This window comes from Lates calcarifer, linkage group LG12, assembly GCF_001640805.2.
Source record: "Lates calcarifer isolate ASB-BC8 linkage group LG12, TLL_Latcal_v3, whole genome shotgun sequence".
NCBI classification, from domain to species: Eukaryota; Metazoa; Chordata; class Actinopteri; family Centropomidae; genus Lates; species Lates calcarifer.
Window position 1 is genome coordinate 19,588,260 of NC_066844.1, and position 63,443 is coordinate 19,651,702.

Sequence of the window (63,443 nt, forward strand, 5' to 3'; positions counted from 1 at the left end):
AAATTTTTGCATAACTCATCTGATAAAAAGAGAGGAAGAAAGAACCTTTTCCACAGCAGACACCCTGACCTGTCACAGCAGTAAAAGCACAGATATAACTAATATTATCAATGAAACACTTGTTTCATTTAAATGTACCAGTAAATAAGTGAGTCAGCATGCATAGCAGAAAGGCCCTGACACACGGTCTGATGAATGGAATACAGCCATTATTAATGTTATTAGTTGCATTGGTGTCAAAAAGTCCACCACGGCTAAATGTCCCCAAACTATTGCACTATTGATTTTTGGCTTCAAACCTCTTACCTTCAACTTTCCCGTGACAACTGAACTGCGTCGAGTCCACAGGAAGTAAAGAAAAGAGGGAATGGGATTTGAGGAGAAGCTTGGAGCCCATTTAGGAAGGCAGACAGATAAGAACAGATGGTATAGAAGAGGGGACTAAGTGGAGAACTAATAGACGGTGTGGGAAAGTGATGAGAAATGAGTTGCAGGCTAAATACCCCCCCCCCCCCCCATTTCCCCTCTCTCGTTCTCTCCTTCAGCTCTCCTCTGAATATGTGTGACTGACAGGGATGTTAAGTGCCGTTTGACACCAAAGACGGAGGTGACTATGTGAAGGTAGCTATCTTGACTGAGAGGTTTTTCAGTGTGTACGTGTGCGTGCATGTGTCAGGATGGGGTTGTGTAATGAATTAGAGACGTGGGTCCGATTAAAATGACTGGTAATTTCTCCGGGGAGATGAGAGCCCTGGAGCAGCATGAATCAAACGACTGCCAGGATGACTCACCAACACCATCTCCTATACCCTCAGACAGAGATGAGGGGATGGGGGGGGGGTGGGGGCAGAGAGGCTCTGGAGAAACAGCAGTGGACAGTGGGCTGGAAGGAGATGTAGTTGAGGGTGGAGGGAAAGGTACAGTTGATTTTTTTTTTTTTTTTTGGGTGGTGGTGGGAGGAGGAGGTGGGGGGCACAGACAGAGAGCAAGCTGGGATGCAGGGCAAAGCGAGGGGTGAGAGGGGATGCAGGGTGCTGTAGGTGCTGTCCAAAGAAGAAAGAGGGAACTGAAAGAGGGCTATTAGCGTTTATGAAGAAATATAGAGAGATAGAGGTGACAAGATGATGGGGATGGAAAGAGGGTTGAGGAGAATGAAAGAAAAGGTCTCAAGCATCACTAGTTTCAATCTGTTCTCGCCGTTCCCACCCCTATCTCTGGCCTCATTGCAGGTGACAGCAGCATGGCTAAATTACCTCCCGCTGGCACTCAAATTAAACAGGGCATATAGTGAGAGTGAGAGACAGTGAGAAAGAAAGGGACAGGGGAGAGAGAGAGACAGAGAGAGAGGGTGTGTGTGTGTGTGTGTGGATGCTTATGAAAAGAGTGTCCGTGGTCACATTAATGCAATTTCTCTCTCAATCCCTCCGTTCCCTCAGCCCAGCCCTGGATAATGAGCTAGCGAACACTCTCCCTTCCCCCCCACTGGGCCTACCTGCTATGCACAAAAGGCTCTGAACGCTATTTTTGGAGCCCCTCTTCTCATTTATTTCCTTGATTTGGTGATGATAATAATCATTGTGGCTTGAGGTGCCATATTCAAATTAACTGCCATTCCTCCAGTGCTATCAGCGCAGCATCACCCTGCCTTGCAAAAGTGTCCCTGCACCTCCTCTGTCTGCTCCCTCTGTTCCTCCCCTCCCTCACCTCTCCTGGAAGCAATACAAAGACCATTGAAGCAGCGCCGCCTGATATGTTTCCTTGTTGAGCTTATTCAAATCAGGTGTTTGAAAACTAACCTTGTTTGCATTGTAATGTCGTGTGGCAGAGCATCTGCAATTGACAATTTACTGATACAGGCCTGTAAGAGGGGCTGGGTGCGGCAGTGCTGTGAATATGAAATGAATTAGATTCCTGCCTGTAGTTATTCAGTTCAGAGTGTAACATGATAGCTTACATGAGTGGGTTTGAATGGAGGTCTAACTAAATAAATTTGATTTAGAAAGGGTGTGTTTGGCAGACTGTGCCACTCACCAGGTGCTGCCACGGATAAAGCAAGCAGTTTATTGTACATAATAGGATGCACGAATCTTTACATATACATGAATTCTATTAGGCATCACTGGCACCAGAGGGAAGCACAAAAAGCAGCCAGCGCTCACTGAGAGGAGGTGAGGGAACTGCTCACATCCATCAGTCTGATAAAGAGATTTGTATGTGTGAGACTCTGTGTGTGTTTGTCTGTGTGTGTGTGTGTGTGTGTGTGTGTGTGTGAAAAAAAGGCCATCATGCTGTCACTCTCACTTTGCACTTTTTTAGGAACAAAGAAAATAAAGTGTTTCTGTGAAACAAAACACCTAGGGGATACCTGTCACTGCAGAGATTCTTCTCAGAACAAACACAGATGTGTGTGCGTTTGTCTGTGTGTGTACATGCATGCTGTCAAATCTGTGTGTGTGTGTGTGTGTAGGTTTAACCTAGGGCTGGTTGAAAACCTTGGCTGATATAAAAACTTTTTTTGTCAAAATATTTGCGCAGGCTGCTACAGTACCAGTGGAGTCTTACATTTTTCAAACAGCTGAAGTTTTCAGAAGAAGTAGAACAGGAGAGATTCCTCCAATCTGTGACACTTCCATATGTGGGCATCTGTGCGTTATATCTTGCTTCAGTTTAGCAGCTGCTGTGGGTAATCTGGGTTGGTCGGGTCTAATGGCTGACTTGTTTTCTGGTCCAGCTGAGCTCTTAATTACATGATTGAGCTTGTTATGGCCTAATTAAAACGGTAAAACACAGGGCAGAGAGGGAGGGAGAGAGAGAGCGCGAATGAGTGAAAGAGCAGGAAGAGAGTTAGACAAGCAGTACTCAATCCCTCTCTTTCCCTCCCCCTTTATTAAACTGTTAACCCACAAGGTTCCTATCTCACTCCCTGTCTGCCCCCCTGGCTATTTGGAATGGGCCACGAACTGCAGCCATAATCAGCAGGCCTACATTTCAATAACACATTTTATCATTTAACCTCTAGTTATACACATCAAGGTGGCAGAGCACGTTCCATTTGGGGAATTGAAGTAGAGGGGGAAAATTTGTGTCGATAAGAAAGTTAAACACAAAAACAAAATTACCAGCGAGTTATTACAAGAGCCTGAGGACATAGGGTGGGGAAAAAAAAAAGAAGTTGATGAAGTTTGTATCAGAAACTAAGACACATGAGGGAGGGGAGGAGGGGACAGTGAGAGAAGGCGATGAACAATGTTTTTGTTGTTCAGTTTTTGAGCGTATACTTTTGGGTCAATTAACAATAAAGATCAATTGATATCTCCTTATCCTTTCTTCTGTGATTTTTAGCCTGCAGTAATGAGATAAATATTTATGAAGGCTGAAAGTCCCCTGCCTCTCCTCCTTGTGTCAAATGCTCAGCATGATCAAAGGCTCAACCCAAAAACACACGACACACTACAAGCACTAAAAGCATCAAGGCTCTGTTGGCATTGTTTTCCTACTGTCCCACAGCTCAAACACAGAAAACTGAGCATCAACCCCCCCCCCCACTCCACCACCACTCTCCTCTCCTCTCCACACCATACCCTCCATAAGGAAAAAAAAATTTCACAGATAGGTTTGGGACCAATGCACTGTCGCTTTAAGATAAAATATTCTATCTTCTACATCATAATTATCTCCTTAAGGTAGAAATATTAGCATATCCACCAATCTTATTATCTGAGAAATTGGCTCATTAAGTCGGCTGGCTCCCCTTGCGCCCACCTTGTTCTCCATTGTCCATACTTCATCAGTGAGGGTGGCTGCTGAGGGGCATTCTGACTGACAGGAGGCGCGCGGCACTCAGAGCGGGGCTCTGTGGGGACTGGCCCGGGCCAGCACAGGGCTGGCGGGACAGTGGTCTGACGTTTCCGCAAGGGGAAGAAAGAAAAAGGAGAAGAAGGAGGCATGCTCGCTGCAGCTGAAGTGACATCTCAGAACAAGCTCTCCCTTGAGGCCCAAGAGAGACATACTGAGATGTACTGTGACCTAGCGCGGCTTCAGTAATGCTTCGTGATTACAGAATTCCTGAGCATTTGGGTGGTAATTTAGTGAAAATTGATCAACATTGCTTGCAGCAAGATAAAAGTTGCTGCTCAGAGTTTGACCTTCCTGAGTCGTGCTTCATGTGGCTGGCTGTGAGGAGAGAGTCTGCCTGTGTGACCCTGCCTGGGGATGAGGGCTAAACCCTGGACAGAGACAGTGTTCAAAGCCCAATTTATGGTCTTAAAAAGCAAAGCATACATTTGCTTAGTAATCAGAAAGACAGGCTTTCCAAATTACATTTCCCGTGCTATTAGATATTAATGAGATGCTGGAGAATAGCCCTGGCCTCTAATCTGCGGGATTTAATCCCTAGAATGAAACCTGACACCCGTGGAGGCTAATGAAATCATCCTTTTAATCCAAGGAAATGTCCCCCATAAGCCTACAGCTTTAGAGAACCATGGGATGTACTGCGTGTCGTGCAGCGGACAACACAGTGCAGGATAAGTTCAGGAAGTGGCAGAGGACAGGAAGTAGAGATGCAGAGCTCTATGATGGTGGAAAATGTTTGGATATTAAAAATAATAATAAAAATCTGAGACAAACAAATAGGAAAAGAATGAGTGTGTGAAAAGGCTGGAGGTTGCAAAATTATAGTGTAGCTACAGTGTGTGATTAAAGATGAACCAATCTTTTTGACATTTCTCCAGAACAGAGAGCTGCTTCCTCACAATACAGGAGCTCCCTCTCCCTCCCTCTCCCTCTGTCTGTCTGTCTGTCTGTCTGTCTTGCCCCTCTCTCTCTCTCTCTCTTTGGCTGTGTGGGATTGAGTTGTTAATTAGAATCGTGGCCAGGCCGAATGAATGCAGACTTCTTCCTTCTGTAATGGTGCTGCAGACCCCAAGCTGTGGGCTTTAATTCTCCTCTCATCAGTCTGATGGAAAAATCACCTTACTGCCATTCAGCTCTGCCACTCATTAACCAAGCCAAGAAAAGGTGATCGGCACAATGGACAGTTTTATTATATTTTTTTTCCTTGGATTCTTTTTTTTTTCTTTGGATGGCATGCATTTAAATCATTGTGTAACTAAAATGTGTCCATGTGTGCCATTTAAAAAAAAAAAAAAGGAAAAAGACTTGGAAAAACATTGCACATGTAAAAATTTGATGGCATTTCCTCCCTTCTTTCGTGGCAAGAGACAAGAGTCTCAGCAGAAACAATGATTTTAATAGAATAAAGCACAGCAATGAAAAAACAGAATCCATATACACTTAGCTAAAAACATGTGTGTCTTAACTGTATATGTGTGCCTAAAGTGCCTAAATACTTACGGGGCTTGGCTTGTGTCTATTAACAGGCCATGCGTGAGGCATGAGGGTCGAGTTGCGATATGCTTAACAGCCAATTTACAAAGGTCAGGTGAGTGGGATCAAACGGGTGGGAAGATCACACCTCACACTCCTAAATGAGAAACAATCATCCTTCCAAAGGTCACGCAGACACAACCAAGGATTAGAATAATAGAGCGGGCCTTGTGCTCCTCCTTCAGCTCTCCGTCCTCCTCCTCTCCACAGGGGGTATGGAGGGGAACAGAACAAGCTTAATTTATTTTAGCTTTATTCTGTGTCCTCATCCTTATTTTAGAATATATTCTTGGTGAGCATCTGTGTGTCTGTTTGTAACTCAATATCAATATGAGAAAATGACTCATTAATGGACCCAGCTGGACACAAACTGACATAATTTCTAAAAACTAAAAACTCTCTTAAGTGTATAAGAAAAACTGTTTTAATATGGATTTTGTGATGACCTCTCCCCCCTAAATGATCATTATCTTTAACAGTTGATTTTGTTGTTAATTTTGAAATGAATCCACCATATCATTTATATATTATAACCTATTACATAACATAATTGAGCTTTGGTTTTGCTGATTTATTTTTTTCTATCTCCACTGTTATCATCAGAAATCACATTATTGTCCATTGCAAGGTAATGGAAATTTGTCTTTCATATGGCTCACAAAATTAATTAAAAATATACACATATTGCAATGGTAAAAATACATACACATAGAGTTAATGACAATATATGCTCATGCTCATACTAATCGCTAAATGTGAGCTGTTCTAATAAAATTGATTTAAATGAAAACAATGAAAGCCTTGCAATAAAATATTTACTTCAGTGAGATTTAATTATCTCAAAACAAAACCACTGAAAATGTTAAAAAAAAAAAATCAATTTAAGGCTGACATTTGTGACAAATTGTAGGTGTCACAGGAGGGAGATGGGAAACAGCAGCAGCAGCAGCAACCATCCTGCAGAGAGGTGCAGAGATGCAGTGAAGCAACAACAGGGGGCAGTGTTGGGTCATACTAAACCCCCCAGTCCTCCGTCCACCTCTCTCTCTCTCTCTCTCTCTCTCTCTCTCTCTTTCTCTTTCTCTTTCTCTCTTTCTCTTCCTCTCTCTGGCCAGAGTCCAGTCTCGCCACCTCTCAGGATTAATTACACTTTTTCAATTAATGTTCTAATGAGAGCTGCTGGTGCAGAAGTCTGATAAGGCAGTTAGGGAGTGAATGAGAGACAGACACACACGCTGCGGGCGGAGACAGACAGAGATGTACTAACTGCAATGATTGATGGGATGGAACAGAAGCTGATGGAGTTGATACAGTGTAGATAGTAGCAGAGATCAGGTTGACCAGAACTGGGCTGAGGTGGACAAACACAAACACACGACAAACATGTGAGTGGAATAATATACACATGGAATTAAAAAAAACAAACAAACAAAAAAACAAAAAAAACATAGGCCGCATGTTGTGATTAGGCCATTGGCTTTGTTGCCACAAACCCACACATCTGCAAGCTGGGTTTCCATAGTAATGAGCTCAACTGGTGCAGAAGGGGACCTCACACACACACACACACACACACACACACACACACACCACACACACACACACACACACACACACACACACACACACAAACTTTGCCGGCACGCACCAGGGGACCTGTCAAGTATAAATTAGTGCCGTTGATGTGTCACAAGATGCCCCCGAAGGTCATTAATTGGTCAGTGATTGGAGGTTGGCATGTCATTTATATGAAGATAATTTGCATAAGGCAGCAGAGTCTTTTCCCCTCAAAAGCATTATACAGATTCTATATGTTAAAGCTCACACTAACTGGGGTTTTTTCTTCTCCCAGTGAGACAGTCCTCTTCTGGGAGGCTGAAGCTTTGCATTTCAGTGCAGCGTGCACATCACGAGATCTTATAAGAATGTGCATTCCTTTTTTATCTACTGTTGAAATTGTAATAAATTCAGTCATTTTATCTGAATGCGGTGCTTCAAGGTCTTATACCTGAAAGCAGTCTAATACACTGTGATGATCTATTGTTAAAAATATATTTATCCCCATGCAAAAATCTTCAATTTTGTGAGGTTTTACAGTTTCATAAATGTTGATATCGACAATATGATTTTGACTATGCATAGCTATCCTTTCAAGTACAATGCATTCATATTATCATTTTGAAGTAAGTCACAGAAAGAATAAGTACATTTTGAATGGGTGGAAATGAAAATCAATGGAGATCTGATGAATGTTAAAGGGGTGGCTATTGTTCAAGAACCAGAACCAGATTGAAGGTCAAGGGGGAAAAAAAAGGAAAATCCCAGACTTTTTCGATGACATCCTTTTGAAAGTGTGGAGACCGACTGTTCTTAGGAGGACAAAGGAGAAGATAGTGTATAGTGTGTGTGTGTATGAGAGCGAAAGAGAGAGAAAAGTGAGAGAGCGAGGAGAGTGTAGAAATATAGTTTTTAATTTAAAAAAACGCTGAATGTGATTCTTACTCTCACTAATCAGAGCAAACCATTACATTACATTTTACACTTTTAAAGATAATAAGAATTAATAGTGTCTTGTCTGTATATGCATTAGTCCGTATATGCATTAGTTAGGAGTTTGTTAAATTAGAATACCATTTTCTCTCATGTACTTACACAGTCTTCACCAAAGGAGAGTATGAAAGTACGAGTGTGAGAGATTGCTTTTCTCTCCACTGCTGCTCTCTCCCTCTCTCTTCTACACACACACACACACACACACACACACACACCCACATATACACACACGTTTATTCACTCACTTTCTTTCTCCCTCTGTTTCATTCTCTTTCACTCTCTCTCTCTTCGTCTCATTGCCCCATAACCACAGAGAGATGAGTTCAAGCCACCATTAAAGCGTTAAAAATTTAAATATAAAAAAAAGAAAAAAATCTTAACGCTCTTTTTAATTAAAAAGGATCCTAATAATCCACATCATATTATACGTCGCAGATTCATCGGTCAATTTAATAACAGTGAGGCTTTTGGATCTTAATATCTCTGCTACCAGGTTTCCTTCATAACTGAGAGCCCGTGTTAATTACAGCAGAGCCTAATGGTGGGGAATATTCAGGGCCTCTCCATGTTTTGATAAATGGCTTTCCACTAAGATTTATTCCTAATTATCTCATTTGTCTTTCTCCATTACTTTTTATAGCTTAAATTTATGAAGTCATTAAGACGTTAGTGGGCCTGATAATGATTAGGAGAAGGAATTGTATGAAAGTGAATTATATGAAAATGATTATGGCTAAAGGAGTGTTTAAAATGAGGGCTGCGGAAGCCTGGATGTGTGTGCGTGTGTGTGTGTGTGTGTGTGTATGAGGTACATGGCTTTGTTTGAAGGTGGTGCATGCCACCACCCCCTCCCGCCCTACCCCAACCACCACCACCCACAACCCCACCACACCCCTCGTCCTGCCCAGCTGGTGCTGCCACCACCTTAAACCAGTGGAAATAAGCACGATGAAACATCTTTGTCTCTTGATCCCTCTGTGTCTCTCCTCCCTGCTGGCCCCCATCAGCCCATATCTCTGCTCCATCTATCTGTCTGGTCTGACTCTGTTAACGCAGGGCAATGTTCTCACCGAGTAATGAGAGATGATCTTTCTATTTCTCTAACACACTCCTACACACACATACTCACACAGAGAAGGAGAAGAAGAAGTTTTTCTTCCGCTGCATTTGGCTTTTGTTTAATTTCATTTGCCTTGGAAGATAATGAAACATATAAATACAGAGGCCCACATGTGCATTTGGGGTTTTGGAGTTACGACCACTTTATACTATGAGAGCTCCCTGCCTCCGTCACTGTGGTCTAATCTGTTTGATGAAGGCTCTCCGCTCCAGCACTGCAGGGAAATAGCAGTCCCTCCCTCCACCACCAGGCACACTCTTTGGTCTAAAATGGATAAAAACGACAGATGCCACTCTGAGCTTAAAATACACCCTTTTGGCAGCACATGCTGAGCTCCCCTATTGTCATTCTGGCCCTTTCCTTGTCTCTCAGCGGTCCACTCCGCACCCTCCTGCACCTCCGTCTCCCCTCCACCCTGGCAGGCTGTGTGCCAGAGATCATAAGAGGCAGTGCAAGCCCCTGCTTAATGAATTAATTATTTGATTATTTAATCACCCAGATGAAGAGCGTCTTTAACACTGGTGTTAATTGGCCAACATCTGGGCCAGTTGGCGGGCCAGCCACACAGAAACACAGAGAGGAATACCAACACACACTCTCTGTTAGGTGTTACAGTCACCACATCTTTTTCTCTGCTACCCTCCTACCAGCAATCTTTTCATTCTAAAACATGACTGTAAGGAAAAAACTACGTATATCCCAAAAAGTTTTCCAGAGGCATTTCATATTGCTTGTTTCCCTTTGATTACTTACACTAAATAAATGCCATCCTTGCTTGTCTGCCAAAATAAAACACTTCGGTATGTTAACCCTAAAAAAAAAGCTGAACCCTCTCTGCTGTGTGTCTCTATACTAATTTTTCTCTCATCTTTTACTTGCCTCACCCTCATGCAGTGCTGCCTCTTGCCATCAGGAGGAGCAATGTCTTTTCTTTTTACATCGAAAGACACACTCTTTGATTTTACTTCTGAGCAGAGGTGCCACACAGCTGTCCACAGTTGCATTACTGATTATGCATGCAGGTGGTGTGCAATGTTGTGTTTTCAGATAACAACAGCAACAGCAGCTCGACATAAGCTGCACAGACTGCAAACATAAGCACTTGTCTCCTTGACTATTGTGATAGGGCAACAATAAAATTCTCACCAACTCTGCCACTTATTAAAATCTATACAGATAAGTTCATATTTAATTCTGTGTGGCTTCTCATCACTAGAATTCACATGTAAATCAAACATGAAGGTTAAATGTTCTTATCTCTCTCTTTTCTTTATTCAGTCTGCAGTGTGCTTGTGGATGCAGAGACAGAGGGAGAGAGGGATGGTCCAGTGAAAGGCAGCAGACAGTGAAGGAGGGATGGAGGAGGAGAAAGATATTTGTGACTCTCTAGTCTGATTAAGGCCACTTGAGTCTGGGTGGCGCTACTTCTCACCAGCAGCAGCCTTCAGTGTGGACAAGGAAGGACTGGTGAGAGGTGTGTGTGTGTGTGTGAGTGAGAGAGCGAGTGTGTGTATGATATGTGTGTGTAGTGAGTGGGGGGGTTAGAGGGAGGGATTCCCTTTAATTGCAATCATTCTGGCAGCACTGCAGGGATCTACATGCCATGCATACAATTAGAGAGAAGAGGAGAGAAGAGGAGAGGAAAGGAAAGAAAAGATCATGCTTTTGGGCCTATAGACTCTCCACTTACTGTCTAACCCAACGCTAAAACACAGAGAGTTGAGGATGCACCCCAAAACAATGTTTGTAGCTGTCTCCTCATGTGTAGTCTTTGCCTGAGAGGACTGGGTTCTGGTCTTAATTGCATCAGTGTATGTTGCACATCAGTTCTGTGTTGGTGGCAGCATCCCGATTTGTGTGTGAGTGTGTGTACGTGTTTGTATATATGCTTTCTATGTGCTGCTGGGTTAATTGAGACACACAGCTCATCTCTGCCCTGATGAGGGTCAGAGCACAGAGGCAGATCTGCATCGCATTAATCTAACCCCAATTTATGCTGCCACACACTGTCAGTCGCAACCCTGCCCCCCAATCACACACACACTTGTATGCACTCACACATACCCATTAATTTAGCCCCAATTTGTGTTGTCTTCAGTTGCCGTGATGCATGGCCCGTAACGCAATTGCAAATGTGTGCGGCAACAACACTGCTTTCTCACAAAAGCAACAGCGGCTCATATGGAGCAGATAGCATTTACTTTTGATGTCAGCGCTGTGTGAGCTCCAAGGTGAAGTGTAAAATCAATTTGGCTACTATAGAAAGCAAAAACCTCCAAACGTCTACCTCATCAGCAGACGCTTTTCCTAGCACACAATATCTCACATCCATGTGGCCTCTATTATTCCTGCATAAGTTCCTTAGCAGAACGCTGGCCTGACAGAAGCTAAACCCTGCAGCACCCAGAGAAGGAAAGGCAAATTAACCAGCTTCACTCTAACACTGAGGGACCATTAAAGTCGAAACGCCTGATCTCCCTGGCCGGTTTTTCCTCTCCATCCTCTCCCTCGTTCCTCTCTCATTTCCTCACTCTCCAGCTGGAAAGGTTAACCGTGAGAGGCTCTCAGAGACACTCCAGCAGACACACAAGTGATCTTTCCTTTAATTGGCTTTTCCACTCCCCTTCTCCTCCTCTCTTCTTCCTAGCAGGTCAGCAGCGTCCACTGCAGGGCCCGGCAGAGGAATCACACACACACACACACACACACACACATATGCACATGCAGAACGACACAAAGGCAGTCAGGCTGAACTGAAGAGTGGATGCACTGGGCAAGGTGTGTGTGTGTGTGTGTGTGTGTGTGTGTGTGTGTGTCTGCACACCTTTAAATATCTCCGTCCGACCAGTCAATCTGTCGTTAGTAGTACAGGAGTAGCGGTGCTGTGTAATTGAGCTATCTGGCTCTCGGGCCTCCATGATGTCCTCATCCATGAAGCAGCCTGACACCGTGGCTCTGCTCCTCACTGTCACACAGACAGGGCACACAGGAAATTCATAAGGAGAACACTGAAAACTGACAGGCGTGGAGCCATTATCAGCCATAGCACAGTCTTGTTTTTTTTTTTTTTTTAATATCAGCAGTGAAACCTACAAACCCCTGCTTTCTCCTGAAAGTTTAAAAATAGAGGTATGCAATTTTAACAAAGCTACTTTCAAATAGACATTAGGCTCTGTCAGAATGATAGAGGAGATGTATGTATTTTGGCGCCGGGAATGCTATTGTTTCAGAGCTGGATCTGAAGCTTCACTGAACTCCTGCCACTGAAAACAGAGCAAAGTTATCCAATCTTATAACTTCTCATCACATCTGGAAAAAATACCTAATTGTGTTCCTCTAAACTCAATCTGGCAGCTAGCAGATCTAGATAGGAGAAAGAGAATCACAGTGTGAAATGAGCTACACGCTACGCTGACTTACCCGTGGTAGCCTAGAATCAGAGTGAGATGACTAGACAAGGCTGCTCAGACGATTGCACCAAGGACCCAGTTACGCCAACTATTCTGCTTCATCTCGCTCTACGCGCCGGGCCTCGCCACAGCTATTATCCGCAGGGTGCGGTATGTGAGAGGACATCATTACCAGCTGTCTGCAGAGCTGCCTCCTGCTCCTCTCTCTGCTGACACCATCCTATCTAATGGCCCGGTCCAAGGAGAACCAGAGCGAGGCCGGCAACTGAGAAGAGCCTCATTCCCACCTGCCACAGAAACAGATAGGACACCGAGATAGCTGTGGCCAGCTGGTGGTTTTCTAGCCTCTGTTAGACTGATAATGGAGTGAAGCTCATGACTCATCAAGTCATTCCCCATCTCAGTTGCAAGACTTAGTGAGATACGTCTAATCACAGCAGTGCTGAAACAGTACCACTGTTGTATTTAGGGCATCAGACTAGAGTGAAACCTGAATGTTTTTAAAGGGCCTGTTCACCCTAATTTCCAAAAAACATACATAGGTCTCACTCTCTCCTCACAGTGCCATGCAGATTGGTTTGGTTACTTTTAAGATTTCTCCAGTTCTCGAAAAGAAGGTAAACAAAATGTGTTTGTCATCCTTACAACATTGAAAAAGAATAGGAGTGAATAAGAGTTTGCTGCCATGCTAGTGGTTCTGCCAGGCTGTTCTGCAGAGCTTTGAGCTAATTGCTAATGTCAGCGTGCTAACATGCTTACGATGACCCTGTTAACATGTTAATGTTTAGAAGGTATAATGTTCACCATGTTCACCAGCTTAGTTTAGCATGTTAACAATCCAGCATCTGCTAAATAGCACTAAACACTCAGTATAGCAGAGGCTGATGGGAATTTGGTCATAAATTAAAATTTACACTTGATGACGACACTAGATTTAAAATCACTGCACAACCAACTTTACTAAGTGGGGAATAATGCCCAAACTAAAATTTATAATAATCCATTGGATAAACACAAAATCACAAATGTGTACCTCATGGTTGAGGATCAACAGAGTCATAAAACATCTGGGAGACACGAATGTCCGTACAAGCATTTTGTATCAATCTATCTTTTATATGTTGAGATATTTCACTGAGAGAGTGAAAACTTTCATGTTCTAGTAGTGTGAACAGAAAAGTTAAGGGATCACCAAAGCACTGTGAATGTCTGTACAAAATTTCACGGCAGTCCATCCAAAAGATATTCCAGTTTGAAGCACAGTGGTGGAAAGACTGGCCAACAACTACCATTTCTTGAGCCATACTCCTGTAGCCAGCTTCACTAAACACCAGTAGAACTATGTGAGAAAATATGTTTTTTAAGACTTGTATGAACTGACCCTGTAAGGGCCAGTGTTCTGTAAACAGCAGTGAACTGAAAGTTATGAAAGCTATTATATAAACTACATGTAGGAAACTGCTGCAGTAAAATATAGTAAAGGTTCGATTTCAAGTTTCTTTTTCACATATGGATGAAAACACGTACGAGAGGTTTGTGATCTTGCCTTAGAAAACAGTGGTGTTTTTGATGGAGAGCTGTGATGTGCTGCACTCTGACTGTGTTTGAAAGATGTCTTTTCTCCAAGGTGGACGTGTGACAGCAGGTGGGCAGCTACACAAGAGCAACAGGCTCTAAAAGGAAATGGGCTTTGAGGTTGTCATGGTAATGAGAGCGTTATGACCCAAACAGTCTCTGGGCTATTACCCCAACCCACACTGCTGCCCGTCCCCTGACCCCCGCCTCCCTTCACACTTGCCGAGGTGTAGGTCTTGCATAGAGGTCAACTGGACCAGATCTTTTCGAATTTCTTCCATCACACCCACCCACTGTGCTGTGACTGTGTCATTTTTGTCTTTTAGTCACACGCACACAGACGCACACAGACAATGGTCCAAGGTGCTCTGTCTGACACAGGACAGGAAATAAGTGTTTATGTGGACACGGCGCCCCTTCCTGTGCTTTCCCAGAGGGGCACCACCCCCCTAATTCAGGCTCTATGTGTGTTTCTGGATTTAACCTTCCCTCAAAAACAGTAACTCTGGATATAATTCTATCTGAAAGCTCTCTTTCTCTTCACTTCATGCTTCTCTCACACTTTATTTTTCTCTCTCCTTTTTAATCCTCACAGTGTCCCTCCTTTTCTCTGCTTCTACTGGCTATGGAAAACAATGGAGTTTTGTTAGTGAATTTTACCTTTATGGGCACTCTCATATTCGTTTTTTTGTCCAGATGACCCAATACATGTGTTCACATTGGGTTTTTCAACTGGCAGCACAGGGCTCCAGTTCTGCAGTAGGTCATTGGTGAAGTAGACAGAACTGTGTGTATCAAAGCCAAACAGAGACGAAGCAGAAACCGGAGAGGCTGTTTAGACCTGTGAGATGTTGACTTGTTACCATTGCATTCTGTGAATGTGTGTGTCTGTGCATGTGTGTCTCTCTCTCTGTGTGTGTGTGTGTGTGTGCATAAGGACAAGGCTCTGGTCTGTGCTCCCTGTTTGCTTAAGGTGGCATGAGTCAGCTTGACTCAAAAACAGGAGCCTGTTTTTGTGTGGCCTGCCAACTGCCTGTCTGACATTTAGCTAGCTTTCTCTCTCACACTTTCACATGCAGTAACACACACACACGGACTCAAACACACACACACACACACACACACACACACACACATACTTAGACGCAAGTCAACACCACTCTGCAGAGCCAAATGGCCCCTCTTGGCACTCCATCGACCCAATGTTCACTTTTCAGCTCTGTCATTTTCTTAGCTCATGTTTCCACCAAAATTAATAACAAGTAAATAAATTCTGTTCAGATTCATATTTTTTCATCTGGACGAAGGATTTTTAAATACCAAGTCAAGAGTATAGGACTTACTGAAGGTGTGGGATGTAAAAATAGGTGGTTGTGGGGTGACTCAATGCCTGAATGGTTAGGCCGCATACCACATGGGTGCGAATGCCCTCAGCAGCCAGTCCCCCATTCAACTCCTTGCTGCTCATTTGTTGCACGCCATTCCCCTGCTCTCTTTCCCCACATTTCCCATCTGGCTCAAATGTAACTATCAAATAGAGGCATAAAATGCCCCCAATAATAATAATGATAATAGTAATGATTCAAATAGGTAGTTGGATGCTGGTAGTTGTGGATTTGCAATGGTGAAATTTGTTGGGAGGGTTGAGGGCACATTTAGTTGCCCGGGCAGGATGCAAGCAAGCGGAGAGCTTGGGCTGATGTGGGGGTCTGGACTCAGGGATGGGAGGATATAGATGTGTTAGGGGGCGAGGCTCTGTCTCCTCCTCCTCTGTGCCCTTCAGAGCCACGTTGCTGCGGTTATAAGCTGCCACGAGGGTTTGGCTGAAGGCCAAAAGTTGCATAATCTGCCCTTAAAACAGTGGGGTACCATGCCTCTCCTCCCCTTTCTGTCTCTCTCCTCTCTTAAGTTTTTATCGCCTCAGCTCTTAATCTCTTCCTGTTGGTCCATTCCTAGTACCAGTCATTCCGTTTTATCTTTTCATGTTGTCCATTCATCACTTTGTCCATTCATCTCATTCACCCTTCTACTAAATGGAGCATATTTGTTTCTCCATCTCTTACTACTCTGGTCGACTGTTTCATTAAAGGTAATTTTATCTCATGACTATACAGTCAAGACAATGTATGGCAGTTTGACAAAAAAAATTATCAATTTGAGGCAGTGAGAGTTCAGATGCACTTCACACATTAAATGAAAGTCACCCACAAAATCAATTTATATAGATAAATAAACTGCTTTCTTTAACTGTCTTGTACATACTGCTTTTTTCTTATTGTCAACAAGTCAACAGACTTAAACCAGCAATGAACTGATTGTTCTGAGTATTGTCTGTGTAGCCAGAGTCATTCCTTGATTGTTGTCCAAAAACTATTAAAAGCAGCACACTGCAAAGAGAGCCATCAACAGGGTAGGGAAGTTGGGAAGTATTAAGAAATTAATTTAACACATTGTTAGGATATGTTGACAGTAAGAAATATTACCACTTATCTTTTCTTATTACGTACTAATATTCAGTTAAAGCAGATCTTCATTTCATCAAATTTTTCATCCTCTTTGTACACAATTGCTTTCTGTATTGCAAAACAAATAGCTTTGACATTATTTGGCTCATTCAAATGAGAGACCTTTCACTTGAGTTGCATACAGCATCACTGGGTTCACAAATTAGATCCACTGACACAGCTGACATTGTGACTCATGAGAGCTGAACCAGCTGAGACTAACTAGCTGGGGCTCTGGAACACAGTCAAAATTGTTTGCCCATAATAATGGCACGCCTTGATGGATGAGCCTATGCACCATTGAAAATAGTGAAAACCCTGTTGTTGTTGTTGTTGTTGTTGTTGTTTTTTTAAACCTTGAGTCTTCTTTAGTTTCCTCTCAGGATTGTATAGCATCAGTTTTTGGCACAGGATTTTAGTCCCTCTAGGACATACAGTAGATAGTCCTCAAAGAACTTCCTCTTGCTACACTATGTCACGCTACCATTTGGCTGTGGGCTATCACCAAGCTATTCGTTTGAATGTGAAAACAAGCTGAGCAAATTAGCACTGATTAATTATCCATTATTAAAATAAATTATAATGTCAGTTGCATGAGTTTTACTGTTTTTACAAGGCCTTCTGGTGAGTCATCAGGCCAAAAATACAAGACTTAAAGCAGCAGCCAAACAGAAGGAACACTCCTAGCTAACGGAGAGCCAACATTTAGGCAGTGCTTTATTGCTGTTGTGCCAGCACCGGGTATCTGGCATCTCCCACCCACGCAGATGAAAGCCAACTCTTAAGTGGCAGTGCCTGCTCTGTATGCACCTCCCCTGTCTGATAGAGGAGCCCTGCTCTGAGAGGCAGAGAGAGAGAGAGAGGTACCAACACTGTGATGGAGCTGATTTGTGTGTGTGTGGGTGCATGTGTGTTTGCTAACATGGCATTCATTATGTATTCAGTTAAGAGTTATATCTTCCCCATCTTTCAATTTCTCCCTTTTTATTGTTCGCCTTTCTCTCCCTTTATGCTGAATTCACAAGCAGCTGGGATGGATAAAGCATTTTAATGATCCCTAACTGATTTCTGCATTTGCTTTAAACTCGCCTTCAAGTAGAAGTGCGGGTAAAGTTATGGTTGTGGTTGAAATTTGCACGAGTGGTTGTGGCTGGTGGAGTGGGAATAGTTTTTTTTTTTTTTTTTTTTTTTTTTTTTAAATACCCCAAATCCTGCAGTTCACGTTTGTGTGTTGTCCATGCCCTGCACTCCGGAGTCTCTTTCATTCATCATGGCCTGGTTTCCCAAAACTCAGCGGTGATAATATTTGTGGACTTTACTTGCTCATACACAGACCAATCTCTCTTTTACAGTTTTTTTTAAAAAATGTTGTTAAAGACACTGATATAGGAGCAAATAAAGTTTGGGTAGTCACAGCCTCAACCTCCTCAATGACCAAAATGACCCCAGATCAGCAGCTCAGATTGATCAGGTAATGCCTACTGCACTACAGGTATGCAAAGCCATTAAACCAAATGACTTTACTCTGTCTTAGAGTGAGATCTTTCAGGTGATTCATCAGTGATTCATTATCTAACGGATGCTCTCACAGCAGAGGGATCTAGCTCACTAGATTAATCTATCTGTCATTGTCTTATAAGGAAGATATATGGTCATTGTTCAGCAAAGCAGGGATGAAGTAAAGGGGCGGGTTTGTATCAGCACTGGACATAGACACTTGTAATGAGAACATCACTCTAAACACATACTGGGAGTCTGGGGCTATTGTGTTTCTGTGCTATAAGAAGGCATTTAGCATAAATCGGCCCACTTACAGCAGTTTTACTAAGGCAGCGCTTCAGCTGCTGTAGAAAGCTTTCCCTTGTCCCGTCCCTCTCTCTCTCACACACCAACGGACGTCAAAACACATATCGGATGGTCTGGTATACGTTTTAAGGCTCACACATGCAAATGGTCATCTATCTTCCACCCAGGCTGAGTTCCACCCACTCTCTCAGCTCAAACCCTACTGCTCTGCTGCCTCTGCTGCTGCTGCTTCCGTGAGACCGAGGCAGAAACAAATGTCTCAATCCTGCCAACCCCTGTGTGTATATGTGTTTGTATGAGCGTGCATGTGTGTGAATGTGTATGGAATGAAAGCCCACTGGGCTGTGGTTCCCTCAGTAGTCCTGCAGCGGCAGTAACTCGATACAGTACGCACACATTTTTGTTGCTGATCCAAGCTTGTCTGCTTGCCATGATTTTGGTTCAGTTCAACTTGTTGTAAAACACTGCTGTGCACTGTTAAAGAGGAGAACGTGTAATCAGGATCTAATGAACACAGTGTGCCATTTTATGAAAAATGGTTATATGCCCTTTAATGAAGTAGACTTGTTGCTCTAGACTTTTCTTTTATTTAGCATTTTATTGGTGCTCAATCATTGCAATTCAGAGATTTTATTTCTCAGTGTTTCAGAAGAGTAGAGTAGAAAATATTACCTGAAAACCAATTAATCTCTACAACTCCATTCTTAAAGTTACAGTATATAGTACATATGATGCCAAGTAACTTTTGTAATAATGCGCACTCTCTCTCTTTCTTTCTGTGTCTCTGCCCCCCGCTCTCCTCATACCCTCTCCCTCTCATGTAGGAGGAAAAGATGTTTCTTTGTAGGGACTTACTGGCACTAGTTCCACTGACTCACACAGCTGCCCCAATAGAGCTCTCCTCCCTCTGATTTGCAGCCAGAAGCGGTTATTTTTTTCTAGATCTTATCCTGAGTTATTTATTGGCCTTATCTGTCTGTGTTTTCTGAAATTTGCGCAGAGCTGTTTTGAACTGTTTTAATTCTGGCCTTGGTCAGAAGAATGGTTGACAGGAAGTGGTAGAATGTCGCAGGGTGCAATTACCAAGTGGCCATTTATGACATTGTTTAAGACATGGGGATAAAATGAACAGCTTTAGAGCCATACTCACGAAGAGATAAGTTGATTTCACAGCAGTGTTGTTTGACTTGAGCCAAAAAATGCTTCTTTTAGAGTGGATATTCAATACTATGTAGGAGTTCTGAACTGCAGCTCAGACTACTTTTGCATTTTTTAATGGCCAATTAAGTTATGGCTCGTGTTCTAACCAAAGTTTTATGAAAATAACTGTGGTTAAATCCCACACATACTGTATACATGTTAGCCAAAATCTGATGGTGACAATAAAGGAGTTTAGGTGTCATGAGAATACATGTTACTCTAGAGTAAGAGCTGGAATCTGTTGTGTCTCTATAAGTGAAACCAGTCTAAACGACTCCAGGTTGTGTTTAGTGCTTCAGTCTTAGGTGTATAAAACTGCATAAATATTATCCTAAAAGCAATAACGTTAAACCATATATATATATATATATATAATATATATATATATATATATATATATCAAAATGTGACCTACAGAAGCAGGTAATGGTATCCTTAAGGGAAAAGGGTTTGCCATGTGATTTCGATGAAACTGAAACCAAAATCCATTTTATTTAATGTGACAAATGACAGTATTGTCAGTGTTGGGCTCACAACGTATATTTGTGTAACAATAATATTTTTTATGACAGTGCTGCATTGCCAATGTATAGACTAAGTATGATGTGTGTAAACTAGTAACCTAACACATTTGAATATAACTTTGTATTGTTGACTCCAACTTTAAGGCAAATGAAACAGGTTTTCATGAGTTTTGTGTATACTTGAGTGCAAATTAGTTAATCTGAAGGCCGTTGTGTGAGAACTACTGTTTGAGAGAATGAGGGAGAATCGTATTCAAGTCTGTGACAGAACGTAGTGTTCTTATCTCTGTGACAGAATTGTCACAAAATAGGTTGCCAGAGCACAGGTTTGAATGGATTACAAAGCATGCAAAATAGCTGACATTGTAACAGAGGTCCCTTAAGAACACTTACACAGTAACTCCCACAGATGTAGTGACACATGAAGGTTACATGATTGTCCTCTCATACAATAGCCACATCAGAAAAGTATCAGGCATATTGTATGAGTTCTGTGTCTGTTGTGGCATTCATTTGACCCAGTATTAATAATAAATAGTGTATTTCCCTTTCTTGGTGTCTTTGTGATTTCAGTGGAGGAGGGGATAGCTGTGTTTGGTGGGAGCCAAGGGCGAGTGGCTTGTCATGTCAGGGGTATTAATTTATGATTTCCATCCCAGCTTCTGACCCCATCACCTCCATTAGAATGCAGCCTTTGTAATTTCATGGTTAATATTCAATAGCCACTTGTCCCCTGTGTCTGCTTTGTGCATGTTCTGGAAGGGGGTGTGTATCATTTTTGATTTGTTGAGTTTGTGCGCGTGTTTGTGTGTGCATGTGTGTGTACATGGAAAAGGAAATGAGGGTCGACTGCAGCATGGCTTCCTGCAAAACAGTTGCAGATGTCCAGAGATGTCCTCTGTGTCTCTACTCCCACTGAGGAGCCTGAATTGCCTCTCTGTCTAACCTGAGTCATTTGAATCGCCTCCCTCACACACACTATTTTCTTCTCTCTCTCTCTCTCTCTCTCTCTCTCTTTCTTTCTCTCTCTCCCTCTCTCTCACACACACAGATACACACATCTAGACGCATGCATGCAAGCATAGCCTACAGTAGCTGACCCCTTTGCAGGCACTTGCCTTGGGGCCAAATTCTGATCCTCTTATCAGTGAACTCTGCACACAGTCTACAAGAAACAGAGGCTGGCCAACATTTCACACCCAGTGGACAGTGTACACACACACACACACACACACACACACACACACGCACACACACATATACATACATACGCACAAGTAAGGATGCACACAAATACTTAAGACAGGAATTGTTTTCATGGGGACAAAACTGGTGTAAAAATAAAAAGCAGAAAGAAAATGAAGAGGGAGGAAAGATTAAGGCAAAAGAAGAAGAAAATCTTAAACAGTAAAAGTCCCCTGCATTTCTCCACACATTGATGTATTGGCCCAAACACACATTCCTACTGAACGACTTTGGCAAGCCTTTAAAAAAACACATTAAAGAGCTCTGTTCTGCATGAGCCCAGTTGTTGCTCTGTTTTCTCCCTTTTTTCTTCTGTTTTCTCTCTGCGCCTCTCAGCTCAGAGACGGCAAAACTGATGTGGGTTAGCTATGGGAAAATCTGCAGATGCTAAAGATGATTATGACAGTATTAATGGAGGAGTAATACAACACAGCAGGGAAAAGATGAGCAACAACACTGTTAGAAATGGGAGAAAATTACCCTAATATACTGTAGGTCCACTGCTTCATTTATCCTTGTTCAGTGTTGAATTCTATGCTGTTTTATACCAGTGGTTCCCAACCTTTTAGCCTGACGTACCCCCACAGCCCTAAAAGATTACCTCAAACTCCCCTTGATCCACTGGTTACATTCCATATGTTCTTCTGGTAGGTTCATGTACTAGCTTGAACTGTCAGTGTTTAGGTCATTTTTGTCAAGTTGCATTCTTACTTGTTAGCACTTGGAATGGTAAGTGATAACACCTGCTAATCCATGATGCTTAGTTACCCATTTCAACTGTTTATCCATTACTCTTTGCTGATCATTTAAACCATTCATCAGTTTTTATTAACCAGTTTAACTGTTTATCATTTGGATGTATAATACATGATACCGTAGCTATCACTGGTTAGGAATCACTGTTTTATAAGATATGACAAGACTAGGAATAACAGAAAATGGCATAGTTTGTATGACAGTGTAGAGTATCTATTTCCCTTGTTAGGCCATGAGCCTAAACATTTAGTGCTGGATATACTTTGCTTACTTAAACTGAAGAATTAATGTATGCATAAGAGTGGAGTGAGACTTTTCTATAGTTAAAGACATTTTGTCATTGTTAAATCAATGGCAAAACAGCTGTCATATACAGAGTTAAAGAGAGAACAAGTAAAGAGCAGCCATGAAAACTGATCTCTTCAGTTCACCATTCGAAATACATTTGAATTTCTGTGCACAGAAAACAAAGAAAGTAAGATAAATTTGAGAAGAAAGTGATAATGAGTGGTGATTCTTTACTGCTTTTCAGATACGGTGTGTTCTCTCCTTTGTAGTAGATATATTTAGCCTTCCAAAAAATCTTAAAAAGTTATGTACATGTGCCAGATGTGGGGAGGTCAAATGTTTAAAAGTTGCATCTTGAAATTTTGGTAATTCTACACTGTCCAGATGATGAATAAGCAATTCTATGTTGTCATTAGATCCATTTCATGGGACTGCTGCACAGATAGCTTTTCTTATAGACTAGACTACAGTACAACAGGAGTATTTATGTAACCATAATGTAATAAGGCCATAATGTAATTACCTTGGAGGCTATGTGAAAAGAAAGAAAGACTGATACATGTAGCCTGGAGTTCACATTGTTTATTCAGTATTAAACAAAGAGATTTTAATGTGACTTCCAGGACTGCAATTCAAATTGACATTAAATTGGGGTAGTGTAAACAAAATGACATTATAGTGGACTACAGTCTAATAACAATTCAGCTGGGCTAGGATAACTTTCAGGCTACTAGCAGAGGTGGCCAGCCCTTTAAATCAATATCCAAGTTTCATCTCGTAATAACATAATAAATCTACAAAAGTCAACAGTTAGAAATTTCTGTGGTCAAGGTAATCCAACAAAAATACTGATAATACTGAGTATGGAAATCATTGAAATGAAACTAGTGTTTTCTTCCAGTATTGCTCTGATAGCTTGACAAGGGACAAACAAGGGACATATCTGGAAATGAGATGAAACACAACATCAAATCCACATCTCCAAATCATTTTTAGAGTCCAGAGAATGGTCTAGGTGCAAGACTAGTGTTCATCTGGGGACTGTCTATGTCTAGATAGCGTTCTCCATCATCAGACCAACCAATCAGTGTTTCTTCTGCCTCCAAACTGCCTCTATTCTCCACTAGTTGTGAAGCACTTCTCAGTATAGACATAAAGTAGTATTTAATGACTAAGTCATAAAAAAATTATTCCAACACTATTAAATTAAATTTAAATGATGTGTTCACTGTTTTTCAACCCAGACCTTATAAAAATGTTGTTTCACATGATTTATGCAGCATGGCACAACTTAGCTTTAGCATTGACAGGCTTACCACTCTGCTGCACATTCTCACTGCACTTTACAGTCCAAAAGGAGAATTTTTACCTTTTAAAAAAACCTGGTGAAGCTACTTTTGGAAAGTGGGAACCGCAAAGGAGGGCCAGACATGTTTAAATGATTTACTGGTAAAAAACAAAAAAAAAGAGAGAGTTGCTTTCTATTACAGGTAGGTATTGTTGATTTTATTTTTCCAGCTACAGCAGGAATTTGAGCAAAATAAAATCCAGTATAATAGAAACCAAGGTTTGAGACCACGGATAAGCCTGTCTGTGAGCTTCCCATTTACGAGAGCTGGATTTTGAAGGTCTCATACATCGCCCCTTTGGACAGTGTTTGAGCCCAGTGAGAGGCTGCAGCAGAGTGGCAAGAGTCTTGAAACTTGAGCTAGAGTGAGGCTGTGGTTATGCACAGTCATAAATGATAGGAAACAACATGTCAATTGGGTTGGGTTAAAAACAGTGAACCTATTGTTTTAGCAGTAAATTGAGCCAGAGGGAAACATATGATAATATGTATTAATATTCCTGTTTGCTTGACCAAGTAACTTGCATAATAGCAAGGTGAATTGTTTATTTTAACACTGCTGGCTACTCTGCCGTGCCATTGTCAACAGTGGAGGCCAGTTATGCTAACATTAGCTTGTTGGCTCTGTAGCTATGTACATGTACAAACTGCATTCCAGTGGTACAAAGCTGTTTTTATTATTTGTAACGATGCAGTGTTTCTTTTGGTTTCAAACTCAAATGGCTTGACCTTGCGCACAAAGCAGATATTTATCACGATATACTTCTTTTTGTGACAAGGTTGGTCTGGTGACAGAAAGCACATGCCTAGATGAAGCATCATCCTCATCAGAATCTGCACTTGAATATCTTGTAAATCAAACAAAGTGACATTGTTACAATTTCTATACGTAACAGTATACAATCCAGTTCTCCCTTCATAAATCTCTCTGTATTGTAAAGAATTGCATTGTTTTCCAGGGCTTTCCAGGATTTTGTCTCAGTTAAGTTTGAACATGTCTCAAGATATGAAACATATCCAATCTGATATTAACAGACACGAGGAGTCATATTATCTTCTCAAGTTGCATTAGCTGAATTCCCAAAACTTGCGTATTCTGCTTCTGTGTTATCAGGTCGATTACAGCCGTAGTGTATATTCATCATCAACAGTGTTAGATTTCAGCCCTTAAAATAGGGTTTAATCAACCACAGCCATATTAGCATAGCAAAAACCCTTCTATGTACAAGTAATTATAGGTCTAGAAACTAAGGTCCAGTAAGAGGAAAACTCTTTGGTATTTCCAAGAGAAAAGGATTGCACAAACAGTATTTGATCAGAGAGGACAGAGATTTGCATCAAGTCATTTTAAAATGCACAACAGATCTAGGTGACATCTCAAGAGGTATTGGGTTGGAGAAGGTATGCGTCTGAGCATATGAGAGCGCGGGCCTGTTATCAAAAGTGTACCATTCATACTACGAGCATATGGATCTATCTTAGCATAATGTTGTGAGATTTTCACTCAAGGAATTAAATTAGATGTTGAGCAATGTCTGCTCTACAGAGAGCCCGGCGAAACCCGATAACACAGAAATGTGATTTTCACATTAGAGGAGAAATGCAAATATCTTAACTAAAATCTACAAAACAAGGATTAATAGAGATTTGGTAAAGGCGAGGAATCTACTTGAAAATTCAGGCCTTAAGCCAAGCCAAGGCCATTTGTTCACATAGCAAGAATGACAAAGGAAAATGAAATGTATTAAAAAGGAGATGATGCCTTCCAATCCTCTACCAGTCCTTTTCCAGCTCTGACCAATCGGATGAGGAAGGATTCACTGAATACAGTCAAAGCCCCTCAAAAAACATGGAAAAGTAAACAAAATGTGAAACATTAAATGAGGAGAGACTTTTGATTAAGAGCTCTCTCCCTTCACATGTTTGAGTAGAGAATATGTCCATTGTCGATGCTATCAACCGTTCGCTCTGTGATGTCCAACACTTACAGTACTCATTTAAAGAGACCCATCTCTGGGCTGATGCATGACGCTCTTGTGACTCCTCTCTAAATGAGTCCTTTAAGTGAGATGCATATTATCAAAAGAAATCTGTCTATAATATTGCCACAAGCCACCGTTAATGTTTTCTCTAGTTTGTACATTGCAACAAGGACGAAGACAGCGGTGGATTCGACACCACTTGGACTGTGTGTGTGTGTCGCAAAGGCCACTGTAAGCGATCAAACTGGAAGGCTTTAACCTTGCCAAGGACAGGAGGACAGACTACATTTCTACTGAGATCTGAGCGTCCATTTTCCCATTACGCTGCTGCTCTTATCTACAGAAACACTAAAATCCGGTTAAATGGAGCCATTTTCTCATTTGCCTTTGGAGGTCATTTTTCATGCTTGGAGAACTCCAGTCATTCAGACGGCACAAGGGGCTCCATTGTAATAATAGCTTGTTCAGTGAGGGTCCAGGGGCTGCACAGCCTGGCAGACTCTTGCGGACCACAGCTGGAACTCACTCTGCACCATACGCCCAGCTGTGTAGCAATGGACCGACAACAAAGACAAAGCAGGGGAAGTTCCTGTCCCATCGTTTGATCAATAAAGGAAGGAAGAGTTCACCAGTGACTGCTCTCAGCATTAGATCACATCTTTTGCTTGGCAAACCCTGTAAGAAATATTGGACATATTGTGGAGCCAACTAGGCCAGCCAATATAGTGTGAGCCACAGAGCCCAGGCAACAAAGACTGTGTGTAGCGCTTCTCAGCTCCGATGAGAACACTGGTCGAAGTTGTTCCTGGGCTTGTAGGAGTGTGTAGCAGGCATCTACTTTGCCCCTCCCCCCTGCAGTGGTGGCGGCCAGGGTCTCAGGAGGAGAAGCAAAGGCTGCAGCACTCCATACAGATCTCCAGGCAGTCTGCAGACTCACAGCAGGCGTCAATGATGCCACAGTCCATGTCACAGGGCAGGTCACAGTCGCCACACTCCTCGGTCGCACAGCAGCAGCAGAAACACGCGTCATCCCCTGCGCAGGAGCCGCAGGTGGCACAGTCCAGCACGATGTTACACAGAGTTAGGAACTCACAAAAGAGGCAAGCCAGAATACAGTGAACACAGCAGTCTGCAGGGGAGAGAGAGAGAGACAGAGGAAATTAGTGAAGCGAGTGATATAACCAGTTTGTGTTTTCATCAGTTTTGCTTTGGGAACAGAAACGTATTTACACATGTCAATACAACAAAAAATTGCAGTCAGTGTGATAGGTGACTGAATAATTACTTTGCAAGAAAACATTTCTTTTCAGTGCCAGGCCAGAGACAGGACTGCCAATGCCCTGGTGGCATTAGCACACTGACTTACGACATAGAGTAAGAAAAACAAATCCCTGGTCTTACCACATGTCCCTTGGTAATAAGCCTGTTGTCTTTACCTCTCTGTTCGACCACACACCCACTCTCCTTTTTGTTGAGTTCTCAGTATCAGACTTGGTCGTGGAGAAGACAGGACAGTGTGCACTTTTAAGTCTAGTATTTCAAGTTAGTGAAAAGAATAGGCTGACTTTTTCCCCTTACCACACTTACCTTGAGCTGAAAATGATAAATACCATTCAACTCAAGTGTGATGGATCTAGCCTGCTTACTTTTAAAGGCATAAAAGTTCAGACAACCACTCAAGCCATGACAAAATGTGGGAGAACAAACCTGGATTTTAAAGCAGTAGAGGACTGCTCGTTAGGAGTGACAAAAATTCAATATCTCCTTCAGATTCTGATTTATAAATGAATGTTACAATCTTAGAGTGGATAAAAGCAATGAACTAAGAGGCCATTTCTTTTGTTGGTTTTTGGGTCAGAGAAAATCTGCCACAGGAAAGTAGAATTCTGATCTTTTACTCTGACAAGACAAGTGGAAAAAGCGTGTTGTTGTTGAACCTTGCTATCTATCCCTCCCCCTCTTTATGCCCCAGCCTCTCGGTCAGTATCTGTATCTCACCGTCTTGTGCCTCTGTGGGAATCTGGGAGCTGTTGCTCTTGGAGCTGCTCTTGCTCCTCTTGCTGCTCTGGGAGGTGATGGAAGGGTTGGACTGTAATTTCTTGGTGTGTTTGGGTCCCGCCGAAGAGGACGAGGAGGTGGATGAGCCACCTCTTGGGAGGGAGCCCAGCTTAGGATGGTCGTGAGGGCCCCCATTCCTGACTCCGTTGGACTGGAGTGCATGTGTCGTGTGCGTGTGGTGCGGACAGTGTGTGTGTGAGTGGTGCTTGGCTCCGTTGCGTAGTTGGCTGCTGGGCTGTGTCCGACATGGCTGGGTGTGGTGGATGGGCGTGGATCTGGCTGCTGGTTGTGCTGGTGAAGGACAAAATGACATTCATTTACAACAGGCTGAAGACATTTTTAAAATCTAAACAACTTCAAATCAGTTCACTTCAGCTCAGATCTGTGCTGTTCCTGTTGGGTGTCTATGTTATCAGCCTATTATATTAGCATTTATTGTGTAAGAGAAACTCTCGGGTTGAAAACTTTAGGTTTTTAACAGAGAGTCTGTGTTATGAAACTTGGGGTTTGGAGTTTGAAAGATAGACATTTTCCAGACAGGGAGGGTCTAAGCAACAAAGACTACTGAGTTGCTCTGTGGCAAAAAGATCCAGTGTTTTTGGAACTTTTGAATCCATGCTTGGGGTACCTAAGAGTCACAATATCTCTGCTTCTACTTCTTGGTCTCCCAATTTAATCAAAGTACATAATGACTGGATTGCCCCTTTAAAATTTCAAGAGACAGGATATACAACGTTTTAAAGCTTTAATATAAAATATATTGAGATTTGAATATTTCTATTGTTCGTGTGTAAGTGTGTGTGAGTGTATGTGTGCTAACATCTGTGTGAGCAGGCTTGCCAACTCGTGCACATAATGCACATGATCAGTGTATAGCTCTGAGGCACAACTGAGGCCCCTCTCGGTGTGAGTGCATGCTTGTGCTGATGCAGCGTCATGGAGGGGGTGAGGCCCTGGGAAATTGTAGTCCAATTACAAAGCCCACCCCAAAGGCAATGGCTCATGGGAAGAACTATGTATTTACTGAGCTGACCCCTGATCCTACTTGTCTAGACTCTTACACAACTAGAAAGAGACTGCGGGGAGAAAAGACAGGATAAATGAAAAGAGTGTGAGGCAGGAAGAGAGGAGTTTTTGTCTCTTGAAAAACGCATCACCACAGTGAATGATTTTGTAAGATTGCAGTTTGTTATAGTTATCTACAAACACTTGAGCAAATGTACATTTTTAAAAAAATCCTTGCTCACTATACCTCTTGGTATATTTTACCTCCAACTGCTACAGAGTACTAACAACTCTGCTAGAGATTAGGGAGGCAGAAAAGCACACCTCCATTGCCAAACCAAACATGCACCCTCAAAAGAAGAATAAAATGGAAGCCTGGTTTTTATATATTATGGTAGTACTTAATACCATCCTATTGAGGCCCTAAATATTTTTTTGACTTGAAAGCATATGGTGTGTAGAGGTGTGGTGTTTCCTATGCACAGAGCGCAACCGACCCACAGAAAATCAAAGGAGAAACTCTGTACCTCTCAGATACACACACACGCACATGGTTGCACTGAGAGGCAAACATAGTGTGGTCCTGAGCCCTAGCTATGAAACACGACTGGCAATAAAAGCGTCCGTTCGATAACCGCTAGGAGACAGATAACCCAACCAGGCCTGTTTTGATTGGCTGATGGCCGTGGTCACACAACCAATCCAGTGTTATTAAAGATTCTTTCATTCAGCGTTTTCTAACTTTGCTCCAGATGTTTGGCAGCCTACGGGGCCAGTGTGTGTGTGTGTATATGAGTGTGTAGGCGTGCATGCACGTGCAAGGCTAGTGAGAAGGAGAGATACTTTCTCCTCCAAAGTATGTCAAAAGTCAATACCTGCTGCTCTCCTGTATTATAGCTCTTTCTCTTCCTCTTTTTCTCCCCTAGTCTATCTCTTCCCTTTCTGTGTCCTCCCTTTCTCCCTTTCTGTCTCTCTTCCCGGTTGCTCCCTTTTAGCCTTTTGCACAATACTGTATTTTAACACCCTGAGCTGGCCAGGATGTAGGTTGGTAAGAGAAGAAGGGAACTAGAGAAAGGGGAGGGATACTGTGCACAACTTTTCAGTATTCCTTCTAGTTTTGCATTGTCCTCCAGGGGATTGGGAGATTGAGAAATTCATACTTGTGAGTTTGTGGTGTGTCTCTGTGTGTGTGAACACAGAATATAGGCGGATCTGGCAGACAGACAGACAGAGTGAGAGAGAGAGAGAGAGAGACATGGAGTCAGGACTGTCTCCAAACAGAGCTTGAGGTTAGGCCCACTCACATACACAAATATATGCATGCAAGAACACGTGCAGACACACACTCATGCACACGCACGCACTCACACACACACAGAAAAAACACAAGGTCCCTTTGTCTGAGATCAAGAAAGTAAAGGAGAAAAATGGAGTGAGAAAGAGAGAGAACAAAGTAGAAGAAATGGGTTGCTGCTTGGGCATTTTTGGACCAGGAGGATGCATGGGTGTGACTCATAAACACAATGATTCAGCAGTGGGAGCTAGTTAAAAATAACAGCAAATAAAGAGCCAAATGAGTGTGGGATTAAGATGATGAGACTGGGAAACCGCAGAGTGTGCGTGTGTGGCGCTAACACAGCAGTGCAGGCTACTGGGGGTCCCACGACCTCCGGAATAATGTGTGTAAGTCCGCACAGATGTGTTTTGCCGGCGAGCGAGCACGAGTGAGTCACCATCAGTTGAATAAAGGAGCGCAGCCCCCCTCCAACCACCACCACCCCACATTCACACACCCTCTACCTCTTTCTCCTCTCCTGGCGTCTCTCAGCTACCCTGTACTTACACACCTCCCTCACAGACCAGAGAACTGCTCTGTTCATCTCTTTCTCTCTACTTATCCTCTGCTGGAATGAGTCACCAGAATGACTGAACTGTGTCTGTCTCCATTCCAGCTGCCTTATCCTACCGTCTGCTCTGGTCAAGTTTGTCTGTCTTTGTAGGTCAAAGTGTTGAAAGTGCTGAACTATAGACTGGAGAATAAAGTCTTGAAGTTGCAGAGAAATAGTATTTTCATCAGACCAGATGTTTTGTATGTCACATCTTAATCAGCAAAGCAGTGAGAGAGGACGTATGGGTGGATGGAAGATACACGCACCCACAAATTTGCCTCCTTACTAACTATACACACATGTGCACACTTTTGTGTGTCATCAAGCACAACAGAAGCAAAATATCTCAGTGTATGATGTTGAAAAAAAATTATGCAAACTGTGCATTTTTATTGCTCACAGTGTAATAATATATCATTAACGATATACATATATATGTATTCAATTAAAAACAAAGCTTGATGTGGGCTTATCTCAAGTGGCACAAAACAGTTCAGTTTCACAACATTTGCACAACATTTCAAAATCTTCTCAAACATTTCTGAAGTATCTATAATTCAACCCAGATCTCCCAGAAGCATCTTACCCACTGACTTCCCTCTGGGATTTTTGTGCATAGTTAGAGTTGTTTTTAACTGTGGGCCAAAGCCTTAGTGTGAGGCACTAAAACTGTGAAATGGGAAAATGATAAACTGCTGTTGTAAAAATGTTATCTAAAACAGTTTTCAAATGAGAGTTCCCACATTTCTGGCCGCTGCACAGCGTTCCAAACAACACTACAATTTTAATGAGGCTTGTTTAGCTGCACCCACTGAAATAGTCACGTGAAAGCATTTTTGCTTCAAGATGAGGTGTTAGCCAGACAGAGTGTGACTCAACTATGGCCAAAAATACATGTTTATTCTCCTCTTTCAATTCAAAAACAATTACTTAGAATTTTAGCCATTTTAACAGCATATGGCATCTCATCATTCAAATTAACGCAGCAAAGCTACCAGCTCCAGAAATGCTTATCACAGCATTTCAGTTATTAAAGTCCATTTGATCCTCTGTCATTGTCACAGTACTTTTGTTGCTTCCACTCAGACATGTTGTTTACTTTTGTACTTAGTGTATTTATGCCAAAAACTCTTTGTACATTGTATTTGTGAAGTCAATATCAACAAGAATGAAATAAAACAGATCCTTCTTGTTGCTGTAAGTATAACTGATTGTATTAGTGTGTAAAACTGATGATGCTGATGAACTACCAATATAAAATTAATGTTAAAGGTTTTTACCTAGTGGGCAGTTCATACTGATCAACATATATACATATAATATAGTATGCACTATGACAATAACCTCCTTTGTGCAGTAGACACATTCAAAGGCAGAGATATAATAAGCATGTTTGATTTCATTGTTATTATTATTATTTTAAAAGGACTTTGATATTCAGTTGTTGGAACTTGTTTTTGGCCCCTGAGGGTGTACTTGAGAGACAAAGACTCAGTAATGTATTTAAGGAAATGTTTAACCCAGTAAATCATGATCATTGATGACAGTCAAAATAACCAGAACTATCCTAAAATAGTCAGTTTATTAACCAAATTATGTTATTATCAAATAGGGGTTGTGAGCTAAATGGTGGGCAAGCCACACCTGTTTGCTGTGTGCATGTGTGTGTGAGACACCAGCACAGTCTCTGCCTCTACATTAGGCTCAACTCTGGATTACTGTAATTTGTATGCAATGCTTTAACATTTAAGGTGAACAATTTGTGAAATGTTGGACAATGGACAGAACAACCATGAAATTTAGTCAGTTACCTGAAATGATGATATAAACTATTCATGTTGTGTTACCAGTATGTTTTTGCCAGTGATCTGTTTGTTTCTAGCCTCACTGGTCAAAGTTTCACGGTTTGTTAAATATTACAGAATACAGGAAGAGTCTGTTAATCCAGTTAAATGTCATTTGCTAACATAATCTTACATCAAAATAAAAGCATGAGAGGCAAATTACTTTGATACACTCAACCACCTGAAGAGTATTTACATATAATAGTCTAAATAAAATCAAAGTATCTCAGCACTCAAAGAGTTGACTGATTGCAAGTTGACTGATGTATTCGTGCCTCCACATGTTTGTGGCAGAGCCTTTTCTAAACTAGGAAAAACACAGATGTTCATGGGCATTACTCCTTTGTATTTTGTTTTGCGAATTGCCAAACTCATTTCTTTGTTTTTTGCGTTTGCATGAAAACATGAAATATGACATCAGCTGACGCAGAAGAACAACAACTTGCCCAATACCCACAAGTTCTGGAAAAACTTCCACTTTTCGTGGTTTTCTGACATTCACAAACACTATTCATTGACTTCAACCCAGCTGTTGGAAAAACACTTAATTCACTTTTTTTTTTTCAACATTTGACTCATTTGTGTGAATTTCACCTGACAAATGAATGGAAACAGTGTGCAAAATATCCAAATAGGGCTAGGTCTGTATTTTGAAGAAAAGAGGAAAAGGCAGTGAACATGCAAGAAAAGTATGACACACAGCAACACTAATCCTAAACCAACCACCTCATCCACCCATGACCCCTGACAGGACACAGCTCTAACCATTATCTGACTGATAGCGTGTGTATTTAAATGTGACCAACAAAAGATGAAGAGAGTCAGAGAAAGAAGAAAAACTGAGGGAGAAGCAAAGAGAGAATTAGGGCAGAGCAACAGAGATGGAAACTGTTTCAGCACAGTGACTGGTTTCTAATTAAAGGCAATGTCACAGTCCTGTTAGATTTCCCACTAACAACACATTGCACGCCCCTCCCCTTTGATGACAAGATAATAACAAACAGCTCCACTCAGCATTTCCCTTAACACACACTTTCATGCCCTCATTCGCAGATGCATAAAAAGGGCTGTCGTTTCTGTTGATCTCGTTTAGTGAAACTGATAAAAATAAACAATGGTGGAACGTCATACATGCTGCTGTGATCCTGTCAGTGATAAACTGCATGTATCATTGTTTCCTCATGAGTCCGGAGTGTGAGTAGTTAAACATCTGTGAACATGTGTATCCTGCTGTGACTGTGACGTCAAAGACAGCCATGTGGTCATGACATCACTGACAGGGAGGATATGCTTTGTGTGTGTGTGTGTGTGTGTGTGTGTGTGTGTGTTCGACTCGGGTCATAACAGACACTCACACATGTTAACAGCTTGCTCTGCATATTGTTCTCAGACAGCTTGTCATAGGCCCAGGGCCAGACACATACTATAGCTCTGATGTCATCACTGCAAGACAGAACACACGGGGACCGAGGATTTTTCAGTTTTTGCTTCTGTTTCCTCGTCCTCTCCCTCGCAAACACTCTCGCGCACACATTTACAGATGTCACACCAGCCATGACCTCACCACAGACTTGAGTCACAGCTATTTCGCAACGAGTCTTCACACTCATTATGTAGCCACAGAAACAGATGATGATTGATTGATTGGTTGTAGATGACGCAGGAGGTATTTAAACTGCATCCAGGCTGCTGGTGTCTTATGAGGCGCTCAAAACACACACGAGCCAACTCATGCAGATGAAAACAAAATAGACAGATGTTGTAGAGTCAAAGAGGCAGACGTATAATTATGCCGACAAACAGGCATAAGCCGCCTGTGCTCACCTGAGAAAGGGATACAGTTTAGAACTTAGGACTATTTAGTTTGCGTTGGTTCAAGTCCTGTGAACACACGTGTGATTGTATAAGGTGGAGATGGAGGAAGCTATGGATGAAAGGAGGAGGCACATGTGAGGATTGGTGTGCATGGCGGTACATTTTGTCCAAGCCCTACTGTTAGTTGCATAACCCTCCCTGCACAGCATATGGAGCTGGTGGGTTTATTGGGATGTAAAATGAAGCAGAGAGAGAAAATCTGACCCAAACCTCCAAGTCCTCCAGCCTGGGCCAAAAATAGACACAGCCAGCAGACGGGACAGGTAGAGGCACAAACATAGATGGAGACAGCAGACAATTCACACACCTACTCAGCTCCAAACACACTGCATTCACCTACTTATCCAATTTCCTGACTGAACTGCTGGTTTTTCAGTTACCGCAAACTAGCTATTATGACGGGGCAGGTTTGTGTGTTTGTGCTTGTCACCCATGGCTGGCCCTGGATTCCAGGAAAAACACTCATAGTTTTCTAACACATGCTCACATGTCAGCTTGCTCAACCTTCCTCTCACCCCTCAGTTCCTCCTTTCATTCATCACTCATTCACACCTACCATCCCTCCTTTACTTTGAAAGACAGGAAGGACAGATTTAGACCACTTTAGTGCATTTAAAACTTTTACAGTGTTTTCGGGTTAGTGGCCACGCATGGAGACAACGTAGGTAGAGTCCTGTGGGTGTTATTATTGTGGAGCTTGGTCTTTTATGTGAATAAATGACATAGTAGAACTAGTTTAAGAATTAGGTTGAGATTCTACTTATTTAAAACTGGAGTGAAAACAAGAAAAATATATGTGGTGGGGTAATGACATAGCATACTTGCGTAACCTTTGGCTTTGATACAGAGGGTTGGAGCGACTGCACATCAAGGAGAGTAAGAGACTCGCTCTCTGACACATAACCACTGGACTAGTCATGTGAGGGAGCGAAATGGGTGGTGGCAGTTGGTGATATGACTCTGGAAAGGAGAAATTTCAGGTGTTGTGACGCTCCACACCAGCAAAATTGAGGTGGGGAGGTGGTGATACACCCACTTGGGAGCATAATGATTGGACAGCTGGAGATTTTGGGAAGCAGTTTAGACTTGAAAAGCTTAGTGTAAATAAAGCACACACAATATGAAACACATTCATCTCTCCACCTGCAATTTTCCCAGTCCACTGCCACTGCCAAGAAGCTATTTTATGTTACAGCAATGAGAACCAATTTCAGGGTGGATTGGTTCAAAAACTAGTTTCACAGATGGAATAAACACTGACATCAAACGGTGAGCTCAAGTGAGAGCGGAAACTCTGGCTTCTGTTACAGAAGTAAGAAAGCTTTGTTCAAAATTACACAGACATTTGTAATAATACAAGTTACTAAAAATCTAGCCCTGAGACATGCTCAACTGTATATGCAGTGGTTCACTTCCTCTGTCCAGACAGGAAAGTTTTTTTTAGAATAATGTAATATTTCTGTTTTAAAAGGCCATCAAAGGGGCCATTTGTCAGTTTTCTCTGCTGCCAAATGTGGTTCCTTGCCAGGAGCAGGTGGTTGTGATGGTTGCTAGTCAAGTGCTTCAACAATCATTTCCTTTACAATATAAGAGGTTAGGATATGCCCTCTGAGCAGCGCTACTTCTTCTGGATGCTACAGTGAGTTGCAATCAAAAAGTGACGAGACTTGCTGCCCAGGCTAGGTGGTTAGCATGCTAACTTCAGCAGAAGAAAAGAAGAAGTTGAACTAAAAGCAAAATATTGCAGTTGCTTTCTACAGCTGGCAGCTCTTTGTTCATAAAGGAATGAAGTTTGATGTTGACCTCACAATGTTTCTTCTTGACTGGTAACTAAAAAGCTGTGAATGCTAACGTTGTCTATGTAGAAAAACTTAACTGCTCCTTTAAAGGTGGCATATGTAAGCTTGACTGAAGCCAGTAGAGCAGCTGAGATGGTGGAAGTGGGAGATAAGAGAGAAACAATTATGATAATGTATATGCATATTGCTTCGCTGATGCGAGCTGTTGTTTTTATGTGATCCTATTAAATGTTGTTTAACCTTGCTTAAAGCAAAGATGATTGAAATCCTAAAAGCAATTTCAATTTTAGAATATGGTCAGTAAACCCCAGAACCACATTTTACTTTTACAGAAGGACTGATGAAAGAAACCCTCAACAAGAGGTTGTACTGAGTTGCAGATGCTAGGGGAACAAGCTGGCCTTAATCTGACATCAGGACTTCAGCTCTCTTTTGATCAAATCTAAGGGATTCATTTTTATTTGACCAATGCCAAGATGTCCAGCTGAACCTTAAATAATTAAAGAGGACAAAGTAATGAGTAATGGAAGCCAAATTCATAGTGCCAGTCACACTTACCTAGCGTTGTCATGGTGATAGCCTAACAATCCCAGCCTCAAGAAGGACAGACAGACAGAGAATAAAATGCAAAGAAGTAGAGGAGAGTGGAAAAGAGGATGAAAGGTGTTTCATTCCAAGTGTGGAGATTTGGGTGCAGACTTGCTTATGTTCAGAAATCAGAAACTTAACCTACTTAGCTGACAATGTAGATATTTCTGTCTGTGTGAATGATTACCTGACCTATTTCTTCAGGGTGTGCAAATGTATTTGTTAAAGGTCAGGACAATGTGACTCATCAGAGCAGTGATCGGTAATGGAAATAAAACTCTCACCCGTCTCTCTGCATGTGTGTCTCTATGTGTCAATGGGTGTGCGTGTGAGTGTGTGTGTTGGGATGGTGGTGGGGGGGTGGTGGTGTGCTATTTACTCACATGTGATACTCTTGTTGGGCGTTGTAAGCTCTGAGTGTGAGAGGCTGCTGTTACAATTGTCTCCATCATTGCCTTGCAGCCTTTCTGGGGTGCCATTTGACCTCAATATGAGGGGCTCAGTATAGATGTGGGCCACATCTGCAAAACAAACACATAAATACATTGACAGACATTAAAACAAATTGGAACAGTTAGAAAGTGTATTTGAAGGTCATTCAGGTTCACAGTTTTCTTTCTTATTATCGTGCATCAGCAGCAAACTGTTTTCCTACTTGTAGTAAACTTGTCTACTCCCATGTCATTTCCCATCCACCAGCACTTAATTCATTAAAACAGAGTAGTTCTGCTGACTTCAACAAAGCAGAAGATTTTGTCTGTATGTGTTGGTGTGTGCTCTGTCCTGAACTTGCATCTGGAAGCAGTTAAATCCAACCCCTTGGGACTGTTTAGGGGTCTATGTGCATGCTTGTGAAACCTGAAATCTGTGTGGGTCTATGTGCGTGCGTGGGATGTGTGTTTGTGTGTGTGTGTGTGTGTGTGTGTGAGAGAGAGAGTGGGTGTCTTTTTGTGTTTGAGAGTGGACATGTGTGCATGTGTGTTTAAAAAGAACACATAAGAGGACGTACACGTAATATACATATAGTAAATACGTGGATCTGGGTGTTTTATGTGTTCACCGGTAATATACAGTCTTCTAATGAAGCTGTTATTATTCACACACAGACATACATACATACACACACACTACACAGAGGCCTTCAAAGCAGGGCAGGCTTGGGCCTCCGAGAGGTGCAGACTCATTCCTGGGCAAATGGGAGCCAGCTGGGTTTGATAAACACACACATACACACACATACACACAAATGCACACACACACCAAACCACGTCCTGTGCGTGGACTCAACACTTCCCAGCTATGTTTATTTACTCTATCCCCTCCTGCTAACTCCTCTATCTGTCCTCTCTTTCCTGTCCCCTGACTCTCACACTCTTCGTCTCCAGTTCACATTCCCTCTGCACTCTTACAAATAAATTCCTTCACATATTTGGCATAACTCTATAGATTAATTCCCACATTTACAGCTAAACAGATTTAATGTTTAATAGTAGCTCAGCTGTGGGATTTGAATGAATAAGTAAGCAGAGAGCTTTGAGCAAAAAGAAAAGATGCAAAATAACAGAAGCACTTTCTTTCAGCAGCAAAATAAAAAAAGTGATCTCATGAGATTAGATTAGATTAGAGAGTAGTTTGTAGAATCAACACATGATGAGAAGCAAAGATGGCACTTATGGAGGATCAGGCAGGAACATGAACTTGTTAGTACCACAAAGGTAAGATGATCATCATCTGCTCTGGCTGAATGCTAAATCGAAATGGCTTAGTTTGATTGAAGAAAGGACCAATTAAGTTCCCATTTTAGATATCAAATTAGTGGTACACTTAAAATTACAGCTGGGCTATTTTTCAGTATTGTTAGTAATTGTCTCTTCTTATGATCAAATTATGATAAAATTCTCATATTGAGACGTCATGACTCAAATGAATCTGTGAAACCATTTTGTGTAAAATATATATATACCTACACAAAATTCAAAAACATCTGACCATATGAGCTTAGCCTGAGTTTAATTTGTGACAATGTTATTTGAAATATTGTGACAAATAAAATAAAACAACTAAGGGATGACAAACAAAAATTAAAGTATGTAGAGTGACTAGTTAAAGAATTAACAGACTTCACAGATATACATTGAAACAGCAGTTGTGATTCATACGTTTGTAATATTGTTGAAACACAGAACCATAATTTTGTGTGGCTCAACAGGATAACTCTACTAATATCACCGACCCATAGAGTTCCAAGCATCTGTAGCATGCCTGAAAGACCGCTATCTTTATTTTCTTAGAAAACTCAGTGTATCAAAGCTATTTGGTTATGCAAGGTGGTCTAACCTTGATGAAGAGGAACAGTGTCTTCAGCATGTGTTTGCCCTCACTTTCATGAGTTTGTGTGTGTATGTGTGTATTTGCAGTAGTGTGATTTCTGTGTGTGTTATGTTTGAGGAGACGTAAACAGGACCTGAAGGGATGGGAAGTCCTTCCTCGTCTTCCGTTCTATCAAATAGTGGTGCACAAACACACATACATAAAAACATATCCTCCAATGTTACCTTCCTATATCCAGTACCAGCTCTCTGCACACACACATACACATACATATGTTTGACTCCTGCATGTGGAAGCCATTTCTTAAGCCCATGTTGTATCCATTAGTCTCCATCAGCCTGCTTCAGATATGAAAGCCACTAGTGAGAATTGTTACTCTCAATACTGCCAAATGTCTAGTTTGGAGATATGTCCGTGTGTTATAGGCTACGCATACAGTGTATATGCCTGTCTGTTATTATGTATTCAGCCATCCATTATTATTTGACTTAACACTCTATGTGACAAGGTTTCGAAACAAATCCAAGCAAAAAGACTATATGTATATATACCTATATGTAACTCCATCCATATATTAATGCATAGACCCTGTCAGCCAGTCATAAATATTGTTATATATTTGTGATTAGCCACTTAAATATTTTGTATAATATTCCTATAATCATTTCATCAAGTAACACATCAAGATCAATCAGTTATCTATAATCACCCATTGTTTCATGCAGCTGGTATCCATTTAATAAAAATATTGACGATGGATGATAAAGAATTAATATTTCATCATGTGCTGGCGGGCAACAGTTGACTTTAACAACTTTAGACATTTGGAAGGCTTTTGAAAATACTGTGATCAGTTAATTTAATTTAAACACAAAGCGCTTTAGGTGGCATTCGTCGGTTATACTCATCCTCATTCTTGTGTTGTTTTGCTCTCATTCTCTGGAAGCTGTTTTTTTGGGGGGGGCAATTATGCCATTATCAAAGCCACACGAAAGCCCAGTGTAAGCAAACTTCTGGGAAAGGAAAGGACTGTGTATTGTCATGAAGAATTCATTACTACTAGATCTGAGAAATACAGATTTAACAAAACAAAAAATCGTGTAATATTGTAGTGGGACATTAAATGAATATTACAGAATGCAATGTATACTAACATCTAGTGTCTAATTATCTATACAACACCTGTAAATTCCTATTGGATATGTGTTCAGTCACCTGGTCAGCTGAACCCCTCCATGCTCCAGTACAGTAGTCTGTTATGTATTCTCATTCAGATCTCTACTGCCAACGGAGTACTATGGGTTAAAAGTGTGTAGGTCCTGTGACTCAGTCAAAGCTCTCCCTCTGTAAACGTTCAAAACCACGATTGTTGGAGCTAAACACATCCCCACCAAACCCCCAGTGCCATCCAAGCAGGCCTTCAACCAACTGTGTGTTGGCATCAGCATCAAACCACCAAACCGCTCGACCTCAGAGCCATTTCTGAGATCTGAGAAAGATGAGCCTCTAATTCAAATCAGACCAGAGCAATCAAGAGCCGCTGAGGAGATCTGGCTGTGTGTTTACACGTGTGGATGAGTATGTGTATTGCTTTGTGCATGCTTGACTGTGTACGAGTGTGTGTATGTGCGTCCATGTGCTGCATGCGCATGTTCATGTGTGTTTGTAGTTTGGTGTGTGTACACGTGTCAGTGGCGCTAAAGGGGGGGCGATCCAGAGGAATTATAGTCTCCTAGCAAACAAACAGTTAACCATTAAAGCAAAAACATATGGATCTCACTAGGGGGTAATGGTAAGCATGAACACAGCCCAAACACCCAGATTATATGAACAAGCAAATCACGTGATCCTGAATCACCTGGAGGGAAAGTGCAGCCTGCTGTTCCTCGGGGTACGATATCTGAGGGGGGAGCGCTGGTTCACAGAGAACAGGGAAGCTGAGCTGAGTTTACCTGCTGCCTTTTAAACCACCTCAAGCCTGTTTCTACAGCTTCACTAACGCTCCTTCAGAAGCACAGACCTCTTATGTGTATACGAAAAGGAGGTCTCTTAGGTGTGTACATCCCTTTGGCAAAGACATACAGTACATGTGCGCCGTCACCCAACACTACCAGACAAAAGCAAACAGGCATCCACAATGCATCAGATGATTTTATGGATAAAACTTATATCACACAGCTAATGTTAAATGTTCAGCTGCAACTATGTTCAATACTCTCAAGACATGTCTCTGAGCTTCATTTGGTTATACTTGTTGATTTATTGATTACAAGGAATTTTGTTATTTACTAGCCTTAGTGTCTGAAATGTGAGTATTTGCTGCTTTTATTTTTATATAGTTGTAATTTGAATATTTTTAGTTCTTGGACTGTTGTTGGTTAGACAAAAAAAGCAAGACTGCAACGACATCAACTCGTGCTCAGGGAGATTGTGAAAGGCAGTTTTAAATATTTTATAGACTAAATGCTTAACTCGTTAATTGTTGTAAGATTAATAATTTTGTTGCAGTTGCGGGCCTACTTGAAAGTGCACTACTCAGACACACACACACAAAAATGGGTTGCACATATTCACACCCTGCTGACTCATCTGTAAAAACATAAAGATAAGAGTTGAGAGAACTGGAAAGAAGACACAGTGAGATGAGGTGAGGAGCAACCAAGCAGAATAATGTTCAGCAGAGCGGAGTTAGTGGAGACGACGCGGTAGTAGCTCTCCGGCCAGCAGTAATGACTGGAACTGATTGAAACCACACATAACCACGGAGGTTCTGATCAGGACGAGGGATAATACAAAGAAAAGAACACACAACTACAGCAATGGTGTGGTTTCTATCTGCATCCAGCAAACAAATACACACACCCATGCACACACACAGACACACACTTATACACACACAAAGAAAAGGAAAGAAGAGGCAATTGTTTAGCTGCAATCCAGCCGAAAGTGGAAACCACGCACACACAAACACACACATTGTATAGAGAGGCTCTGCGAGTGCAGTACTGGAATATGTCCAAAATCAGAGATTATAGCTGCTGAGAGAATGAAGCAGTGTAAGCTCATTAAAGACAAAAACTGTCTGCTGTTGAACAGGCTTAAGGGGAATTTAATTGTGTTACTTTGTCTCTGAAATTCCTCTGGACCATGGGAAAATACAGCTGCTTTGCTAACTGAGTGCTATATTGCTGCATGTAACACAAGGAGCCTGAAATGTCTTTAAACATGGACACCAGATACATAGCACGCACTGTGTAATGTACAGCATATGGAAATAAGAATAAACAGCAGAGGATAAACAGAATTCAGTAGGATTTCACATTCAGGGAGAGAGTGGCATCAGCAGAGGCATAAATAAACTCCAACCTGAGATCTCAAGCTATAGTGACAAATGTATACAATGCTCTAATGTACACTTGGGCATGCTGATATTATAAACCAATATTACGTTGTAATATCAAAACATAAAGTATCAGAGTGTATTGGCATACTGTATAGTTTGATTTCTTTTAAATCACACACATTCCAACAACAACATGAAGCGGTATTGGTTGGGTTCTATATATGACTATATAACTCTGCCACAACTGCAGACTTGAAACTGGAAGAGACAATAACCACACACCCGAGGAGGGAACCATCAAATTTGTCACAGCAGTAAATGTACAGTAACAGGCCCCTGGCTCAAGTATCCCAGAGAGACAGACCGTTTACTCGCTAGTCTGTACTATCACATCATGTCAACACTATCTGTCAGCAGTTTATGACATTGGTTATGGAGATTTGGAGACTGTACTCAAATAAGGAACTGGTGAGAGAGAGAAAGAGAGAGAGTGCAGGCCACCAGAGCAGCAGTAGCAGCAACAGTTTCTCAAATGTTTGCGAGGTGGTGAAGGAAAAAAATGCTCATTTTTGTAGTTCAAATATGCTGTAAAAAATGCCTCAAACTGCTCCTAGTTTATTTCAATCTCTGTGAGAAACCAAATTAGACACAAGCCTCAACAAACCTCAGGGACTAAAAAGGGACAAGTAGGCAAATAGCTGCATCTACACTGTGGAGCGAAGAAAGAGAAAGATAAAATAAATTTAGACAGTGACACAGAGAGAGGAATAATTTCACATAGGAAAGGACAAGGATGAACACACAAATGCTATTTGACATCTAAACCTGCACACACATGCTACAGAGGCAAAATATATAGAGAAAACAGCTGAACAATTCAAGGAAAATATAATTGCAATTTTTCTTACTTCTTTTTGACAAGTCAGTCAGAGATGAGTAAACTTAACATTGAAGTTTGACATTTTGGGCAACAAGGTTTGGGTTATGTGCCGGACTGTTTCTTGGCTGGTACCAGCAGATTCCTGGAGTCTTTGCTGGTTGCCTGGCAACTTATCCTGAGCAAGATATAATGCCCACAAAATGGCAATTTGTTGTTTTTACACTTCGGTTTTTGTGTTGGATTGATTAGTGATCTTCTGAGGTGCTGGTAGGCAGAACCAGGCTAGCTGTTTCCTCTCTGTTCCTCTCTGCTAGGATACATTACTATACATCGGCTGCTGATTGACAGCTTCATCAGTAGTGTACAGACATGACAGCTTTAAATATTTACCAAAATGTCAAATTATTCTTTTAATGAAGGTACATATAATATAATCAAAAGTGGTGTTAAAGTGATATTTATATTTACAGCAGCTACATCACTATCCACTTATGATGACAAAAACAAACTTCTGATTAGTTATGTCTGACAAGGTAGTTTACTAAAAGTTTTGATAGCTAAGTGACTACCCCTAACTGTTGATGAATTTTCACTTAGCGCCACAGATTGACTGGATGGGTTTCTTCACAGCCCTGAATCCTGAAGTCCTGATTCAGAGTATTTGTGTTAGCAATCAGCTAATGCTACAATATTTCTCTAGAGAAAGATACCACTCCGCTTTCTTTTTGAGCAGGAAGAAGACAGAGTCTGTCCTTCATGTTTTCACACATAAAAATCATACTGTGTTTCTTTCTTGACTATACCAACTTCGGTGAGCATTAAAAGTAAAGATTGACATGCAGAGATCATATTAATCAAACATTAGCCAAGATTTCAATTTGTTTGGTTAACTTGCAAAATTAAACATTAATAATCTGTCTAAAGCTAATTAACGTTTAAACATTAATTACAGCTGTCTAAATTTGCTTTCCATACTTAGCAGTTTGGCTTGCAAAATCAATAGTCACCAACTACAACTTTAACATCCCTTCTTATCTTAAGACAGTGGTAATGATGCAAGACATACTTTAACTTGTGGCTATAGCAATTTAAAGGTGCACCCTTTCAAACTGAAATTTTATATAAAAACAAAGGATAGTTCAGCCCTTATACAGAGAGTAACAGAAAGAAAGATAAACAGAGACAAGGGTTAAGAAGACAGAGGAAGAGAAAAAAGTGAGAGAGTGAGAGAGCTGCCAGTGGTGAAAGAGAATGAGAAAGTGTAGCATGTGGTGGTAAGAGGCTCCTGTATAAACAGACAGCCTCATTGCATCTTAATGCCTGAGTGAGAGCAACACTCACAACAGCAAAACGGGCACACATCTGTCAACACATGCACCACCATTCAATGGCCTTGTAATGACTGAGCAGACCTCTCCTCACTTAGCCCGCTACGCCACTATGGGGTGATGACGGGGCTACAGTTTTTTCTCTGGATTCGTCTAGTGTGTTGTGATTTGCTAGCTCCCATGTTGATGGTGCTGTGTCATCGTCATAATTAAAACCATGGCTTCAGAAACTATCCCAGAAATCCCCTTGATTTGTTGTAGGGTTATTGCATCAAATGACATTTGATAGTAGAAATGTTCATGATATTGTGCCCATCAGCTATTTCACAGGCAACAACCTAGTGTATCAAAGCATATTGTGGCAAAAGTACCAATTACAAAACCTGAGTATAATGTGGCAGCATTTGTCCCAGTGGCCAAACGAGGAACTGCAACAAAAATTTACTGTGAACCAGAAATCATTTAACCACAGACAGCTATTATAGAAGGCATATGCTATTTTTAAAAGATCTTTAATTGAAATATGCTCCAAAACATATTTTAATTTGGAGGGGTGACTCAGACTCATTAAGCAGCCTGGCAATGGTGCAGAGATATTCCCTTATGAAGTTTTTGAACAAGCCTCACCCTTCTAACCAATCAGACAAGGCCAAATCTAACGGCTGTCAGTCACTATGTGCTCCTTGGAGTCACAGGCTAGTGCTAGCTTGACTTCCAGAACTTGCATATTGTAGCTTCAACAACTGTGAGATGTTCCCAAAGCCTAGAAAAGCTACTTTTTAAACATATTGTCTTCTAAGTTTAAAGCCCACACTGGCATCTGTTTCTGCCAGTTAGAGAAACACTTGACCAGTCAGAGCTTAGCAAGTATGATTAATAATAGGAACGTCATCTTGTTTCAAAGCTAGCTAGTTACCTAGCTACATTCATGAAAATAGCAACAGAAAAATGGCAACAAGCACGGATGACACTGACGCATAAACTGGCTTACAGAAATAACAACTCTCAATATTTTTATTTGATTGATGTGAAAACATTAAGTTAACTGCTCCTGGCAACCACTACTGCAGCTCTATGTCAGCTGAAAATTAGATTGATGGGAAAGATATGTCATTCCCTGCTAGTCGGTTAGGGTAAAACAAAGCACCCCACTCCCAACAAGAGACTGGCTAACTGAACGTCAGGCTGAATGAATTAAGTGAAATGAAATGTCCAATTTCTCAGGGTTAGTCAGGAACAGGAAAAGAGACACTAATGCACATTTGTCATGGGCTATACAGCTTAGAGGTGAGCCAGGAGGAAAAAAAATCTGGCTTTTGGCTAAAAAACTTTCATTGGAACCTGTTATCAAGTTCTAATAATGCACCCTTGGGCAAAAGTTTGTCTGAAAGCCTCAGGTGGATCTATGTGCCTGTTGTGTTGTCCCAGAGTCCTGCACTCTGTGGGCGGAGGGATGGGTGGGGGGTGAAGCAGAGCGCTGAAAGCAAAGCCTTGTTGCCCTCAGTGGTAGCCTGACCAATCTTCTCCTCCCCACCCTGGCTCACCTACCTACCCTCAGCCTACACACACACACACACACACACACACACACACACACACACACACACACAAATTAGACCAGTCAGCCAGACAAGCAGTCTAACTTTAGTGGGAGAAGCCACAGTTATACTTTGTGCTGGCTTCCCGAGGAGCGAGCACAGGTAAAGTCAGCACAGCCGCGAGGGACATGTTCAGGCACAAACCTACTGTTTAATAACTCTAAAACTCCTCTCTGAGGTATTATCATTAAATCTGATGCTGTACTTACACTCATCATGGTAAGCCACAATGTTGCAGAAAGGGAGATGTGCGTGTGTGCATGTTTTTGCACATTCAATACAGTAATCATAATAGATTGGGTTGAGACTTGCCTTAAAAAACAAAGCATAAAATAAAAAATAAAAAAATAAAAGAAACATCAACCATTGAAGATTTTTGTGGCAGGTTCCCATGACAACAAGCCACTTAAATCTCTGCACACTTCCTTAAAAGTTAACCACACCTACCGTAATTACCCCATCGGACCTGCGCTCTGATCTACAGTCAGTGCTGTGTTTCTTATTGAAGCTTGAGGTAACTTGAAGCACTGTGGCTGATCCTGGATGAGTCATTCAGGCGCAGTGCCGCCCTAAGTTGAGTCCACGTCCTCCTGTTCCTGCCCTAGTTGTCAGTCAACCCTCACCATGACCAATCACACAAAGGGGAAGGGTCATAGGTTCATTCCCAAATCCCCAGGAGTCCTATTGCAGCGTTTAAGCGTTCCACAACGCTGACTTGGCCCTCACCCCTTCAGATGATCCAAGGAGGCATGTCCCCCACACAAACCAATCTCCAATCACCTCAGTACACAACAGTTGCTTCTGTCAGTGAGAAGGCCTCTGACCTAATGAATCATCATTACGACATCTGTCAAAAGCACACAATGATTTTTCTAGGATTTAGTAGGGAGTTACGGTCACAGCCTCTGTGTCTACCACTTGCCATTGCTAATTACCAGTCTGTGAACGCAATGGTGTCTCAAGACTGTTCCACTTTGGAAAACTAACATCAATCACACTTTTCACAAAGGCTATTCTTGTTTTTGAGCAAACAGTCTCCTATAGCTCTGACAGAAAGGAAAGTGCCTTACATACAGCTATATAGCCACACACATACTGGTCAACTTCCCATAATGAGGTTCACATGCATGAAGGAGCATTGAGAGGTTTTCTTTCTCAGCACTAATCCACTAGCTACTCTTTCTCATAATAAATGGCTTAATCTGGTAATGACTGCTTTCTGTCTCTTTTTTGAGACAACTACAGTCATAATTCACAAACACAGCAAAACCCCCCAAATGTTATTTAATAGAATTTGGTGTTTGTGGATAAATGTGAGTCTATTCAAGGCATGTTCAGACCCATCGCACAGCTATTTGTAGAATCTTGTTCTTTCTCTAAAAAATACTCAAACACAGCTACACACCAGACTTCAGTGTAATTCTGTGCACTTGTTTCTTACCTTCACTAGGACAGGGCTTTGGGTTTTGGCAGCTGTTTGCTCTCTCCGTGGTGGAGGTTGCATGTGAACTTGGTTGTGGAGCTGGTGGACTGGGGTCCCCATCATCAGGTGGCTCTGGGGAGATGGCAGGGACACTCCTCTCCTCATCCATGGACATAGGGCCTGGCTCTTGTTGGAGGAGGTGGAGGGGCCAAGGAGTGAGCCTAAACCAGGGAGAGGAGAAAAAACAAACAGACAAAAAAAATATTTTTATAAAGATGATAGCATGGGTCACATGAAAGATTGTCTTTCAAACTGAGCAACAAGCCAATAGGCCGTGCTTCACAGGGAGAGGTGCAGTCAGTCACAACTTGAACCAGCATGAATCCCTTTCAGCTATTCTAAAAATCACTAAAGGAAGAGGCAGACTGGCCTGCTGCTCGCATGAAACGGAAATGCCTAATCATAGCCTCCTTTTAATTAAGTGTTTTAACTTGTGTTATGCAAATAATAATAGTATTTATTTATATACAACACTTCTCAAAGTTCTAAGATGGTTTGTTGGAGCAAGTCATGGTGAATAATTTCAACACTTTCGGTGTGACATAAAAAGGCACAGAAGTACAGTAACAAAAGAAGTGTGGAGAAAAAGTCAAACAATAAGTAATTAATTCAAAAAGAATAAAACTGATAAAACAACAAAATTGGAGCAGTTAAACAAAACATTGTTATACATATTTACAAAACCTTTTTATATGATTATTCCAAGCTGACTTACAAGAAAATATGCATAAAGTGCATAAAAACTGAAATCCGATTTTTATAAAAAATGAATTTAAGAAAGAAAATAATTCATAAAGCTCCTAAAACAAGCAGACATAAAATATAGCTACTGTATGTGACGTGTAAAATATTTTATGTAATTGTGAAACAACTTAATAATACATTTAAGAGTAATATTGTGGATTACCCAAGATGACGATGATGGCAATACATAGTAACAAGAATCTGTGATGTTTACACTAACAATAGGCTGCTATTTTTGGCGCATTACCCCAATTCTAATTCTTACTAAATGGTTGCTAAGCGACATAGAAGCGGGACGACTTTCTTTATAATTGCCTGTCAGGTCGCAGGTGTGTTTTCTCTGATGTTTTCAAGAGGTTTCGAGCAGCCAATCAGAACCGAGCACCGGGAACGTTCTATAACTCATTAATAACACAGTACAAGTTCAGTGTATGGGTCACGTGCCAACGTGTGTTTGGCGCGCGCCTACCTTGCCAAAAGCAGCTCAGCTGGACAGCTGTTTGCGCGCTCCCGCGACTCGCTCGCACTCACTGCCACCCAAAAGTTTTGACAACCTACAGCTAGGGTTTTGTGAAAACGCTGGAGGAGGCGAAGTTTCCTCATAGTTCATGATTGGTTCATTAAAATGTCTTCGCCTTTTAGTTTTAGACTTTTAACGCGATAGAAAGTTTGAAAGGAAAAGTTTCGGGGGAAGAGAAGGCAACGCACCGCACAATCAAAAACAGAGCCAAACTTCTAGCTTAAACTGTTACCCGCTTGTGCCAGTGTTTTCTAAACAATAAGGCCTTCCTGTCGAAATAAATTTACGCTTAAAATTAGAACATAATCATACTAGATGTTACTGTTAGTTTATAACGGGCGTTTTCTGTTTACCTTTATTGCAGGTCTGCGCCCTGCTTTCCCAAAACGAGTCCCTGCATGCTCAGACCGTGTTCAGCTCCACGGTGGGGATCCTTTTTCTGCCTGGGTTTATACTGCACGATAACTCGCTTTGATCTAGGACAACACAGCACAAGGAAAGCAACTTCTTACCTTCTCTCTGGCTGTGACTGTGAGCAGCCGAGCCTTTGGCTAATTCATTCTCTGACCGCTCCAGGTGGACTTCTCGACCTCCGAGACCTTTCCCGTCCTCTTCCCCCCCACTCTTGTCACTTTACACGACCGCCAAAACTCTCCTCTCCTCATGTAGGTGCCCCCAAAACTCCAAAATCAATGCATTTTTTTTTTCTCCAGCGGAGATAGTTTTCTCTCCGCCTCCAAAAGTTTCTCACTCCGGCTCGCCCCGTCCTCCAGCAGACCAGATGTTGGGGAAGTTTGTGTGTCTCTGCAGGCAGCTCGCTAAAATAACTCTTTGTCTGCGCTGCAGGTTTCCTCACCTTCTATTACGTTTCTGCAAACAAGGTCCAAGTACACCACCTTCTTATACTGTTAAAATGAGCGGTGTCCGTCCCGTGCACTCGACTCTCTCCTCTCTCTTTACTCCCACTATAGTTGCCTCAGACTTCTGTGCTGCAGCTATTGGACAGGAAACTACAGTCAGCAGTGATTGTGCTTCCTCCAGGCTACAAACTAGTTGGGCTGAACTATACTGTCATATAATTACCCCTTAACCTGAACCAGACACAGCACTAAGACAAGCTAGCTTTCACCAGGAACCATATGTTTTGTCATCAATAATATAGTTAGAAGTTGTGAAGATACATTTTTATGCAGTGTATCAGTCATTGCCACTATTTTAGCTATAACAGCATTATATACCATGATATAGTGTGAAGTTTTAAGTTGCATCCGTTCAGATCTTAGAAGCAGCACTGTATACTGGAAACATGAGATGATGGTTGCGGATATGGTGTGAAGTAATTAACTAAAATAAACCAGCAGCTTTTGTTTGATAAAATGACAAGTGGTTACTTGTGTTCTGACATAACTAGTTGACCAGGCCTTTCCTCTTCCAGTACAAGGTCACTGTTTTCAGTTTACATGCTGGAGTGACTCATGCTGGGAATTTTATTCATTCATTCTGGCATGCATGAGACTATTAAAGATTTCCCAGTACAAGACCAAACTAGGTCATTTTTGTCAGAAATGAGTCATGCTTTATCCTCATGATAGTAATTGTGTATGCACAAGTAATTACAAGAAACCCTTCAAAGCACACACACACACACACACACACACACACACACACACACCCCATACCTACATGTCTTTAACCAGCTGTGGGTTTTTGTTTTTTTTTTTTTTTGTTTTTGGTCAAAACTAGACCAAATTGGTACACTGACACATCACAACACCATGTGTGTATCAACACTGAATCAGCAAGTATCAAAATGTAATATTGTTCTTCAGAATCTGATTGAAGAACTGAAAACTCAGTTGAATACACAATGGATGTGTTGAGAAAACCACTATCTATCAAACTCTTAACAGTTATCAAACTTGCTTTTTTTTTTTTAGCAAATATATAAATTGTAAATATATTGATCTTTGACAGTCTTAATTCAGTAATGCCCCTTTTCAAAATTATCTTATTTTGCTGTTTGTTCTCATGAAATGAAGGTTTGCAGACTGATGCACTTATCTTGAAAAAATAATTCCATGAGGTGTGGGTGTCAAAGGGCCTGATATTTATTTTTATAGCACTAGTCACTGATAAATGTTTCAAAATAGATAAGGAGACTCCAAAACACCAAATGCTAAATTACACATCAAATATAAAAAACATTCCATCTTATATTGGGAATTATACTTTGTAATAAGATAAATTTGAATAGGTTAATGGCAGAAATCCAACAATAATAATTCTTGTGCTTGGCCTGTCACCAATTACATTAAGATCTTTTTTTTCCCAATTTTCTGCCACATAAAACCACAACTTATCAACAACTTTGTCAAGATTATTATTTAGAGTAGTTTTTACCTTAATATTGCAAACAGTAGGTCAGGCTGTAAAAAACAAATGATCAAAATACAAGAATTGGTTGTGTTTCTTGGGTTGCATATGATAAAGAAAACTCCTGCACATGACAGACAGGCCTTATCTCCTCATGCCATGTTGACACCTGGAGGTTAGCTGAGGAGTGTGTTTTTCTATGATTGATGTTTGAAGGCGTGGCAGGGGTGCGAGGTAATTCACAGTGGCGAATGGCTTTTGAGACAGTCTTCATTTTTACCAACAACTTGCTAACCTCCTATTCAATTTGTGTACAGTCAGTCATCTGAGACAGCCAGGCTTTGACACTGAAGTATTTGTAGGATTTGTGCTCTGTGGGGGCTCAGTGTCTGTCTGGGCACGAGGGTCAGAGTTTGTGTGGGCAACGGTAGCGTTAGAGAAGTCTTGTTCCAGCAGGATTTTTATTTTTTATTTTTTTTGTCTCTTTCAGTTTTTTGGTTTGTGCAAGCAATTGAGACATACTGTAGTTTACAAAGGACAGCTGAGGTTTTACAGTTCAGCAGATCAGAATGTTTCAAATATTCTGTTACACAGAATTCATATAGAAATTAAATTAGTCCTTTTAATTCACTATGTTGTCGTATGAATGTCATCTACCATTGAGGGGAACCATGATCACAAAAACAGCAGCATTTCAAAGTCTCTTTGAGCTAATTCATATCAAACATTTTGAATAGTTTCCCTCTCCACTGTTTCACATGCAGAACTTACCAATTTGTCATTTACTGCAGGGGATTTTTAACAGGGGTGGGACAAGAGCACTCCCAGATTGTGTAAAATTTAAATTCGGGGTTCATTTCAGCCAATTCACAGGATCACGGTGTTAATGTTAAGGTGGAAATTTTCGTCTTTTATCTGATATCATCACATCAACTAAAAATTACACTGTACAGTTAATAAGAACAGGAGACCCTGCATAAATAAACCAAATTCAAGCTTCAAAAGACCCTGAAGATTGTTGACATTACATCGTGGCTACATTAAATTCTTGTATGTTTGTACAAGGTTCAGTCCCCCCACCTATTCCAGCACTGAACAATGAGAGTGGAGAAATTTTCTTGTCATCAGCTTCCTGAAAAGCTCTTGCTGTCTATCCTCTTACCTCCGTTCATGACTCACACCCCACTTCACCATTCACCGCACCCACAAGGCTCTCTACAGTAAGGTCTGATAGCTTTAATTTCTATGTCTTACTTGGTATTTACATAATTATTTAAAAGCTGGTGATTCACAGGTACTCAGTGGTAATTTAATCAAAGCTTATTTAACGGTTATTTAATGGTTTTTAAACACATTTGTCACAGAGGAGGTGGCTCTGTAAATTTGCTGGTTGCCTTTGTTCTGGTTCTAATCGGTGGCTTCCTGTAGAGGTGAACAGGGACACTTTGGAGGGTGCAGGGCCTAGTGCATGAATATGACAACATCTTTCCACATTCCTCACTTCCAACAGTGCTATCAAATCAGCTTCCAATTATGAAACAGAGACTGCTGTCGATGCACACACAAGTATTTAATTCTGCATTGAGGGACAGAAATAGTTACAGCAGAAGGTTCTGATTTTGTCCTTGATACTGAACAACAACAACAACAACAACAACAACAACAACTAACAACTACTACTACTACTACTACTACTACTACTACTACTACTACTACTACTACTACTACTACTACTACTACTACTACTGTCCTTTAAAGGAACAGTTCAACATTTTGGGAATACAGCCTGGCTCAGTTCAGAAGTAACCCATCATATCTCATTTTTATTTAATCTGTACAAAACCTTGAGAGGAAAAATGGCAATTTACATATTTTTACATAGTGTCAGACCATTTCTTTGCCAGGACTACATGCCAGGCAACCTGCACTACACTCCAAGTTACTGCTCTCAGTGCTGCTAGCTGTATTTTGTTACCTCTCAAAAGAGCCAGCACAACTCTTTCCCCCAATTTCCAGCCTTTATGCTAAGCTAAGCTAACTGCTTGTCCCAGATACATAATTATACTGTACAGCTACATGAGTGGTGTCAATCTCCTTATCTAGCTCTCAAGAAAACATATCAATCAAGTTCTCACAATGTCAAACTACTACTTTAATTGGGAGCTGTTGCATCAATACCCTGCTTTGTACCCTAAAAGTCAATGATATTGCCTTTTTACACAGAAAAAAAATTAAATAAGGATTTTTTTTTTAACTGTATTTATATTTAAAAAAATCAAAACCCACAACCATTATTGTATTTTGGTGTGAAACTAATCTAAAATAGTGCCACCACACTGTTTCACAATTGTTGAGTTTCTTACAGCAACTGAGTCACGCCATGTTAAAGGTTGATTTTAAGCATAAGGGGAAGTTATAATTTCTGCTACATACTGTAAGTTGTCCTCACAAAGGCAGTCGTGCCATGTTTCACTGTGTTGAGGGCAGTACCTTTCTCACAGCATGTAGACCTGTTCTTTGTTTGGCTTAGGCCGCAGAGGCTTGAGAGGTTTCCCAGCCCACTGGGATCCAGCAGAGAATGAACAGGTTGCCTTCTCTAGCCTCTGCCACCGCCACAGAACTGAGGTGAGAGCTGCTCTGCTGCTCCAGGACGTCTGACCAGACTGCACGAGATGCCACATTCAGACCCAACCCAGCATCAGATCGGCAGACAGCAGGGTGGGAGAGGCAGACAGAGGAAATGTAGAGATTGAAAAAGGGTGAGACTCCAGACAGAAGCAGGGAGAGAGACAGAGTGAGAAATATGTGACAACAGTGTGTGTCTGTGTGTGTTCACAGAGAAGTGAAACTGGAGCCACATGTGCACAGAGAGAGTATCTACTGAGACCGTCTCTGAGTATTATTCTAAACTTTTGACGCTGATTGTTTCAGTGGTTTTGAACAGTCTGGTGTGACTGGGCGAGTGAGCATAAGAGAGAGTGAGAGAGAGAGAGGGAGAGAGAGAGGAGGGTGAAAATGTGGTTCCAATCACTCACAAAGATGCTTTTGTTCTGTGGCTGGGGCCCTCTCTCTTTCTCCCTCTCTCTCTCTCTCTCTCTCTCTCTGCCACACATGGAGTTTTATCCACTCTCTCATCAGATTCATGGCTTCTCAGCAACGGGTGTATGGGAAGAAAAAGCATACAGTACCTGAGACACTAACAATAGAAGGCTAGTGTTTTGGTCTTTTTTTAAACCACGACAATGACCCAGCATTTGTGCATTTCTGATGTTGCTTACATACTGTAATATCTAATCCACTCAATATTATGTTGTACATGTTTTACTTCAGGTCTGCATTGCAAAGTCCTCTCACTCTCTTTGCCTACCATGTTTGTCTGTGAGATTTTTTTTTTTTTTTTTTAATATCTATCTGATTAGATTTTGGACAGAGAGATGATAGACATTTTTCTGACATTTTTAAGACTATACAATTCTCCTTGATGTTTTGTTTGGGGCCCTGGACAACCTGGGGCCTCAAATAACATACTTTGTTACAGCATTTTTAACTGAGGTGATAAATCAGTGTTGTAACAAGTTAACCTTGATACTCAATTTCATAAACAAATAAAGTGGATTTGCATAAACTCTGTATCTGTGATTGGAGTTGACAATACTTTAATGCAGCAAAAATGAATTTGTTTATTAGAGGTCTACCAGGAAGTTAGACCTTGTAATTAATAATCATATTTTCAGACATAGAGCACTGGGGTATGTGGGAATAAACGCGGTGAGGATGTAAAGCTATTTTCAACAAAACATAATCAATTTATTGCACATGCTTTAAATGTTTTCAGTCCATAGAATCAATTTTACCAGTTGTATCGCTCCCATAGTTATGCTCTAGGGACTACAGCTACCTATAGGTAGAGTTAAGAAATCCATGACACAGAATAATGTGTATAACATATTAAGAGAACTTGACCTCATACTTTTGTTTACTACTTTTCCTGTAACATGTATATAAAAGTGATTATAAATATTTCTTCTTCTTCTTCTAATTGTTCATGTGAAATGTGCTGTGGGCCTTCAGTATATTAGGCCAAACTGAGTGCTAATCTACATCACTGCTTGGGTGTTTACTGGGGCCAGCTCTACACAAGGGCACACACACCCAAAACAAATGTCTTGCCCCCTCAAATCAACATTTTAGAAGTTAAGAAGACACTTTTTTTCATCAGTTTATAAGTTTTTATTGAAAGTTTTTCTTTTATATAATTGTAGAACCAACTAATACAATTAAATACAAACACAAATACCAACATGTAGGAGTTACATTCTTAGAAGTCTGTCCATGTTCCTATTTTCTTTTGCTCAATCAGGATTTTCCTATGTCTTGTATATTGTCCATTTCATCAATTTTTTTTTCGAGCTGAGCTTCTTGTAATCTTAGGCAGTGCGTCATCTTTTCCAATATGTAGATTTCCTCTACAATCTGCATCTATTGATCCCTGGTAGGGGGGTCCTGTTTTCCCCATTTCCTTGTAATAGCTTTTCTTTTTCTTTTTTTTAACCAGCTATCAGTAATATTTTAACCAAGTACTGTCCTTTGATTCTATATTTTCTTCAGATAAGTTACACAGATACAATACTGTACAGGTCATAGGGATCTTATAACCAAATATTTTCAGTAATGAATCACATAACATCTTCCAAAATTGTATTATTTTATCACATTTCCAAAAAATATGTAAGTGACCTGCAACCAATACTCCGCAATCAATCGCAGTAGTTTAGAGACCCACCCCCCAATCTATGGAGACCTTATTAGTGTCCTACCCTCCCTCCCCGCGGATGTATTAAAAGACCAATCAGAGGGGGTTGCTAGGCGGAACAGAGTCAGCTGGCCAAATGGCGTTTTTTCTGCCGTTGTGGGCTTGCCTGTGTTGTCATTGGCCGCGTCGTTTGTCGTCATCGGCCTTCTGGGAGGAGCGCAGAGAGGGACGGAAGTCGGAAAATATATTAAAACCAACGTTGGGCCGTTTCCTCGGTTTGTCAGTACTGTGAGAGAACTTAATCTCCGAAGAAACCTGGATGTTAAAACAAGCTTTGAAGCTGCTTTTTTGTCGAACAGGAGTGAGGCTAGATGCTGAACACACCTGCGTAGCGAAGGTATGGCTAAGGAGCAAACCACATAGCGGCTAGCGTTTGCGGCGAGCGTTTGCATTAGCCTTCTTTTTAATTACGTATTTTGCCTTGTGAAGCATTGAGGCTTTCTTTCTTTTTGTGCTGAAAATGATTCGAAACTTCAGGGCTTCGGTGTGAGGAGGAACAGTGAAATCTGGTGGCAGACTGGAATTACAGCAGCTGTTTCATAATTTGACTGTAGCACTAGCACAAAACAACATTGTTTAAATCCCAAATGTGTGCCGTAAAACTCATTTAAAGCTGCATGTTCATAAATAGATTTGAAACTACACACAACCTTTAGCAATGTGGCTTCTGTCTCTTTTTGTATAGCAATAAAAATAAATATTAGACAAAAGTATAAAGCCACGTGTTCATGGCTGGATTCGACCTTCAGAAAGACCATAATTCCTGAATATAACCTGCGGAGCTATACTAGCACGACTTTTGAGCGTCACATATGGCTATAGTTTTCAGGCAGGCATTTCATTCATACATACATATAAATTATATGTTTTTTCGTTATATGCATATTACTGAAGTATGATCTGATAAAAGTCAGTAGTTGTGCTTGTGAACATGGGCATTGTAAAAAATGGCAGTGCTTTGTGCAACGTTTATTTTCACAGATTTTTATTGAGAAACTGGATTTTTTCCATAGCACTGGGCTTCAAACGGCTCCTTTTCTGACTATTTCCCCAGCCTTAGAAAAGATTCTCTCACAAGGGAAAGAGGATGCAGGACTTGGGCACTAGTTTGAAGAAGTCGGGATACACTGCTTTCCTGGTCATCCAGTACTTCAGAGGGTCTTCAGATCTTCCCAGGTGTGGTTCCTTCAAATACCTAGGGATGCAAAAAAAGAAACAGTGACTGAAGAAAAAAAACACTTTTCTTTTTACAAGCACATAGGGAATGTACACTACACATTACCTCTGCACTTCCATAGTGGCGCCGGCAGTGGAGTTGGTTATTTGATTTTGAGCCTCCACATGATTATCCAGTAGGGCCCAGAGGTTGAAGTCCTGTTGGCTTGATGGCCCTGCTCTTGGTGAAGGCACCACAGGAGCGAGCACAGCAAGCAACGCACCAGAATGAAAATATATGTATTCTTAGGTCCCAGGTTCTACTAAGGTCATGATTATGATAAAATTTGAATATCAGAAATCACATCTTACCCTGGTCAGTGTTGTCCAAAGCTTCGGGCATCATCAGTCACATGACAGTTGTCGCTTGATACAAGCTCCAACACTTAGTTGACATGCAGTGGTTCATTAGACTAACACAAGCTTTAGAGCTCTGTTATTGTTTGCCCATCTCTACTTTTGACCTTATTTCCATTTTCAGTCGTTTCAGTCGTTTGTGTTGCAGTGACTGAGGCAACCCTTACATGAGTTGCAGACCTCCAGTGTGGATGAGTGAAAACACAAGGCGCTCTTGATAGTGTGTTTAAATCCCTGTTGTAATTGTTTACAGACATTTTACCAACATTTTGCATCTCTATGTAATTTTATGTTCCATCCTGGTCAGTTTAACTCAGTGTATAGCGGTCTGTCTTCCCATTGTCATTGTTTTGTGTCTGTTTGTGGTCATTTTGTATTGTGACTGTACCTGGCTGCCTTACACCTGGATGTCAACGTTAGCAACAGCAGCCTTTGACGAAAACTCAAGCTTTTGATAACTTTTAATCACAAAGGGATTAACAGCATACTGAGTATGAAGTCGATATGATTAAATCTCTAGGAGGAGTCTGTTAAAATACAGTGTCCCATGAATGGCGAAAAACAAGCAAAATTTGTGTATTAAAGTCAAAATGGCTGACTTCCTGTTTGTTTGAGGTCATGGCATCAGAAGGCATTTTATACATCTGGGCATGTTATATATGTGGTCTGAATTTCGTCCACCTATGACAAACTAAGCCCAATGGGGGATCACTTTTGAATGTTTCCAGGGGTGCTATATATCAATTTTGTACCACCCATGCACAGACCCCTTAAAATCTGTAAATTTTCACCAGGCTTGACACGTGTAAAGTTTCATGAGTTTTTGAGCATGTAATGGTAAAAGTAATTTAATATTAGAGGAAACAGTAAAAATAAGCCGCAATATAAAGTAGTAGTAATCCAAAATAGAAGGAAAAATGTCACATTATAGTAAGACATCAAAAATGTTACAGTATAGTATATGTGTTCAAAAATATAAAAAATGCCATACTATAGTAAGGCATAAACATTTTGTTAAATGTTCTGGTTCAGCTGTAATGTTGAATATTTATTTGTGTTTTCATAGTGAAACTGTTGATGAGGAATAGGTAGTAGTGTATTGATCATTTTCCTTTGTATGTTTCTCTTTGATTTCTTCCAGGTGTCACCACTTCGTCCATGACATTATCGCAGAGACATGGTCCATGATTGGAGAGACATTGTCGAGGATGAGGGAGACATTATGCACGATCAGGAACATTGTCCATGACTTGCAGAGACGTGCAAAAGTTGCAGTGACGGAGTTCCCCAATTTGAATGCATCGTCCTTGACCAGAGAGACTTTGTCGATTATTACAGAGACGTATTCCATGATCACAGAGAGGCTGTGTACAAAGAAGAAGTTCTTTGAGACCAGGACACAGGCCTCCAGGTAATTAATAAACAGCTTTACATAAACTGTCCAACATAGAGCACTGACATTAAATTGTTTATGTTCAGTATTCAGTATAGTTGTTCATAAAGGTGTTAAATTTAACTGTTGGTCAGAGGGTGATTTTAACCCTCTGAAGTCCCTCCAGTCGCAGGCGACTGGAAAAGTACTCATCTGATACTTTCATTAATATTTCTGTAACAAGTTTGTGTAGAAACTTACTTTAAAAACTGCCATGCTCCACTCTATTTTGCCTTTACAAGAAGCCCTCGTTTGCGATTCTTTTTCTAGGGGCTTTCCATCATGGAAAATAGTGTCATTTTTTGGTATTTTTGGGTAAAAAAGAGTCAATAAATGCATGTTTTATGGCGGATGTGCGGCTCTGCCGTGAAAATGACCCGGGGGAAACTGAGGGGGGTTTTTAGAGCTTTTGAATATAGAGGTTTTGGAGACAGTGGTCACCATATTTTGAACAGTTTTATGCTCTGGAAGTGCAGTGTGAGTGTGATGTGGCTCTCTGTCCTGGGTCAGAAACAATGGGGCAGAATGGCCCCAGTGAAAAAAACAGACACACAGACATAAATGTAAATATTTCTGCCTGTGTGTGCACTAGAGACTTAATTTTCTTTTGCTTGTTACTTGAGACCTTGGGCTACATGAATGAATTTAGACTCCAAACACTTGCACATAGTTTTCTTCTACTGAAAAATGAATAAAATTTAATACATTTTAGTTCTATTTTATTTTTTCTTTTGGGTTTATGGTCTTAGAACTACTTATAATGTCATGTGGCATTATAGAAACTTACACATTCAAATATCCCAGGTTGTGCTGAAAAAAATGATATCAGTTACTTGTTTGTATCTTACAGTATTGGATTTAGTTCTTTAAATAGTAAGAGGTCCGAGGCAGAAGTACACCGGCAAAAGTGGCCTAGACTTCTGAGAGTTAATAACATCATTGTAATGTGTAACAACCAGTTCTACACTTGACCTGAATTTTTTGACATAAGCTGCTGCTAAGACCTTTGTAAATTTGGTTGTTATTCATTAAATGAAAACAACACAAAACAAAGACATTTTAAATATGTGTTCATAAGAAGAAGGTTGAAATAATGATTCTGTATGAGACCATCTGTGGTGGAAGAAATTCTCTGACTTTTTACTGAAGTATAATAAACAACACAAGTTAAAATCTTGCATTCTAAAATTGACTTAACTGATAGTGTTCATTATTGTTGTGCAGTTCACAGTAACATACGACTGCTTCAGTGATTAGTTGATAGACGCACAATTAATAATCATTTTACTTTTTTCTAAATATTTGTTGTTGTTGGTTCTTCAGGAGGTGATGACAGTCAGCTATTCATTTTCTGAAACAGCCTTCTAATGTTTGTTACGTGTTGTGGTTCATCTGCAATATTGAATATTTCTCTGTGTTTTCATGGTGAAACTGTTGATGAGGAATAGGTAGTAGTGTATTGCTCATTTTCCTTTGAATGTTTCTCTGTAATTTCCTCCAGGTGTCACCACTTCATCCACGACATCGTCCAAGATCGCAGAGACATGGTCCATGATCGGAGAGACATTGTTGAGGATGAGGGAGACATCGTCCTCGATCAGAGACATTGTCCACGATCGCAGAGACCTTGTCAAAGATGAGAGAGATGTTGTCTATGATCAGAGACATTGTCCCATGCTTCGTAGAGACCTTGCGATAGAATCGGCGGAGACGGGGGTCACCGATTTGACGGCACTGCCCGCGATCATGGAGACATTGTCGATGATCACAGAGACGCCGTCTATGATCTCAGAGACATCGTCCACGATCGCAAAAACATTGGCCATGATCTCAGAGACTTTGTCCATAATCTCAGAGACATTGTCCACGATCACAGAGACGTAGTCCACAATCACAGAGAGTCTTTGTAAAACGAAGAAGTTCTTTGAGACCAGGACAGAGGCCTCCAGGTAACTCCCAAACACTTTTACATCAATTGTCCAACACAGAGCACTGACATTAAACTGCTTATGTTCAGTATTCAGTGTATCAGAAAAGTGTAATAGAAGCAATCTGTAGTATAAAGATAATGCAGAAATAATTTGTATTAATAGAAGTAATGTAAAAGTAATTAGAAATATGAGAAGTAAGATGTAATAGTTAAAGTAATCTGTTACTACATATAGCAGTAAAAGTTATCTGTAAATTTAGAAGTAATATGTAATAAGAAATATAATATGTAATAGTAAAAGTACTCTAATATTAGAGGTAACAGTAAAAGTAGCCTGTATGTAAAAATGTCACATTATATTAAGGTGTCAAAAATGTCAACTGTTATTGTTAAGGATCAGATAAAGTGGGATTGAAAAATATCTTAACTTCAGTTTGATTGTACATGATGAGAAAGTCTTAATTATGTGTATGTGCTAGGCACATTAGACTACACTGTACAAAACAATATCAAGTCTACAAATAAAATATTGGAGTGAGTTGTTCATTAGTGTTTCATTTCATTTCATTTCAATGTTCATTTTAATGGTCAGAGAATATTTGAAAAAGTTTATAACGACCAGTTCTACACTTAGTTACTTAAAAGTTTTCACATAAGCTGCTGTTAAGACCTTTGTAAATTTGGTTGCTATTTATTAAATGAAAACAACACAAAACAAAGACATTTTAAATATGTAATCATAAGAAGAAGGTTGAAATAATGATTCTGTATGTGACCATCTGTGGTGGAAGAAATAAATAAAAAACAAGTTAAAATCCTGGTAGTGTTTATTGTGCAGTTCACAGTAACATACAACTGCTTCAGTGACTAGTTGATAGATACACAATAATCATTTTACTTTTTCCTGTGGTGTTGTTGGTGCTTCAGGAGGTGATGACAGAGACGTAGTCCATGATCATAGAACGTCTCCGTACAATGAAGAAGTTCTTGGAGACCAGGACAGAGGCCCCAAGGTAATTCATAACAGACGTAAAAAAATGTTTAAAAAAATCATGGTTTAGTAAGGTATCAAAAATGTAATGAAACTGCGATTGTATGGTAAAACATAAGAATTTCTTAGTATAATGGGGGATAATAGCATCTTAATAAAGTAAGGCATTAAATATTGTAAAAACAGCCAAAGAATGTCAGTGATGTGTCAGAAAATGTCATAGCACAGTATGGCGTCAAAAATCATGAATAAATATGGTATAGTATGGCGTCAAACATCATGAAAAATGTCATAGTATAGCATGGCGTCAAAAACAGTCAAAACGTCATAGTATAGTATGGTGTCAAAAAAGGTCATAATATAGTATGTCGTCAGAAATCATGGAAAAATGTCATAGTATTGTATAGCGTCAAAAAAGGTAAAAAAATGTCAGTATGGCGTCAAAAAATGCTAGAAAAAGTCATAGTATAGTATGGCGTCAAAAATCATGAAAAAAGTCATAGTATAGTATGGCGTCAAAAATCACCAAAAAATGTCATAGTATAGTATGGTGTCAAAAACGGTCAAAAAATGTCATAGTATAGTATGGCGTCAAAAAACATGAAAAAATGTCATAGTATGTCGTCAAAAAACATGAAAAAATGTCATAGTATAGTATTGGTGTCAATAAACATGAAAAAATGTCATAGTATAGTATGGCGTCAAAAACGGCCAAAAAATGTCATAGTATAATATGTCGTCAAAAAACATGAAAAAATGTCATAGTATAGTATGACGTCAAAAAACATGAAAAAATGTCATAGTACAATATTTAATCAAAAACAGTCAAAAAATGTCATAGTATAGTATGTCGTCAAAAACGGTCAAAAAATGTCATAGTATGGCGTCAAAAAAGATGAAAAAATGTCATAGTATAGTATGGCGTCAAAAACGGTCAAAAAATGTCAGTATAATATGGCGTCAAAAAACATGAAAAAATGTCATAGTATAGTATGTCGTCAAAAAAACATGAAAAAATGTCAGTATAGTATGGCGTCAAAAACGGTCAAAAAATGTCATAGTATAGTATGTCGTCAAAAAAACATGAAAAAATGTCATACTACAATATGTCGTCAAAAACTGTCAAAAAATGTCATAGTATAGTATGGCGTCAAAAATCACCAAAAAATGTCATAGTATGGCGTCAAAAAAATGTCATAGTATAGTATGTCGTCAAAAACGGCCAAAAAAATGTCATAGTATAGTATGTTGTCAAAAAACATGAAAAAATGTCATAGTATAGTATGTCGTCAAAAACGGTCAAAAAATGTCATAGTGTAGTATGGCGTCAAAAAATATGAAAAAATGT

The 63,443-nt window shown here is 40.7% G+C and overlaps 1 protein-coding gene and 1 long non-coding RNA gene across 3 annotated transcripts in view; one reads left to right on the forward strand and one right to left on the reverse strand.

The window, feature by feature from the left end:
- Positions 1-22,936: 22,936 nt before the first annotated feature.
- mdfi (MyoD family inhibitor) lies at positions 22,937-49,978 on the reverse strand. 2 transcript variants are annotated; one of them, XM_018685858.2, is made up of 5 exons: positions 49,497-49,978; positions 47,679-47,881; positions 37,141-37,278; positions 27,698-28,048; positions 22,937-26,828 (listed from the first exon to the last, which is right to left on the reverse strand). In XM_018685858.2, the coding sequence occupies exons 2-5, from the start codon at positions 47,833-47,835 to the stop codon at positions 26,575-26,577; spliced, it is 900 nt and encodes a 299-aa protein (XP_018541374.1). In that variant the 5' UTR covers positions 47,836-47,881; positions 49,497-49,978; the 3' UTR covers positions 22,937-26,574. The 2 variants fall into 2 exon arrangements, with proteins under 2 accessions (XP_018541374.1, XP_018541373.1); XM_018685857.2 differs by having other exon boundaries at positions 49,338-49,978.
- An 8,911-nt stretch (positions 49,979-58,889) lies between these two features.
- Positions 58,890-63,443, forward strand: part of LOC127143108 (uncharacterized) — an 8,002-nt gene continuing 3,448 nt past the window's right edge. Inside the window, exons 1-3 of the long non-coding RNA XR_007814306.1 lie at positions 58,890-59,153; positions 60,676-61,123; positions 62,032-62,117. This is a non-coding gene — a long non-coding RNA (uncharacterized LOC127143108). The remainder of the gene's footprint in view (positions 59,154-60,675; positions 61,124-62,031; positions 62,118-63,443) is intronic.

Excerpts from the sequence above, each read along its gene's own strand:
- mdfi (XM_018685858.2), bottom strand. The coding sequence starts at position 47,835 with ATGTCCATGGATGAGGAGAGGAGTGTCCCTGCCATCTCCCCAGAGCCA. Across the intron at positions 37,279-47,678 it reads AAAGCCCTGTCCTAGTGAAG|ATGTGGCCCACATCTATACT; the intron begins GTAAGAAACAAG and ends TTTGTTTTGCAG. Across the intron at positions 26,829-27,697 it reads TCCCACAGAGGCACAAGACG|ACTGCTGTGTTCACTGTATT; the intron begins GTGAGATACAGA and ends TCTCCCCTGCAG.